This window comes from Oncorhynchus masou, chromosome 11 (assembly GCF_036934945.1).
Source record: "Oncorhynchus masou masou isolate Uvic2021 chromosome 11, UVic_Omas_1.1, whole genome shotgun sequence".
NCBI lineage: Eukaryota > Metazoa > Chordata > Actinopteri > Salmoniformes > Salmonidae > Oncorhynchus > Oncorhynchus masou.
Genome location: NC_088222.1, coordinates 57,713,239 through 57,785,327, shown reverse-complemented (window position 1 = coordinate 57,785,327; position 72,089 = coordinate 57,713,239). Strand labels below are relative to the sequence as shown.

At 42.7% G+C, this 72,089-nt stretch overlaps 1 protein-coding gene across 1 annotated transcript; it reads left to right on the top strand.

Moving 5' to 3' along the window:
* The first annotated feature begins 19,734 nt into the window (after positions 1–19,734).
* LOC135548873 (neutrophil cytosolic factor 1-like) lies at positions 19,735–39,496 on the top strand. The gene is made up of 11 exons (XM_064978924.1): positions 19,735–19,850; positions 20,141–20,221; positions 20,526–20,601; positions 23,714–23,879; positions 26,990–27,048; positions 27,437–27,559; positions 32,328–32,435; positions 34,154–34,271; positions 34,455–34,562; positions 36,094–36,269; positions 38,367–39,496. The coding sequence occupies exons 1-11, from the start codon at positions 19,779–19,781 to the stop codon at positions 38,513–38,515; spliced, it is 1,236 nt and encodes a 411-aa protein (XP_064834996.1). The 5' UTR covers positions 19,735–19,778; the 3' UTR covers positions 38,516–39,496.
* Positions 39,497–72,089: the final 32,593 nt, after the last annotated feature.

The window sequence follows — 72,089 nt, the reverse complement described above, 5'->3', positions numbered from 1 at the left end:
CCTGAATCTAATCCAATCTGGAGCTATAGTCACCTGTGATCTCATTGAGTGAGTTGGGTGCGTCACCGGCTTGAATCTAATCCAATCTGGAGCTATAGTCACCTGTGATCTCATTGAGTGAGTTGGGTGCGTCACCGGCCTGAATCTAATCCAATCTGGAGCTATAGTCACCTGTGATCTCATTGAGTGAGTTGGGTGCGTCACCGGCCTGAATCTAATCCAATCTGGAGCTATAGTCACCTGTGATCTCATTGAGTGAGTTGGGTGCGTCACCGGCCTGAATCTAATCCAATCTGGAGCTATAGTCACCTGTGATCTCATTGAGTGAGTTGGGTGCGTCACCGGCCGGAATCTAATCCAATCTGGAGCTATAGTCACCTGTGATCTCATTGAGTGAGTTGGGTGCGTCACCGGCCTGAATCTAATCCAATCTGGAGCTATAGTCACCTGTGATCTCATTGAGTGAGTTGGGTGCGTCACCGGCCTGAATCTAATCCAATCTGGAGCTATAGTCACCTGTGATCTCATTGAGTGAGTTGGGTGCGTCACCGGCTTGAATCTAATCCAATCTGGAGCTATAGTCACCTGTGATCTCATTGAGTGAGTTGGGTGCGTCACCGGCCGGAATCTAATCCAATCTGGAGCTATAGTCACCTGTGATCTCATTGAGTGAGTTGGGTGCGTCACCGGCCGGAATCTAATCCAATCTGGAGCTATAGTCACCTGTGATCTCATTGAGTGAGTTGGGTGCGTCACCGGCCGGAATCTAATCCAATCTGGAGCTATAGTCACCTGTGATCTCATTGAGTGAGTTGGGTGCGTCACCGGCCTGAATCTAATCCAATCTGGAGCTATAGTCACCTGTGATCTCATTGAGTGAGTTGGGTGCGTCACCGGCCTGAATCTAATCCAATCTGGAGCTATAGTCAGTAAAGCATATAATTAGCATTTCCACTAGTTGCAACAGCCACAAACTAAAAATTGTCTATATCATCTAAATCATCTTCTTTGGACTGCTTTTCACCCTCTCAAATGCAGGTGTGTGATGTTTCTGATCTATGAAACAAATGTAAATGTCTACAATATAGAATATTTAGTCTGACTTAGAAATTGATACACACAATGTCACGGCCGTCGTTGGAAGGAGACCAAGATGCAGCGTGGTGAGTGTACAATGTTCCTTTTATTTATAGAAAGCCAAGAAAACAAGGACACAACGGTAAAGCTTAACTTCGGCTATAATGCTCTAACAAAGTCAACTACCCACACTGAAGGAGGGGGAAAAAGGGCTATGATTCCCAATGAGACAACGACAGACAGCTGTCCCTGATTGAGAACCATACCAGGCCAAAAACATAGAAATAAAGAAACATAGAAAACAAAACATAGAATGCCCACCCAAATCACACCCTGACCAAACCAAAATAGAGACATAAAAAGGCTCTCTCAGGTCAGGGCGTGATACACAAAGACACAATTTTGTCAGAATTTGACCGAACATATCCTCATAAGCCTTTCTTCACTTCCTGAGACCCAGCAATACAGTTTTTTCCTCTCTAATGGACTTTTGTTAGGTCTGCCACTGTGTTAGGTCCTGCTGTACCTTTTTGAGAGGACATTCTGGGATTTTTCATCTGGTTGGCAAGTATGTGAATGGTTTGTGTACGGAGCGTATGGTTTATTTAAGCAATCAGGCACGAGAAGGTGTGGTATTTAGCCCATATACCACAGCCGTGCCTTATTGCTGTTATAAACTGGTTACCAACGTAATTAGAGCAGTAAATTAGAGCCCAACTAACTTCTCACAAACCCTCCCCTGTCCCCCAAATCCCTTCCAACCCCCATTGGAAGGGATTTGGGGGAAGGGGGAGGGTCTGTTAGAAGTTAGTAGGGCTCTTTTCTTTTTCTTAGTAATACAGGATTAGGTAGGAGGGTTTAGTATTTCTTCATGTTTGATTCTTTATTAATTTAGTCTGTAAACTGGGATTGACTACACACCAGTACAACAGGTGGCGGAATGCACCTCTAACGTTTGTTAGCCTAGCTAGTTTATGTTTTGCAAAGTTAATCAACAAAAGGCCAGCTGAGGTAGCTAGCTAAAAATATGTTTGATACTGCTAATGTTACAGACAGTGGATTTCAAAGAATCCCAAATCAATCCCTAGCACTCTAGTCTAGGCACTTATGGAGATCTGAGTTTTGATAGGTGTAAGGAATATGGCAAAAATTCCACCGAGCCGATCAAAGCAAGATGGAACAAGCTAGTTAACACATTACAGTTCCGCTTTGGGCTGGATGTGTCAATGTGTAGTTCAGACATGCATAATCTATGAGCAGAATTTTGTTTTACCGCTATTAGCCACAAAATCCCTAGTTTGAAAGAGACTGTTTTTCTGAAAGCTGTGCTGAGACATTTTCCATACATTTTCCTCCACATGGGCCGCCCCCTAGCAATTTGAGTTCAACCAATGAGCTTCAGACTCTCACCATATGAGTGACAGCTAGCAAGAGGCACACCATGCAACCACAGCAGAGCGAGAAAGATGCTGTGTTCAAAACAACTGGGAACTTGTAAAAATACAAGGTCAAATCATCACGTCAGTGATCTTCAGGTCAGAAAGCCGAAGCTCTAGAAAGAGGCCCGAGTTGGAATTCCAATTCGGGTGACCGTACAAATCTATTTTTTCCCAGATGGATTTGTTTTCTTCAGAATTTCCAATTGTTTTGGAAACACTGAAGTCAAAAGTCAAAGATTTCCTAGTGGCCAGTTCAAAGTTTTGAACGTGGCGAGAGAGCGCAGTGACGTGGTGCACAAATCTGCACATATGTGAGTACAATTTTCAGAACTATTGTCTAAAAAGTAAACAAAAAAATCCAGGATAATCTCTTTAAGGAACAGGTTTTTCCTGTCGTTTTGATAGTAGCAGCAGTGGAGATGATGGTGATGTTGGATGGCCACCAGGGGGCTCTTGTCACTCTGGTCAAAGTTAATCCAATCCCAAGGCCCCAAGGCAGTGACAGTGAAACTGTGTTGAAGAGGCCTCCACACCTTCATATAAGAAATGTTGTTATTAATTGTCTACAGTTCAATATATGTGTCTCAATAATCTATAGGCTCATTAGAGATTAGACAATATATTCAATGATATACAGAGTACACCCTTTCATTCTTGTAGCCTATATACCTGATTTATAAATGTCTTGTTATCAGCCTAGTGGCGGAATCATGCTTACAGTACGTTCTGTTGCAATTTGTCTTTATTTCAGCTTTGAGATGCTTTGTTTATGTAATGTTCACCTTACACTTGTAATGGAAAAGTTAATGTATGACAGCAGCAGCTGCACTACCAGGGCCGGCTCAAGAAAAAAACTAATGATATATACATGGTGGAGGATAAATCAAGCTAGTCGTATTGACTACTTTCTTATGTCATTCTCGCAGGCAACAAAAGTATTTAAAAAAGTGCTGATAGGGGACAGAATGCAATCAGACCATCAAATAACTGGCATATAAATTATTCTTACAGAATATCTACGTGGACGAGGATATTGGAAATTTAATCAAAGCCTATTGGATGACAACTTGTTTTTAACCAAGGCTGAAGAATTTATAACATAGGTTCAGCAGATTCCCTTATTGTATGGGACACTTTTAAATGTGCCTTTAGAGGCCATTCATTTCAATTCGCATCTTTAAAACAAAATAAATTTAGCTCAAGAGTTAATACTAACAAAGGACTTAGCGGGACTAACAGTACAGATAGATGGTAATAAAAACGGTACCAGAGGCACAGAATGAGAGAGGACTTAGCGGGACTAACAGTACAGATAGAGGGCAATAAAAACGGTACCAGAGGCCCAGAATGAGAGGACTTAGCGGGACTAACAGTACAGATAGAGGACTTAGCGGGACTAACAGGACAGATAGAGGACTTAGCGGGACTAACAGGACAGATAGAGGACTTAGCGGGACTAACAGGACAGAGAGGACTTAGCGGGACTAACAGGACAGATAGAGGACTTAGCGGGACTAACAGGACAGATAGAGGACTTAGCGGGACTAACAGGACAGATAGATGGCAATAAAAATGGTACCAGAGGCACAGAATGAGAGAGAGGACTTAGCGGGACTACAGTACAGATAGAGGACTTAGCGGGACTAACAGTACAGATAGAGGACTTAGCGGGACTAACAGTACAGATAGATGGTAATAAAAATGGTACCAGAGGCACAGAATGATTTAGAGGACTTAGCGGGACTAACAGTACAGATAGAGGACTTAGCGGGACTAACAGGACAGATAGAGGACTTAGCGGGACTAACAGGACAGATAGAGGACTTAGCGGGACTAACAGTACAGATAGAGGACTTAGCGGGACTAACAGGACAGATAGAGGACTTAGCGGGACTAACAGGACAGATAGAGGACTTAGCGGGACTAACAGGACAGATAGATGGCAATAAAAATGGTACCAGAGGCACAGAATGAGAGAGAGGACTTAGCGGGACTACAGTACAGATAGAGGACTTAGCGGGACTAACAGTACAGATAGAGGACTTAGCGGGACTAACAGTACAGATAGAGGACTTAGCGGGACTAACAGGACAGATAGAGGACTTAGCGGGACTAACAGGACAGATAGAGGACTTAGCGGGACTAACAGGACAGAGAGGACTTAGCGGGACTAACAGGACAGATAGAGGACTTAGCGGGACTAACAGGACAGATAGAGGACTTAGCGGGACTAACAGGACAGATAGATGGCAATAAAAATGGTACCAGAGGCACAGAATGAGAGAGAGGACTTAGCGGGACTACAGTACAGATAGAGGACTTAGCGGGACTAACAGTACAGATAGAGGACTTAGCGGGACTAACAGTACAGATAGATGGTAATAAAAATGGTACCAGAGGCACAGAATGATTTAGAGGACTTAGCGGGACTAACAGTACAGATAGAGGACTTAGCGGGACTAACAGTACAGATAGATGGTAATAAAAACGGTACCAGAGGCACAGAATGAGTTAGAGGACTTAGCGGGACTAACAGTACAGATAGAGGACTTAGCGGGACTAACAATACAGATAGAGGACTTAGCGGGACTAACAATACAGATAGAGGACTTAGCGGGACTAACAGGACAGATAGAGGACTTAGCGGGACTAACAATACAGATAGAGGACTTAGCGGGACTAACAGTACAGATAGAGGACTTAACGGGACTAACAGTACAGATAGAGGACTTAGCGGGACTCACAGTACAGATAGAGGGCAATAAAAACGGTACCAGAGGCACAGAATGAGTTAGAGGAAAAAGAACTGGAGGAAGTTAATCAAGAAATATCAAGTGTAATATATTATAAAAAATTAAGTGAATATGGGGAATAGTCACCCATGATTCACGAAACCATGTTTTGAAAGAGGAAGCAAAGTACTTTAAGCCTATGTTTTGATTTCAGTCTCCTCCATCTCCACTAACTGAAGTTAATTGCAAGGATTTGTTTCTATTAATAATGTAAAATGAACAGCTGTACAGAAATAATCAGGGAAGGAACAGAGGAGGAACGTCTTGATGCCTTTAAGTCAGGGACAAGTCCAGGGATTGATGGCATACATGTTGAGGTATATCACCATATTTTTATGTACCTACAGGACCGTTATTCGAATGGTTTAACCACTCCTATAAAAATGGTAGACTATCAGATATTCAACAAGAAGGCTTGCACTTCAGTATTGTGATGCAAACATTCGAGCAAATGCTTGTGCATAGAATTAAAAAGGTATTGTTGGATATTATTTATCCTAATCAGACAGGGTTTTTTAGATGTACGATACAGTAGAGATACTCTAAGACTGGAAACAATAGAACACTTTTAAAAATCTGGGAAACTAGGCCTAGTATTCATAGCTGACTTTGAAAAGGCTTTTAATAAAGTACGACTGGAATTTATATATAAATGGAATATTTTAATTTAGGAGAATCTCTAATACAATGGGTTAAAGTTATGTATAGTAACCCTAGATGTAAAATATGGCTACTTTTCAGAAAGTATTAAACTGTTTAAAAAATATATATATTTCACCTTTATATAACCAGGGAGGCCAGTTAGGAAGTTCTCATTTACAACTGGCCCAGATAAAGCAAAGCAGTGCGACAAAAACAACAACACAGAGTTACACATAAACAAACGTACAGTCAATAACACAATAGAAAAATCTATGTACAGTGTGTGCAAATGTAGAAGAGTAAGGAGGTAAGGCAATAAATAGGCTATAGAGGCAAAATAATTACAATTTAGCGTTAATACTGGAATGATAGATGTGCAGATGATGATGTGCAAGTAGAGATACTGGGGTGCAAAAGAGCAATAAGATAAATAAAAATATGGGGATGAGGTAGTTGGGTGTGTGCTATCTGTCGAGGAGTAAAACAAGGTTTTCCACTATCGACGTATCTATTCTTTCCGATCCCTGAAATCCAGGACTAAAAAACAAAGTTGTCATTGAACGCAGTTGTTTTAAATTCACAATTTGGATCCCTCCACGGCCTCAGAGGATCTAGATAATTGTTCTAACATCTCTGGATTACAATTGAATTATGATGTGTACTATATTACGTATTGGATCACAAAACAATTCTACTTTTACATTACTGTGTAGTTTACCAATAAAATGGTCTGACGGTAAAATGGAAATACTATCAAATCAAATGTATTTACAAAGCCCTTATTACATCAGCATATGTCACAAAGTGCTTATACAGAAACCCAGCATAAAACCCCAAACAGCAAGCAATGCAGATGTAGTTGCAATGATGGGAAGGTGAGTCGGATTGTTTTAATAAAACAACAAAACCAAGAACACTCACATAAGGCAGAACGCCGATACACGAGAACCATACCAACTGGTGAGTGAACATGGGAGAGTGACATATAAAGTGGAGGAAATGATGAAGTTAATGGAGTCCAGGTGTGATTCACAGGTGTGTGTAACGATGAATCCCAGGACAGGTGGTTTCTGGGGACCTCGTACGCTGGAGGGGAGGAGCAGGAGCAGACGTGACAGTAGTAGCACGGTGGATAGGAAAAACTCCCTAGAAAGGCAGGAACCTAGGAAGACATTTATAGAGCAGGTATTCCCAAACTAGGGTAATGCTGTCGGGGGTACGCCAAATACAAATGTGATTCACTTTTTAAAATAATAATTTATTAATAAATAAGAGGTACATTTTTTTTAAATTCACATTTTCAAACAGTATTTTCCAATGGGGCTATACATTTGGGGGAGATTTTTTTCCTGCCTGAGTAACCTCATTTCAATGTCAAAAATCAAATTTAACCATCTAGTGTTCAGCGAAATAACAACACAATGTCAAATACAGGTAGCTTAGTCAAATAATTAACACCCAATCACACTAACCGTTACTCTCTCCCTGGAATTCCACTAATGGCCCATATGTAGCCTAACGTAGCTGCTTCTCATGTTGGTATCTGTACTGATGGCACAAAAGTCATGGCATAGTGGAGTGGTAACGTGTGTGCAAGCAGTTGCTCCCGATGCCACTTCGGTACACAGCAGAATCCACTGAGAGGCTCTTGCTGTAGTGTCAGCTCTTGCTGACACTGCAGTGAAAATGTTGAACTTTGTTAAAGCAAGGCCCCTGAACTCTCATGTATTTTCTGCACTATGATATGGGCATCGACAATGTAACGCTTTTACAACGTACAGAATTGAGCTGTTATTTGGAATTGAGAGACGAGCTTAAAGTTTTCTTTACTGACCATCATTTTCACATGATGATGAATTAACATAGACCCTAGTGACACTGACAGCTTGCATGAAGACAAGTTTCTCACACGACTGGCCTATCTGGGTGATGTTTTTTCTAGCCTGAATGATCTGAATCTAGGATTACAGGGACTCTCCGCAACTATATTCAATGTGCGGGACAAAATTGAGGCTATGATTAAGAAGTTGGAGCTCTTCTCTGTCTGCATTAACAAGGACAACACACAGGTCTTTGCATCATTGTATGATTTTTTGCGTGCAAATGAACTCAAGCTTATGGACCATGTCAAATGTGATATAGAGAAGCACCTGAGTGAGTTGGGTGCACGATTACGCAGGTACTTTCCCGAAACGGATGACACAAACAACTGGATTCGTTATCCCTTTCATGCACTGCCTCTAGTCCACTCACCAATATCTGAACAAGAGAGCCTCATCGAAATTGCAACAAGCGGTTCTGTGAAAATGTAATTTAATCGAAGCCATTGACAGATTTCTGGATTGGGCTGCGCTCAGAGTATCTGCCTTGGCAAATCATGCTGTTAAGACACTGATGCCCTTTGCAACCACGTACATATGTGAGAGTGGATTCTCGGCCCTCACTAGCGTGAAATCTAAATACAGGCACAGACTGTGTGTGGAAAATAATTTAAGACTGAGATTCTCTCCAATACAACCCAACATTGCAGAGTTATGTGCATCCTTTCAAGCACACCCTTCTCATTAACCTGTAGTGAGTTATTCACAATTTTCAATTAACAGGTTTTATATGTAAGATGGTTAAATAAAGAGCAAAATTATTGATTATTATATTATTTTTTGTGCCCTGGTCCTATAAGAGCTCTTTGTCACTTCCCATGAGCCAGGTTGTGACAAAAACTCACACTCTCTCTTATGTTTAATAAATGTAGTGTGTGTGTGGCAGGCTTACAATGATGGCAAAAAACAACATCTGAGAGTGCGCTGACCCTGATGCTAAAGGGGGTATGCAGCTGGAGGTTGAATGTTTGAAGGGGTCTATAAAAAGATTGGGAACCACTGCTATAGAGGAACCAGGTTCTGAGGGGTGGCCAGTCCTCTTCTGGATGTGCCGGGTGGAGATTATAAGAGTACATGGCCATTAAGGCCAGATCATTCTTCAAGATGTTCAAACGTTCATAGATGACCAGCAGGATCAAATAACAATCACAGGGGTTGTAGTGGGTGCAACAAGTCAGCACCTCAGGAGTAAATGTCAAGCATTAAGAGGTTGAGGCAGCAGGTGTGGTAGAGAGAGAGAGAGAGAGAGAGGGTAGAAAACAGCAGGTCCGGGACAAGGTAGCTCGTCCAATATTAAAATCCCGAAAGAATGAAATGATCTTACTTCAAAATGTATTTTAATAGAAAGTTAACAAACAAAAATAGATAAGATCTTGCTACTATGGATAGGAAAATAACTCTCTATTTGTGGAAAAATCACCCTGATTAACTCTTGTGCCATATCCTAGCTGACCTACCATATTTGCTTATGGCCCTGCCTACACCTAACGACTTGTTTTTTAAATTATATGAGCAAAAAATATTACATTTAATTTGGAATGGCAAGCCAGACAAAATTTAAACAGACCTTTTTATATAATGAATATGAATTCGGATGGCAGAAATGATTAAATATTAAAGCATTCGACCTCTCACTAAAGGCTTCAGTCATAAAAAAGAACTATACTTAAATACAAACTTGTTCTCTAGCAGTAAGAATAGCTCACCCCATGTCCCCCCCCCCCCCCCCCGCTCAGGCCCTCGAGGGAGCCAGGTGTCCCATCATTACAAACACCTGTTACCATCGTTTTGTTCCCCCTGTCCAGACGCTGTTCTTGTTTTGTTTATCCATTAAATCTCCACTCCCTGTACTTGCTTCTCGTCAACCTCTCACTTTCGGGTTGTTTGAAAAGGAAATAATCTCCAAAATATTGCAATTTTTAAAACAAGCCATAGAAAGTTGGTTGCTATTTCAGTTTAATCTACCAGAAAATACAGAACAAATATTACAACAAATAGTATGGTTAAACACAATTATACAATGGGTGGGTCTAATCCTGAATGCTAATTTTTGTTAAAAGAACATCATAGCCGATGTCTATTCCACAAGTTACCACCAGATAAATCTATGGTGTTAAAATGCTTATTTACTCTGTTCCATCTGACTGCGCAATCCACTGTCTCATCAGCCCAGACAGGGAAGTTATAAACTTGATCTCCACTATAAAAAGCATCTAGACATTATCTCACATGACTTTTAGACTAACATTTAGTTTTCAACAGCAGAGATTTCTATAAACCTTTGTCTGTCTCTAACATTTGCAACATTGTTTCAATATTCAAATTTGATCTCCAACTGTCCCATAATGAACGTGTAGGGGTCAAGGAGTCGGGACAAGAGTGAGGCAGGCAGCATTTCTCAGCCAGTAGAAATCATGAATCAGCTTAATTTTTATGGATATATACAAAGAAATGTCAATTGAAAAATGTTAAAAAGAAATGAAGTGCATCTAGGTTTCTAGTCTTTCCAGCCTCAGTTTGAAGTTAGTGTTCGCTGTCTTGTTGGCTAGCTCCTCTGAACAACAGTGTCCTAATGAGAGAGCACATTTTCTATGCCAGGCAAAATTGTTCCTCATTAGCTCATTGTTATGGATGTATCCAAATAAATGTCACTAGAAAACAACTTAAACTAATGCAGCTACTGTTGTTATTCTGTCTGCACTGTTTGATGTGACTGTAAGCTAGCCGTAGTTGGCTAGCTAGCAAGCGAGGATGAGAACATTGCCAGCTAGTATGGCAATGGAACATTTAGAACTAACGACTGGTTCGCGTCCATAGACACAGAACAAAAAGACTATATGACTGGGTCGCGTCTCTGGCAACCAAACCAATGGAACGAATGACCAGCCTGCTTGGGTAGCAACCATAGATTTGTTTCAGGAATATATATTGTGGAAGGATGAAATAGTATGAATAAATTCATCAAAATAACATTTATATTGAAAATATGTCAATCGTTATTTGAATATGTTGGTAACCCTTTGTATAAAAGTGATAAGGCCATTGAAGCCGGTGTTTGGAGGATATATTGGCACGGTTTGCCGGCCCTCAACTTTGTCTTGGGCCTAACAACACCTGTGTCAATATATCCTCCAAACACTGGCTTCTCGGGCATTATCACGTAAATATACTAATTGATCAAAATAAAAAGAAATTGGGAAATGTTTTTTAAACTGTATAAGCTCTGTAAATTATATCATAAATAGATTGAGTTGAGTTGAATCACACATGCAGCTAGCAAAAATATATGGAAATGTCTGCTATTCAAAATTACAACCAACTAATTGTAGCATTACCTAAAAAATGGAAGAGGCAAGAGGAAGGGGAAGAAGGTAAGGAACTTGTCTGTCGGCCCTGCATAAAGGACCGAAACATGTACAGCTGTGCCATACAGGTTGCAAAATAGAGATTTTCAATGTACTGATTCCATGGAACATGGTTTATGACCTGGTACACAAAATGACGCGGGATTCAAAATGTTGTTTTTCAATTTAAATTATTATATACAATTCAAACAATAGAATGTTATATACAGTTGATGTCGGATGTTTACATACACCTTAGCTAAATACATATAAACTCAGTTTTTCACAATTCCTGACATCTAATCCTAGTAAAGATTCTGTGTCTCAGGTCAGTTAGATCACCATTTTATTTTAAGAATGTGAAATGTCAGAATAATAGTAGAGACAATCATTTATTTCAGCTTTTATTTCTTTCAGCACATTCCCAGTAGGTCAGAAGTTTACATACACTCAATTAATATTTGCTAGCATTGCCTTTAAATTGTTTAATTTGGGTCAAACGTTTCAGGTAGCCTTCCACAAGCCTCCCACAATAAATTGGGTGAATTTTGGGTGAATTTTGGCCCATTCCCCCTGACAGAGCTGGTGTAACTGAGTCAGATTTGTAGGCCTGCTTGCTCATACATGCTTTTTCAGTGATGCCCACAGATTTTCTATAGGATTGAGGTCAGAGCTTTGTGATGGCCACTCCAATACCTTGACTTTGTTGTCCTTAAGTCATTTTTACACAACTTTGGAAGTATGCTTAGGGTTATTATCCACGTAATTTTCCTTCCTCATGTTGCCATCTATTTTGTGAAGTGCACCAGTCCCTCCTGCAGCAAAGCACCCCCACAACATAATGCTGCCACCCCTGTGAATGGTGGTGTTGGGATGGTGTTCTACGGCTTGCAAGCCTCCCCCTTTTTCCTCCAAACATAACCATGGTCATTATGGCCAAACAGTTCTAATTTTTGGTTCATCAGACCAGAGAACATTTCTCCAAAAAGTATGATCTTTGTCCCCGTGTGCAGTTGCAAACTGTAGTCTGGCTTTTTTATGTCGGTTTTGGAACAGTGGCTTCTTCCTTGCTGAGCAGCCTTTCAGGTTATGTCGATATAGGACTCCTTTTACTGTGGATATAGATACTTTTGTACCTGTTTCCTCCAGCATCTTCACAAGGTAATTTGCTGTTGTTCTGTGAATGATTTGCACTTCTCGCACCAAAGTACGTTCATCTCTAGGAGACAGAACGCATCTCCTTCCTGAGCGGTATGACGGCTGCGTGGTCCCATGGTGTTTAAACATGCATACTAGTGTTTGTACAGATGAACGTTGTACCTTCAGGTGAAATTGCTCCCAAGGATGTACCAGACTTGTGGAGGTCTACAATTCTTGGCTGATTTATTGTGGAGGTTCTCTGAGGTCTTGGCTGATTTTTATTTAGATTTTCCCACGATGTCAAGCAAAGAGGCACTGAGTTTCAAGATAGGACTTGAAATACATCCACAGGTACACCTCCAATTGACTCAAATTATGTCAATTAGCCTATCAGAAGCTTTTAAAGCTATGACATCAATTTCTGGAATCTTCCAAGCTGTTTAAAGGTACAGTCAACTTAGTATATGCAAACTTTTGACCCGCTGGAATTGTGAAACACTGAATTATAATTGAAATAATCTGTCTGTGAACAATTGTTGGAAAAATTACTAGTAGATGTCCTAACCGACTTGCCAACACTATAGTTTGATAACAAGAAATTTGTGGAGTGGTTGAAAATTGAGTTTTAATGACTCCAACCTAAGTGCATGTAAACATCCGACTTCAACTCTATATGGGGTATACAACCATCCCAGCTCTGCAGATTTTGCTACAAAGACACAGAATTATTGTTCACTTGTTTTGGTACTGCCCCCATGTAGCTTGTTTTTGGTCGCAGGGTCAGGAAAGGCTGAAGAATTACAACATTTATCTGGAGATAACTCTGCAAATTTGAAAAGTAATATTCAATTGATTAATAATAAAATATTAATACTCTTTGCAAAACAATATATTGTTCATTTACAATCTGTGGCAACTATTATAATATAAAGGTTATGGAAATTTGTGAAACATCACAGCACAGATAAAAAATATACACTACTGGTGAAAAGTTTTAGAACACCTACTCATTCAAGGGTTTTTCTTTATTTTGACAATTTTCTACATTGTAGGATAATAGTGAAGACATCAAAACTATGAAATAACACATATGGAATCATGTAGTAACCAAAATGAAGGCTGCAGCTCCATGACGAGGCAACACTGAGCGAGAAACGCCCGACAGGTGCCCGGCACTCCACTGACGCACTCTGGGGGAGGTAAGCAGGGTTCCCGGGAAACCGGGGTGACAGCGCTGCTATCAGCCAGGTTACTGAGGGGCTGGGAGGCTACCATCGTTGTAGGCTGCCTAGTAGACAACCCACTGAATTGCTCCCGCAATGTGTCCAATGCTAGCTTGTAATGTTTGGCCATGGCCTGGAACTCTTCCATCAGACCACGAAGCAACTCGTCGTTCATACCAAGAACACAGTGGCCTCCATTATTCTTAAATGTAAGGAGTTTGGAGCCACCAAGACATTTCCTGGAGCTGGCTGTCCGGCCAAACTGAGCAATCGAGGGAGAAGGGCCTTGGTCAGGGAGGAGACCAAGAACACGATGGTCACTCTGACAGAGCTCCAGAGTTCCTCTGTGGAGATGGGAGAACCTTCCAGAAAGACAACCATCTATGCAGCACTCAACCAATCTGCCGTTTATGGTAGGGTGGCCAGACGGAAGCCACTCCTCAGTAAAAGGCACATGACAGCCTACTTGGAGTTTGCTAAAAGGCACCTTAAGGACTCTCAGACCATGAGAAAAAAGATTATCTGGTCTGATGAAACCTAGATGGCACCATCCTAAGGTGGTGGTAGCAGCATCATGCTGTTGGGATGTTTTTCAGCAGTAGGAACTGGGATACTAGTCAGGATTGAGGGAAAGATGAATGAAGCAAATTACAGAGAGATCCTTGATGAAAACCAGAGTGCTCAGGACCTCAGATGGGGCCAAGGTTCACCTTCTAACAGGACAACGACCCGAAGCACACAGCCAAAACAATGCAAGAGTGACTTTGGGACAAGTCTCTGAATGTTCTTGAGTGGCCCAGCCAGAGCCTGGACTTGGTCATCGGTTGCTGCTGCGGAAGCGAAGTGTTCCGGACCTTACTGAACCCCTTCTGGAGGTCCTGGTACTTTGCGGAGACCAAGCCCCCAGGAAGACGTCCAGTGGCAGGCTGAGCTGACTTCAGGCATTGGGTGTGTCAGGACGGGCTCCAGCCCATGATGGCACCAGTTGGCCAGTCGATGATGGGATTGTGTTGCTGGAGCCAGGAGAATCCCAATACCACGGGAATCTGAGGAGACTTGATGACCAGCAATTGAATAGTCTCGCTGTGGTTCCCTGACACCCATAGGTTGATGGGAGTGATAATATGAGTAACCCTGCCTATTGGGTGCCCATCCAGCGCTCTAACCTCCATGGGAGTGGAGAGGGGCTGAGTGGGGATATTCAGCTCGGAAGCCAGGGTTGCGTCCAAAAAACTCTCATCGGCTCCAGAGTCAATGAGGACCCGGGGAGATTTAGACTGGCTGCCCCATAGCAGAATGGCAGGAACAGGGGTGCGAGCAGGAAAGTTCTCCATATGGCCCACCAGAGTACTCGCTCCTACCAGTGAGCCTGATCTCTTTAAAGGACAAGAAGACACAAAATGACCAAGAGTCCCACAATACAGACAACTCTCCGTGTTGATCCTGTATTGCCGTTCCGCTGGCGATAACCCAGCTCTACCTAGTTGCATAGGCTCGGGAAGCGGCGACTCAGCTGACTCCAGCGATACTCGGGCAGGTCGGGAGACCTCGGGTTCTCTCGGCAACAGGATCGTCTGGGACTTTTGGGAACTCGGAGTGGAATCCCTGGACGTGGGAGCGAAGTCGAATTTCCTCTCCCTCTACTGTTCCAGTAGTCGCCCATCAATATGGATGGTCAAAGCGATGAGGGAATAGAGACCATAGGTAACACCCGAGCAGCAAGCTCGTCCTTGACCGCCTCCGAGACCCCGTGCAGGAACATATCGAACAGTGCTTCCTGGTTCCAAGCACTCTCCGCTGCCAACATGCGGATATCCACAGCATATTCAGCCACACTGCAGGGGTCCTGCCGAAGCTGGATTAGCTCCCGGGCAGCGTCTCTCCCGGAGAACAGGGTGAGAAACCTTCTTGACCTCTTCCAAGAACCCCTCCAGACTAACCCATATGGCCGGCTGCTGTTCCCATACAGCAGTAGCCCAGGTGAGAGCCCTCACGGACATCAGCGTGATGAGATAGCCTACCTTGGAGCGATCCAAGGGGAAGGAGGAGGGGTGAAGCTCAAATCACTGACCAACGCTTCATTGAAGCTTTCCGGGGGAGGTAAATGGGGCTCCCGAGAAGGTGGAGTGTTCGATGAGACGGCTGAATCACTGAGGAGCTGCAGGGTTACCACTGTGGTAGGCTGCCTCCCAGACAACCTGCAGAATTGCTCCAGCAAACTGTTCAAGGCCCGTTCATGGCATTAAGCCAACGTTTGGACCCCTTCAATAAGGCCACGAAGCAGTTCCTCGTGCCTCCCAATGGCGGAGGAGATGGCGTCGCGCAGCTGGCCCGGGTCTGCTGGGTCAGTCATGGCCAGTTGTACTATCAGGAATCAAGGTAAGACCGAAGTGCAGACGGTGTGAAGTAACCATGTTTAATGTAACCTCAGGGGCAGGCAGGGGTTGATAATCCAGAGTAGGAGCCAAGGTACAGGACGGCAGGGAGTCTCAGGGTCGGGCAGAGTGGACAGGCGTGCAGGTACAGGGTCAGGACAAGCAATGGTCAAAAACCAGGAGGACGATAAAAAGAGAGGCTGGGAAAAGACAGGAGCTGACAGGATGGACGCTGGTAAGTTTGAAAAACAAGACGAACCGTCAACAGACAGACAGAAAAAACAGGTATAAATATACAGGGGATAATGAGGAAGATGGGCAACACCTGGAGGGGGGTGGAGACAATCACAAGAACAGGTGAAACAGATCAGGGCGTGACAATACTCAAGGTATTATCTTCACACATATTTTACATATATCATTTAATATAATTCACAGCGAAAAAAATGTAAAGAAGCTAATGATTCTTTGGTGAAGTATTTTGAACTATTTTACTTATTTCTATATAGACAGGAGTAAATATACAACTTTGGTATATGTATTTCAATTTACTTATCCAAACAGTACACTGTGCACCAGCCAGAGTTGGGACCAAGTCATTGTTTACAAATCAGAAGTAAGTCTCAAGTCTTAGCAGTCAAGTCCCAAGTCAAGTCTCAAGCCAAGACCGACAAGTCCCAATTCAAGTTTCGAGTCCTAAACAAATCATAAGGTGCTCTTCACCAAATTTAATAGCATTTCATATTTTTAACAAGAGTTATAGTTAGTATATTACATTTACGCAAATCATGAATGCTTTTAAAAAATATTTCCAAATAAACTTTATATTCCATGGAAATACATGGGTAGCCATGAGAAAGACACATCAATGACAACAAAAACAAAATATTTTAGTGCTCTCTCTCTCTCTCCAGATATATTCTTAACACCTAAAACAATCCTGCCATAAAGTTACAAATAATTTATTAAAAGGTACATCAAAACAACTGCTACTGAACTTCAAGTAGGCCTACAATTTGAACACTGGCCTGAATGTCTGAGAAAACAATACAGAGCCCAAAGATGGGAGATAAAACCTGATCATGGAGACTGTGTGTGTGTGATGCATAAACAGTTGATTTTCTTCTCTTATCTCAGGGCCCTATAATGCATTGCATTTGCAAATAAACAAATTTGATAAAAGTCTGTCAAAAAATAATTGAGCAGCAACAGTAGCACCGTATCATCCACCCCCGTCCCCCATCCCCATAGCGATCGATTATCGATGCTGGCTGTGAGAGCCAGGTCTGTGAGAGCCAGAAATCTTGCTTGTTTGTAGGTGACCAAATACTTATTTTCCACCATAATTTTTCCCTGCATTACCATTACCATAATTTGCAAGTAAATAAATTAAAAATCCTACAATATGATTTTCTGTTTTTTTTCTTCTCATTTTGGTCTGTCATAGTTGAAGTGTACCTATGATGAAAATTACAGGCCTCTCATCTTTTTAAGTGTGAGAACTTGCACAATTGGTGGCTGACTAAATACTTTTTTGCCCCACTGTATGTGATATTTCACACCAAACAAAGCTGTTTAGTTTTGTCTTTTACGTGTTATGGACTGCTGGTGACCAATTCATAGTATCGTAGTATTTGTGTGACGGGTAGCCCATGGGTTCATAAGGATTGGAGATGGGGATGGTTTTGCAATTGACTTCACAACGTGGGCATCACATGAATTCAAAGAGGAAGGAGGTTGCAGTGTGTGTGTGTGTGTGTGTGTGTGTGTGTGTGTGTGTGTGTGTGTGTGTCCACCCTTTCAAAATAAGTTAATTGCCCAAACATCCTGCTGCAACAAAAACGGTTTACACTTACAGGTGAAATTAACTATCAAAACCCAATTCTCAATGTCTCATTTACTGATAGCAATGCTGACAGGATTGCACATTCTTCCCTCTCTACAGGAATACAACCTAGTCTATCAACAACTAATGTTTGAAAGAGGAAGCACACAGCCAAAAGGAGTTTGTTTTGGGTTTCCAAAAATACTTTTTGTTCCTTTTTATAAAATGACTAAACTTTTTGAAATCACAAGCCTTGCAGACATTTTGCGTTGCAAAACTCCTGATGAAACCCCACATTTGTGTGGTAAGGAGGTTGCTATGAACAACATTGAGGAAAATAAAAGTACATTCAGTGTTACTATGACCAGTGGTGGAAAAAGTACTAAATTGTCGTACTTGAGTAAAAAGTAAAGATACCTTAATAGAAAATGACTCAAGTAAAAGTCACCCAGTAAAATACTACTTGAGTAAAAGTTTAAACGTGTTTGGTTTTAAATATACTTAAGTATCAAAAGTAAATTGAATTGCTAAAATGTACTTAAGTATCAAAAGTAAAAGTATAAACCTAATCAAATTTATATTAAGCAAACCAGACGGCATTATTATTTATTTTTTTACATACGGATGGCCAGGAGCACACTCAAACACTAACATAATTTACAAACATGTTTAGAGAGTCCGTCAGATCTATTGGTAGATAGGTAAAAAACATTGAATATTCCTTTGAGCATGTTGAGCTTATTAATTACACTTTGGTTGGTGTATCAATACACCCAGTCACTACAAAGACATCCTTCTTAACTCAGTTGCCAGAGAGGAAGGAAACCGCTCAGGGATTTCACCTTGAGGCCAATGGTGACTTTACATATTTAATGGGAGTTGAATGGCTGTGATAGGAGAGAACTGAGGATGGATTAACAACATTGTAGTTACTCCAATAAACTAATCTTATTGACAAAGGGAAATAAGGAAGCCTGTACAGAATAAAAAATATTCCAAAACATGCATCCTATTTGCAACAAGGCACTAAAGTAATACTGCAAAAAAAATGTTTTTCTACCACTCTCCATATTTTAAAGCATAGTGGTGGCTGCATCATGTTATGGGTCTGCTTATAATCGTTAAGGACTGGGGAGTTTTCCAGGTAAACATTTTTACGGAATGGATGTAATCGATGCCAAAGGTGCTTCTTCAAAGTATTGACTCAGGAGTGTGAAACATATTTTACTTTGTTATTATGGGGTATTGTGTGTAGATGGGTAAGAAAAACATCTATTCATGTTGAATTCAGGCTGTAACAACAATGTGGAATAAGTCAAGGGGTAGGAATACTTTCTGAATCATTAACCCAATAAGTGAGACATGTAAATTTCTACAGAGCATACAGATCTATAATCACAACAACAACAAGAACCCTTAGTGATCTGTTTATTTATTTGAATCAAATATTATCTGTGAGATTTTTTTAAATAGTATGTTGTGAAATGCACTGTATCTATTCTTGACTGTGACAGCTTTATAACTTAAAGGAAATAGCTTTGAGATGATGGCCTTTGAATGAACTCTGAACTCATGGATGATTCATAAAGGAAATTATGAATTGACCCAATGAACTCATGGATGATGCAATTGAAAGGATCTATATGCAACCAAAGTTTTTTCCATTTCTCATTAAATGACCAGTGATAGCTACGTGAGGAACCCAAGGTATCTGTTGGGGACCTCCTAATACAGGGGCTGGCTGCTTTCTGAGTGCACACTGTTTCCATTTCTCACTAAATGACCAGTGATAGCTACGTGAGGAACCCAAGGTATCTGTTGGGGACCTCCTAATACAGGGGCTGGCTGCTTTCTGAGTGCCCACTGTTTCCATTTCTCATTAAATGACCAGTGATAGCTACGTGAGGAACCCAAGGTATCTGTTGGGGACCTCCTACTACAGGGGCTGGCTGCTTTCTGAGTGCACACTGTTGCTATAAAAGCTCTTCCGTTTTCACTTGGCACATTTGTGGACTTGATCATTACTCTTCTGCATCTTACAATGGAGGAAGCCTATGTCAGGCATGTGGAGTTTCTGGGCTTTGAGAAACGCTTCTTCCCCAGTCAGCACTATGTGAGTTTGATCATTGTTGACCAAAATACCAAATGGTTCAGTGGAGATTAATGCATGAGGTTGTTTTCCCAGACATGGATTAAGCCTAGTCTCAATGGAGATGGAGATGCTCTATTCAAAGTGCTTCTTCGTCCAAGTCTCTTCTTAATAGTAAAGACGATTGCTTACAAAACTTTAATGACCAGGATTATTAGTTCACATTAAATTGCTTTCATACCATTTTAATTCTGCAAAATAGCTGTAGAGGATTTGATGGTTCTTCACTTATCTTTTTGACTACTTTTTCAAAGGTCTACATGCTGATGGTGAAATGGAACAACCTGTCAGAGAAGTTGATCTATAGAGGGTATCCGGAGATCTACACATTTCATGTGAGTCTCTGCTCACATAATTTAATAGCCTGGAGGCAGAAAGTCGAAAGGTTGGACAACTGTGTATGTGTAGTGTTTGTCTGTATGAAAATAGCAGGCAAAGGGATTTCATTGCTACCTAAATAACTAAAAGCTTGTTAAATAGATAAAGGCAGTGAAATGCCTTCCTTACTATTAGCCCCACTGATCTGCAGTCAGTTGATATGGTGCCTGTCTGCCGGGGATATAGAAATTCAAGATGAATAACTGCCTCCCTACCATCCCCACTGATCTGCAGTCAGTTGATAATGTGTCTGGGTTATAGAAATCCCTCATGGAGATGTTCCCAATTGAGGCTGGTGACATCAATAAGAAAGACAGGATCATCCCTGCATTACCAGGTAAGGACATGTACCTGCTCTATGGCTTACCTCTCCACAATGATAACTGTTGTGTGGTTAGCGTTCTGGCACAAATGGTTGCTGTGCACCATATTGGTGGTGGATGAGGTGAATGTCCACCTTACCATGTAAAGGGCATTGAGCACCTAGATGGAAAATCATGGATGAAGAAAGTATTGATCTCTCGACAATTTACTATAGCAGTGATGTTGTAATTCTAGTATCCTTTGCATTTTTGCTTCATTTGAAAACAAAAAAAGTGTTGGTGTTGTGTGCACTTGGGTGAACAGACTAAGTAGTGCTTGTTGTCAGTCAATGCTTCTCATAAGGAAACACCTGCAGCTGCTATCCAGATGTGACAAATGTACTTCTCTTTTTTTGTATAAATGCTAATCAGTAAACCATAGCATCCTGTCTAATTTGAATATTCTTTGAAAATAACCTTATTCAATATATTTTTATTTTCTAGAATTGAATTTAAGCAAAAATGATTTATCAAAAATATATTCTTTAAATTACAGTGCATCTTATTCTTATGCAGTCTAAATAGTTATATAGTAGATTAATAACTTGTTGTGCTGTACAGTTAATAGCTGATTGGTAGGGATTCTGTATGTGTATTACATATTTTGCACTTTTGCTTTTTGTTAAACAGTTTGCACTTTTAGTTCTCACTAAAGGCAGCATATTTTTAATCCAAAGGCTGTGACCACTAGTGATTATTTAGTACGAAAGCTAAATTAACTAACACAGTGACTCCCAAACTGGAGAATTCCATCGGGGGTACACCTAATAGAAATGTGATTCACATTTTCTTTAAATATAAATTATTATTTTTTGAATTTAAATAAATAAAATAAAAATCTTCATATTTTCAAACAGTCCCATTATATTTTCCAATGGGGCTATACATTTGGGTGAGTTTTCCTCTCTCGCCTGATTAGCCTCCTTTCACAGCCAAAATTAATGCCGCCATATACTGTTCATTGAAATAACAACACACTGTCAAATACAGGTAGCCTAGTCAAATAATTAACATCCAATCACACTAACCGTTACTCTCTCACAGAAATTCCACTAAAGGCCCGTATGTAGCCAAACGTAGCTGCTGCTCATGTTGGTATCTGTCCTGATGGTGCAAAAGCCATGACAGGGAGACATAGTGGAGTGGTAACGTGTGTGCAAGCAGTTGCTCCCGACGCCGCTTGGGTACACTATAGCATCCACCGAGAGGCTCTTGGTGCCAAGGGAATGCCCAACAGCTTGAAAGACATTTTGGACACTACAGTGAAAATGGTTAACTTTGTTATTAAAGCAAGGCCCCTGAACTCTCATGTATTTTCTGTAGTATCCAATGATATGGGCAGCGACCATGTAACGCTTTCATAACATACAGGAATATGCTGGTTATCAAGGGGCAAAGAATTGACATGTTTTTGGAAATTGAGAGTCGAGCTTGAAGTTTTCTTTACTGACCATAATTTTCACTTGTCTGACCACTTGCACGATGACTAGTTTCTCACACGACTGGCCAATCTGGGTGATGTTTTTTCTTGCCTGGATGATCTGAATCTAGGATTACAGGGACTCTGCGCAACTATATTCAATGTGCAGCACAAAATTGAGGCTATGATTAAGAAGTTGGAGCTGTACTCTGTCTGCATTAACAAGGACAACACACAGGTCTTTCCATCATTGGATGATTTTTTGTGTGCAAATGAACTCAAGCTTATGGACCATGTCAAATGTGATATAGCGAAGAACCGGAGTGAGTTGGATACGAAAATACGCAGGAACTTTCCCGAAATCGATGACACAAACAACTGGATTCTTTATCCCTTTCATGCCCTGCCTCCAGTCCACTTATCGATATCTGAACAAAAGAGCCACATCGAAATTGCAACAAGCAGTTCTGTGAAAAAATAATCAAAATCAACTGCCAGATTTCTGGATTGGGCTGCGCTCAGAGTATCCTGCTTTGGCAAATCACGCTGTTAAGACACTGATGCCCTTTGCAACCACGTACCTATGTGAGAGTGGATTCTCGACCCTCACTCGCATGAAAATTAAATACAGGCACAGACTGTGTGTGGAAAATTATTTAAGACTGAGACTCTCTCCAATACAACCCAACATTGCAGTTATGTGCATCCTTTCAAACACACCCTTCTCATTAACCTGCGGTGAGTTATTCACAATTTTCAATGAACAAATAAGGTTTTATATGTAAGATGGTTAAATAAAGAGACAAAATATGTATTATTATTATTTGTGCCCTGGTCCTATAAGAGCTTTTTGTCACTTCCCAGCTCTTATGTTTAATAAATGCATTGTGTGTGTGTGGGGTGGGGGGGGGGCAGGCAGGCTTATAATGATGGCAAAAAACAACATTTGAGAGTGCCCTGACCATACTGATAGAGGGGGTACGCAGCTGGAGGTTGAATGTTTGTAGGTGTATGGAACTGTAAAAAGTTTGTGAACACTGAACTAACACAACAAGGACCCTCAACAGGGCTCAAGTGGTTTTAAACTTGTGTTGATACAACATGGGGAAGCAGAAGTTGTGAACAAACCTCAAAGTACGATGCAATACCAGGATTTTCCCCAGAAAATACGAATACCTATGAAGATTTTACTCTAAACAATATCATGTATTGACTGGATTTGGCCAATTTGGAAGGTGTATAAGGGCACAAGACAAGACCCAGATGCAGACACGAGAGGCAGATGTTTTGTGTCTTTGATATTTATTAATAATCCAAAAGGGCAAGAGAAGGTTGCAAGTTCAAATCCCCGACTTGACAAGGTACAACTCTGTTGTTCTGCCCCTGAACAAGGCAGTTAACCCACTGTTCCTAGGCTGTCATTGAAAATAAGAATTTGTTCTTTAACTGACTTGCCTAGTTAAATAACGGTCAAATATATATTTTTACAAGTAGCTTTAATGACAGTGTGATACATTAAGAGGAAACTGCATTTAGTTCCTTGTGCAACCTTGTCAGAGATAAACATGTAACATCTACATCCAACACTGTAGTGTGTTTATTTTGAATATTCCATTTTAATTGACCTGCAATTTTTTACATGTTCCTTCTGTCCCTCCTATCCTCAGCGCCAAAATGGTTGGACAGCCAAAAGAGCACCGAGACCAGGCAGAGCACTCTGGCTGAATACTGTCACTCTCTCATCAACCTGCCCCCCAAAATATCACGCTGCCAGCTGGTATGCAACTTCTTCAAGGTCCGACCGGAGGATGAGAACCCACCCGCTCAACAGCCGTAAGTACAACAACAAGGAATGTGTAACGGGTGTCGTAGTCTGATGAAGAATCGGACCAAAGCGCAGCGTGGTAAGTGTTCATGACTTTTATTGAACTGAACACTAGAACAAAACAACAAAGTGCATAAAAGAAACCGAAACAGTCCTGTCAGGTACAGAACACTAAACAGAAAACAACTACCCACAAAACACCGGTGGGGAAAGGGCTGCCTAAGTATGGTTCCCAATTTTAGACCACGATAGACAGCTGTCCCTGATTGAGAACCATACCCGGCCAAAACAAAGAAATACAAAACATAGAAAACTGAACATAGCCCACCCAAATCACACCTTGACCAAACCAAAATAGAGACATAAAAAGCTCTCTAAGGTCAGGGCGTGACAGTACCCCCCCCAAAGGTGCAGACTCCGGCCGCAAAACCTGAACCTATAGGGGAGGGTCTGGGTGGGCATTTCTCCGCGGTGGCGGCTCTGGTGTGGGACGCAGACCCCGCTCCACCTCTGGCTTGGCCCACTTGTGGCGCCTCACCGCCAACACGGGACCCTCGCCGCCGACCCGGGACTGGGGACCCTCGCTGCGGACCCCAGACTGGGAACCCTCGTTGTTGCGGGCCCCGGACTGGGGACCCTCGTTGTTGCGTGCCCCGGACTGGGCACCCTGGTTGTTGCGGCCCCGGACTGGGCACCCTCGTTGCTGGCCCACTTGGCTCAATGCCCACTTTAGCCCGACACGGGCGGAGCGCATTAATAGGATGAACTGAACAGTCCCAGCGCACCTGAGACACAGTGCGCAGAGCCAGCGCAGGATACCCTGGGCCGAAACGGCACACCGGAGACCAAGCGCGCTGAGCTGCCACAATTCGCCCTGGCTGGATGTCCACTCTCGCATGGCACTTGCCTCATATCACTGCCTCTCAGCTTTAGCTGCCTCCAGTTCCTTTTTCGGGCGGCAATATTCCCCAGCCTGTCTCCAGGGTCCCTTTCCGTCCAGTATCTCCTCCCATGTCCAGGAGTCCTGAACCCTCTGCTCCTCCATACCACGCTGCTTGGTCCTTTGGTGGTGGGTAGTTCTGTACCTGACAGGACTGTTTCGGTTTCTTTTATTCACTTTGTTGTTTTGTTCTAGTGTTCAGTTCAATAAAAGTCACGCTGCGCTTTGGTCCGATTCTTCCTCATCAGACGACGACACCCGTTACACAATGTCTCACTACTAAACTGTGAAGACTGTGGCGACATTATGACTCTTTACCCTTCTGAAGTGTGCACTCGTAGACTCCCCTAAATGGATTTAAAAGGAATGGACTGGTGTGAGGAACATGGTGTAAACTCCCTCCAGCCATGTATGCACCAATCCAATGCTGTAGGTCTAAACCCTTAGATCACAACATCTACTAAGCTAACATATATAAGCTAACATGGTTCGGGGTTTTACAGAGAATTTTGTGACCTTCTTTCTTGTCCAGATCCTCTCATGTGTAGAAAAAACATAGCTTTCACTAACCCCATATTATGGGACAGGCTCAACCTTCATATCAGCCGAAAGAGGGTATTGAGATCCAGCCACTACAAGAAGCAGTAACATGCTGACCACACCGCTCACGTTGCAAAATAAATGTACACATACATGTTATTCAATCATTGCATGGTTTATAGAAGCAAATACCCCATGTGCCATCTCATTGGTTACACCCACATGGGTGATTGAAAGACGAACTGAGGAAAGTTGTTGTTATGGTAATACTAAGAAAGTTATGCCAATCGTCATATAAAGTCCAAAGAAGAAAAAGCCTGGAAGGAGGGGAGATGACTAGAAACGATTCGGTTGACCGTTTTATGTGTGGATTCATTGTCGGAGTAGAGGACCTTGTGCATTTCAGGTAAAATACAACTCAACGTTTATATCCTAGGACAAATTGGCTAGCGACAGCAAGCTAACTAAATATGACAAATTAGCTAGCAACTGAAAGCTAGCTAGCTAAATTAACATAAATGTTACATCTTTTTGACCTGTCCCCAAATTAATATCATTGGTTCAGAGTTTTTGATATTTTAACCTGTGTTTCGTGATCGCATTTGGTGTGGGGGAAAAACATCAATATGCGCACGATAGCGCACGTATGGCTTAAGTCTCTAGCATAAACATACAGGGAGCTATTTAAAATTACATCACTGTGTGACGTGCCATCTCATTAATCGACTTTAAGGTTTCCACACATTTAACCTGCCTAGATCTACACGGGTGCGTGCGCTGGGGTGTATTCTTATTTTAGACCAACGGGCACCTTTTGGTAACATGATATGGCATGTTACAATTTTCATGTGGCACGGGAGTACATAGAATGTTGGACCACACTACAAGGATCTGGCCCTTTTGTGATGAAAAATGACATTGCAACACTGAGCCAACTCCGTAGGGTGTAAATAGCCCTTTAAGGGGGGTTAAATGCATTTGGGGGAAGAGGACAGTGTGCACACTTCTGGAGAAGGGTAATGAATCTGAATGCAGCCTGTTTCATTCCAAGAAGACGTTCCAGGAAGATGTTCCCTCTCCTCCCATTCCCAGATCTGATAGGACTGGATGGGGAAAGCAATATGGTCATAACTAGGTGGCGTTATTGCTTACACCTACCCTGTTGTATCAGATCCTTGAATGAAAATGAACGAGGGAATGAAACTCAGCCTTTGTGTTACCTTTGCTTCTGGATTGATATACACTGAGTTTACAAAACATTAGAAACACCTTCCTAATATTGAGTTGGACCCCCTTTTGCCATCGGAACAGCCTGAATTTGTCAGAGCATGGACTCTACAAGGTGCCGAAAGTGTTCCACAGGGATGCTGGCCCATGTTGACTACCATGCCTTCCACAGTTGTGTCAAGTTGCCTGGATGTCCTTTGGGTGGTGGACCATTCTTGAGACACACAAGAAACTGTAGAGTGTGAAAAACCAAGCAGCATTGCAGTACTTAACACACTCAAACCAGTGCGCCTGGCAACTACTAAGGGTTTATGGCTTTCACCTGGTCAGTCTATGTCATGGAAAGATGTTTTGTCCACTCAGTGTAGAATAATGATTGAGTTCACCATGTTTCCCTTGTTTCCCTTGTAGATTCAAAAGAAATGAGACCACTGTGATGTCCACGGACAAGGCCAGAGGCAACACTTCTGGTAAGACCCCGTCTTCGTCTATACCCTTTTATAAACCCACTAATAGAAACACTTTTCCAGCCAAACTTGTGAGGGAATATGGGCTATAGTCCTGTTATAAAGAGATCTGCCATAGTGATTTAAAGTGGCAATCAGCAGTTGAAGCAATAACAAAGCCCCTGTTTCAGTAAAAAGCTGACGAAATGTAACCACTCTCAAATTCATACAGAGCTATGGATACAAGGACTGGAAATAAAACAAGCTTATATTTTGGGTTCTGATGGGGTACGTCAGTTGAACTAAGCTTATGAGGCCTTTATAAGTTATATTCTTCAAGAATCTATGGCTACACATCATTCATTTATAGGTCTACTGCAGATTGTCATTGTCATTTTTGTCATCTGACCAGAAATCTCTGGCCCCATCATATTGGAAAGCTACAGGGTGATCTCTGACTACAGCAAGACCTCCAAGTATGAGATCAACCTTCTTACTGGAGACTTAGTGGAGATTGTGGAGAAAAGCCCAAACGGTGAGTGACGATAAGACCCAACATCACTGAGCAAGTGATTGGTCCCAGTCAGAACAGACACCATCTTAAAATACAGTTGCTCTAATATCAGGGTGGTGTATTCACTAGTGTGTACACTAGATGGCAACACCAAGCATGAACAATTGACATTTTCCCTGAAATAATAGGCACAAAAGTTTGCATGTGACAATGTGAACTGGATGCAACATTTTCTCATTTGGGAAAAAGTCTGTCCTCCACCTTCTCTTCTCCGTGACCCGGAAACCGATAAGTGGTCAAGTGATCGAGGAGATGTCAATTTGTTAGTGTCCTCCCCTCCTCGATAGCCACCTTTCATTGAGGTGTCATGTGCATCCTACCTGATTCCTTTGCGGAATAGTTTTCAATCGGTTTTTAATTTGTCAAAAGAGAAAAGCATGCACACGTTTAAAAACAATATTCTATTTGTAGTAGGATATCCCTTGGGGCTATCCGTACCTATGTAGGACATACAAGGGTTAGGTTAATAAACAGGCTGGAGCTAGAACCTTGTTGTCACGCGTCCTTATTTTAGATCGTACTACATGGGGTCAGAAGTGGTTTTAAAATTCACATAAACGTGAAAGACGTCCCAAGTAAATCATACATTCAGGCTGTTTCAAAGCAGGGAGGGCACAGTGTTGGAGATAAGACCGCGCACATCGTTATTTTGCTAGCTAACGAGCAAGGACTAAGTTACTGCTAAGCAACATGTTGCAAGAGGAAGAAGTTGACAGGATTTCAGGGTTTGCGACTCCAAGTTCAACGGCCTCTGGCGCAAACACGGACAGGCCAGTGGCTAGTGCTGACGGATTTCGCATTAGTTAGGCAGAGTGAGACAGTAAAAAGACAGCAGACGATACTGCGTGACAGGAGCTCCTTGCAGAACGAATATACAGAGCTTAAAAAAAATGTAGGGAAACAGAAAAAGACAGCACCAGTAGCTAGTTCAAGTGTTTGTCGCAAATGTGGGAAATCCCCTTTCCACAGATGGAAAGATTGCCCAGCAAAGGATGCGGAATGCAGGAAATGTCACAGGAGAGGACACTTTTCAGCTGTCTGTCGATTAAAGCAAATGCATGAGGTTTCAGAGGAGGTACAGCAGGACAGCATCTTTCTGGGAGAAGTAAAGGAAAACAATACTGGCTGGCATTCAGACATTACACTCAATGGGGAGGTTGTGTCATTTAAACGAGACACTGGGGCAGCAGTGACTGCTATCCCAACTAGGCTGTATAGCTATAGCAGAGATGGCCCTTTGCTCTCCAAAAACAAACAACTGTACGGGCCCAGTAATAACATGTTACCAGTGGCAGGGCACTTGGTGATTAAACTGGAGAGTAAAGACAAAAGGGCCATCCAGCCTGTCTTCGTCATTGACTCTCTCGCCAGACCGTTGCTGGGGCTGCCAGCAATTGAAGCATTGCAACTCATTGAGAGAGTGAGCGAACTGGAGGACCCAGGTGAGGTTTTCAAAAAGAAATTCCCAAAAGTGTTTTCTGGTCTAGGAAGGATCGAAGGTGACTACAAAATCTGTCTGAAAGAGGATGCTGTCCCCTATGCCCTTACTACCCCCCGCCGGGTGCCTATCCCTTTATTGGCCAGAGTAAAGGAAGAGTTGGAGGATGGAAGAAAATAGAGTCCCACAGACTGGTGTGCAGGGATGGTGGTGGTCCCAAAAGCCAATGGGGAAATAAGGATCTGTGTGGACATGACTAAATTGAATGAGGCACTCTGCAGAGAGAGACACATCTTACCATCAGTGGAGCAGTCACTGGCTCAGTTGGATGGCTCACAAGTCTTCACAAAGCTGGATGCCCGCTCAGGTTTCTGGCAGATACTGCTGTCATCAGAGAGTAGGGCATCACAATGTTTATAATACCGTTTGGCCGTTGCTGTTTTAATGTTTTGCCATTTGGAATCACTTCCGGTCCTGAGCATTTCCAAAGACGCATGTCCCAGCTGTTGGATGGGCTGAGTGGCGTCATAGTCCACGTAGACGATGTGCTCGTGTGCGGAAGGGACAGAGCAGAACATGATGTAAGGCTTACAGCAGTTCTGACCCGAATAGAGCCGGACCCAGAGAAGATCAGCGCCATCACAGATATGCCCAGACCCCAGAATGTGGCTGAAGTCAGGACCTTTTTAGGCATGGCCACATATGTGGGTAAGTTCCCCCCATTGTTCTCAGATACAACCAAACCTCTTGAGAGACTTACTAGCCAAAGAGAATGACTGGTCATAGGGTCACATGCAACAGGTAGCGTTTGACAAAATCAAAGGAGATCTGGCCTCACGCTCGTCCCCACGCTAACACAAAAGTATCAGCAGATGCATCATCCTTTGGGCTAGGGGCGGTCCTCACACAGATGCATCATCCTTTGGGCTAGGGGCGGTCCTCACACAGATGCATCATCCTTTGGGCTAGGGGCGGTCCTCACACAGATGCATCATCCTTTGGGCTAGGGGCGGTCCTCACACAGATGCATCATCCTTTGGGCTAGGGGCGGTCCTCACACAGATGCAGGACAACATGGAGTGGTGTCCAATCGCATACATCTCCCGAAGCTTATCCGACACAGAGCAAAGATATGCTCAAGTGTAGGAGGCGGCGTTGGCTATCACATGGGCATGTGAAAGGCTCAGCCAATACCTTATTGGCCTGCAGTTTACAGCAGAGACTGACTACAAACCACTGTTGGCTCTGTTAGGGACAAAAGCACTGGACAACTTGTCTCCCAGAGTTCTGCGCTTCCGCCTCAGATTACTGAGGTTCACCTACAAGATGGTGTATGTGCCAGGGAAGGCACTGATCACAGCAGATGCACTCTCCAGGGCCCCAATTAAACGTCCATTATCAGAGGAGGAGCAATGTCTAGAGGGTGAGGTACAGGTGTCCATTAATACAATAAGGGACAGTCTACCTGCATCTCAGACCAAACTGCAGCAGATTGCAGAGGAGCAACAACGAGACCACGTCTGCCAACAGATAGTGCAGCAGTGCAAAAAGGGAGGCAGGAGGAACTGCCTCAACTGCTGAAGCCCTATTGGGTGCACCAACGTGACTTTCACTGTAATGGAGACCTTCTCAAGAAAGGACAACGGAGAGTTATCCCAGAGACTCTACAACCAGAAATGCTAGACAGAGTGCATGATGGACACATGGGGATAACCAAATGCAGATTGAGGGCTCAACTGTCAGTGTGGTGGCTTGGTCTGAGTACTCAGATTGCCAAGCTAGTGGCCCAGTGTGTACAAAATGTCAACCTTGTCAACCTTGTCATCCGGAGCCAATGATTGCAACGGAGCTGCCAAAACAGCCATGGCAAAAGGTTGGGGCGGATATGTTCTATTGGAAAAATGACACTTATGTGCTAGTGGTAGATTACTACTCAAGATACATTGAAATAGCAAAGACACCCATAACCACATCAGCTGGTATTATCAATGGATTAAAGTCTATTTTGTCCAGGCAAGGGGTCGCTGAGGTCCTACAGATAACACTCCCCAGTTCTCTGCCAGCTCCTTTTCTGCTTTTGTCGCAGAATATGACTTCATACATGTGACCAGTAGCCCCTACCATGCACAGAGTAATGGTGAGGCAGAGAGAGCTGTGAAAACAGTCAAGGGACTGCTGAAAAAGAACAAGGATCCATACAGGGCTCTGTTAGCTTACAGAGTTACACCACTGCATCATGGGCCGTCGCCTGCCGAGCTCCTGATGGGCAGGAGGCTGCGTTTCCCATTGCCTGTCTCGCCGGCTCAGCTTAAACCCCGATGGCCAAACAGGAAGGCACCTCAGAGCTCTTCCAGATCTACCAGCCACACAGACCGAGGCCACAGAAAATGCACAATAAGAGGGTGAAGGAGAGAGAATGCTCACAGAGCCACAAGCGCGCCCAAAAAGGAATGTGAAGCCACCAGAGTGGCTGAAAGACTATGTTACGTGAAGAGAAAACATACTGCTGGGGACCATACCCAGCAAAAAGAGACTGCACGTACCTAAGTTAATGTTCATACTGTGTGATTTAATGCTTTCATACTGTTTCAGGATGGGAAGTAGCATGTTAGAGAATAATACTGGTTTCCAAATTGCATTTCAGTTATGCTTCAGGGGTTATGCATGTTGAGGTCTTGTTCATGGGAGAGGGGGAGATGTGGTAGGATGTCCCTTGGGGGTATCCATACCTATGTAGGACATGCAAGGGTTAGGTTAATAAACAGGCTGGAGCTAGAACCTCATTGTCGTGCGTCCTTATTTTAGATCATATTACACTACTTATCGTTTTATCTATAAAATGTGTTGCACAACTAACTTAATTCGTTTTTATTACTTTACACGATTATTTTGGGGTCCACCCCTGTAAGTGTAGTTTGCCTGATGACGAGCGAGTGGAGAAGGAGTTTCATACAAGCGCATTTTCGGCCAAGTTCCGTGTCCTCGCCGCCTCTCTTCGATTACCTTTGACCTTTTTCAAAAAGAGGCGACAGGACGGAGGAGTTGAGCAAATCCTATTGAGAAAAGCCCCTAGTTATCCCTCAGGTATTCCTGATGAATCGACTGCTGCTCCTTCTGGGTCGTGTTTAGTAGGCACGAAACAAAAGACAACCGACTGACACAGGGAGGGAGTACCTCCTACCCAATAGGAAACACATATTTTTAAATGTTTACCATTGCATGCCCTACTGAACATGGACATGGTTTCCGTGCTTAGTGCTCACTTGACCTTTGACCCCTCTACCATGGCAGGTTGGTGGTTCTGCCAGTGTGATACCAAGCGTGGCTGGGTGCCCGCCTCTTACCTGGAGCCCCTTGATGGACCAGAGGAGCCTGAAGACGCTGATCCCAACTATGCAGGCAAGTCTCACCACCTGCTAGGGCTCTAACTAAAATAAGAGCAAGGGAGGCTAGTGGCGACCAATCAACATTTGTTATTTATATTTGTATCTAATATCTATGTGACACTATTTTCAGTGAGGTCACAGGTGATGTGTTTGTTAGGTTTTGTGTTGGCTGTCTGTATAATATTAACCAAATTCTAAACAAAGCCTTTCCTCTAGGTCCCAAGCAATGCCGTCGGGGGTACGCCAAATAAAAATGTGATTGACATTATTTTATTTTTTATATCTTCACATTTTCAAACAGTCCATTTTATTTTCCAACGGTGCTATACATTTGTGAGTTTTTCTTTCTCACCTGATTAGCCTCCTTTCACTGCCAAAAATAAGATGAAACCATCTAGTGTTCAGCAAAATAACAACACATTGTCAAATACAGGTAGCCTAGTCAAATAATTAACATCCAATCACATTAACCGTTACTCTCTGTAGCTGCTGCTCGTGTTGGTATCTGTACTGATGGTGCAAAAGCCAAAACAGGGAGACATAGTGGACTGGTAACACGCATGCAAGCAGTTGCTCCCGATGCCACTTGGGTACACTGCAGCATCCACCGAGAGGCTCTTGGTTCCAAGGGAATGCCTGACAGCTTGAAAGACATTTCGGACACTACAGTGAAAATGGTTAACTTTGTTATTAAAGCAAGGCCCCTGAACTCTCATGTATTTTCTGTAGTATCCAATGATATGGGCAGCGACCATGTAACACTTTTATAACATGCAGAAATGCGCTGGTTATCAAGGGGCAAAGAATTGACATGTTTTTTTAATAGAGAGATGAGCTTAAAGTTATCTTTACTGACCATAATTTTCACTTGTCTGACCTCTTGCATGATAACTAATTTCTCACACAACTAGCCTATCTGGGTGATTTTTCTTGCCTGACTCTCCGCAACTATATTCAATGTGCGGCACAAAAATGAGGCTGTGATTGACACAAACAACTGGATTTGTTATCCCTTTCCTGCCCTGCCTCCAGTCCACTTATCGATATCTGAACAAGAGAGCCTCATCAAAATTGCAACAAGCAGTTCTATGAAAATGTAATTTAATCAGAAGCCATTGACAGATTTCTGGATTGGGCTGCGCTCAGAGTATCCTGCTTTGGCAAATCACGCTGTTAAGACACTGATGCCCTTTGCCTCTTTGCAACCACGTACCTATGTGAGAGTGGATTCCCGGCCATCACTAGCATGAAAACTAAATACAGCCACAGACGGTGTGGAATATGATTTAAGACTGAGACTCTCTCCAGTACAACCCAACATTGCAGAGTTATGTGCATCCTTTCAAACACACCCTTCTCATTAACCTGCGGTGAGTTATTCACAATTTTCAATGAACAAATAAGGTTTTATATGTAAGATGGTTAAATAAAGAGACGAAAAGATGTATTATTATTTGTGCTCGGGTCCTATAAGAGCTCTTTGTCACCACCTGGCTCGTGGGAAGTGACAATCTCACACTCATTCTTACATTTATTAAAACATATGGTATAGTGTGTGTGGCAGGCTTACAATTATGTAAAAAAAAACATTTGAGAGTGCGCTGACTCTGGTGCTAGAGGGTGTACGCAGCTGGAAGTTGTTTTTTGGGGGGATTGGGATCCACTGCTCTAGGTGGTACAGAAGTGCTTTGAGTTTGAGCTCATAATTCCAATGTGTGTTTGTCCCCACAGGAGAACTCTATATCACCACCCAAGCCTACAAGGCAGCACAAGACGATGAGCTAACTCTCGAGACTGGAGAAACTATTGAGGTCATTCACAAGCTGCTGGATGGATGGTGGGTGGTCAGGTATGTAGGCTGATTCTGTACTCTTCCTTGCTCTCTATTCATCTCTGTAATAAGTTCGGACCACAGGCAGGCAGCTGTGTGGATCAGTAGTAGGTTCCATATTTGCTACTGTTGTATCATATAGCACACACACACACACACACAGTGTTTCTAAGTGCTTGTTGGGTGTATCGTCTTGGATAGGAAAGGAGAGGAGACAGGACACTTCCCCTCTATGTTTCTCCACAAAACTGGAGAGAAGAAGGAGATGGAGGAGAATGTGATTAGAAGAAAGATACCACCACCCAGACGGTAGGCCTACAAACTTCTGGACATTTATTTTGAATGACATCCTCTATGGATAAAGACAAAGTTATAAAAGCATAGAAACTCCGACAAAGACCTTGTCTTTCGTACCTTGTCTTAACTGAGTTAAGAAATTAAGAATTCAAATGGGCTTCTTATTGTATTGAAGCAATGGGACGATTGTTATCACAGCGCACTACCCTTTTTTTATGGGCGATAGATTCAGTACACATCACTGCATTCTGTATCAGGAAGTAGGCTGGCCCTCTTTGAAGTCTCATAGATTGATGCATTGCACTCTTTTTGTTTATAAAGCCCTCCTGCATCAACTTCTGCCATTTTTTTATTTTTTATTTTACCTTTATTTAAAAAAAGGTAAGTCAGTTAAGAACAAATTCTTATTTTCAATGACGGCCTGGGAACAGTGGGTTAACTGCCTGTTCAGGGGCATAACGACAGATTTGTACCTTGTCAGCTCGGGGGTATGAACTCGCAACCTTCTGGTTACTAGTCCAATGCTCTAACCACTAGGCTCCCAGTAAATTACCACTTGAATAAAAGTCTAAATGGTTTAAAGTTAAAGTACTCAATTGTCATACTTGAGTAAATGTACATTTGTCACGTTGGCATGAAGGATCGGGAGACAGGTGCAGGAATGCGTAATAGTTTTTTTTAACGTTGTGCCGTGTAAAGGTACGGGGACGAAGACCAAACAAACACGTAACAAAACAAAACCCAAAACAAAAGAGCAGGCCCCCCAAAAAATAAAAAATTAATACTTCAAAGTATTTTGACTTTACCCCGCTGGACGTATGAGCTACCAGACCCGGTCTGAGGGAACTCTGGAGATACCTTAGATTTCCACTGAGTTGGGTAGATCTGACGTATGAGCTACCATACCCGGTCTGAGGGCTAACTCTGGAGATACCTTAGATTTCCACTGAGTTGGGTAGATCTGACGTATGAGCTACCAGACCCGGTCTGAGGGAACTCTGGAGATACCTTAGATTTCAACTGAGTTGGGTAGATCTGACGTATGAGCTACCAGACCCGGTCTGAGGGAACTCTGGAGATACCTTAGATTTCAACTGAGTTGGGTAGATCTGACGTATGAGCTACCAGACCCGGTCTGAGGGAACTCTGGAGATACCTTAGATTTCCACTGAGTTGGGTAGATCTGCTTTTAGTTTTCTTGCACCTTACATGTGGAATGATCTCCCATATACTTTAACATTGGAGGAATTGGTACCGCTAAGGCATTTCAGATCTTTTTACTGAAGACTGTCTGCTTTTTATGATTGTGTTTTGCTTCTCATGTATTGTTGTGTATATCAAAGTTTATATGGATGCGTAGTTTAATGTGTAATATTGTATTTTTATATGTATTGTGCTAAACAGGGCTCATCTGGAAAAGAGACTTTGGTCTTGGAATTGAATCCCTGTCAAAATAATGGTTAAATAAAATATTGATACATTCTAATGGTTTGTTTTAACTTCTCTTTTCCTCTTTCGACATATATCTCCTCTTGGCTTTCAGGTCTACAATCCGCAACGCCCAGAGTATTCACGGTAAAGGGCGCAAGGGCATCAGCCAGAACACGTACCGTAGGAACAGTCGTCGCTTCCTGCTGCAGAAGGGCGACTGGCCCAATCAGCCCAGGAAGACCTCTAATGACGCCACACCGTCTCCCCTGCAGGAGATTGAAAACGGAGGTACACCATTTTGATGCAGGCAGTCATTGTTACACTGTATGAAATCCAATTGGGGCAGACCTGGGTTCAAATATTGCTGTATTGTTTTTTTTTCAAAGCTTTATTGAGCTTGCCTGAAATGCAGAATGGAACCAATGAAATAGTACCAAAAGTTCAAACCCTGTTTATGTAGCACTCAAGGCAAGCTCAGCTCCAGGCACTCCTTTACAGCTGTAAAGCAGCAGTGACAACTGCTGAAGTAAAAAGGGCTTTATAAAATACATTTGATAGGTTGATTGAGCTCAAGCAAACACTGCTAAGAGTTTGAAAGAATACAGATACTATTTGAAGCCAGGTCTCCGGCGGGGTAGTATTGGCTATGACTTGCTCCCACAGTAAAGGCTTTCAATCAGACAGCAAAGCTGTATATTGCCGTCTCCATAAAAGTAGCAATGGGCTTGCCCCGATCACCTGACGATTTCTCCTTTTCTGATAACAATTTCCTGTGTTTGAGCAAATTCCACGTGTCACTTAAATTTCACTGGATTGATTGCTTTCATTTTACTCTTGTTACTCTTTCCTCTTTTCTCACTTGTGCCATTCGTTTTTTTATGTTAACATTACAACCGCGAAAATGTTTGTGTAATGACCTTTCAAAGACTCCGGTAATGACTGAAATGGGCTTAATGGAATACATTGGCTTTCTGTTACGTCTATAAATGGACACTACTCATCCGGGACTGGGGCACCAATCTAACAGTTCAACTTCACCTGAATTCAAGCAACAACGACACAATCGTTTTAATAATTTGTAAAATCTTTTTTTTTTATAGATGCAGTCAAAATGTTGTGATGAATATTCATATCATAGTCACCAGTCAATTCCATTACACTAAAATGTTACTTCAACCAGCGATTGCTTGAGATGGCTAGCTATGCTGCCAGTATGTCTTAATGAGTGTTAGCATGGTAATAGCATACCCTGCACACAGCAGTTATTTATTTTATAAGGGGCATGCAGTAGGTTAATGATATCAGCCAACTGATGTTGTATCGGACATTTCAAACAACATTCGCAGACTTTTTCAAATCGCAGACTTTTTCATCCCTACCCCAGTAGAACCACATTACCCTATAAGAACGCTAACTCCTGGTCGGGGATTTAACGCAGCATCTCGACACTTACACTACCAAAAAGAGATTAAATAACTATTTTGGCAAGTGTTTTATGAGCAGTTAAAAAATGAAATGCGCTGAAATAAAAGCAACTTCCGTCTGTTCGGGTTTATTAGCTACAACTCTCTCCGCATGTTGTTTAGCCCAGGCAGATACGGTGTCTCCCGTAGGACCTCTAAGGTGAGTCAAAAGGAACACCCAACAGCCATTCCCAGGGGCTCCATAGCGAACATAAATACAACTGTTTATTATGGATTTTCATGGCAATTAAGTTGGCATGCGCTACACAGCGTACGTGGATTGACACTCCCTACTCTCAAACACAAATGTCATGCTGTTGACGGGCGTCTCTCCATGTAGTTTCAGCTTAACATGTGGTTGATCATTCATAAATTCTCTCTCTGAATCTGCTCGGAACGCACACTGACCGTGATGAAGTTAGCCCAATAGAGATATCCAACATCAAAGAAATTCTGCCGCAGTCGCACACAGGCTTCAGCGTGCTACAGTTGGCTAGCTTGGCTACAGTTGGCTAGCTTGGCTACAGTTGGCTAGCTTATAGACGGGTGAGTGACTAACTGTGTTGAAGTTTTGCCAGAGTGAATGTACGAATGCTTCCCATGTGAGAAAACCCCCACAAGAAACACACCCACATCAAAGCACACCTCTAAGATGCAAATCTTGTCTTTTCAGTTGCATTTATTAACGAGAGGGGCGGAAAACCGAGGCGAAATCAGCCAGTTCAGACCCATTTAATTATTTGTCTCTGCCAGTACAATGTTGAATGTGCTACAATTCAATCAATATCTGATGGGAATTCAAAAATTTGGAGTAACTGTCTAACTGTTATAGTTCTCATAATTTAATTGTTTAACCTTTTACCAATTTCAATGATCGTTTCTAAAATAAGGCCTTCATAGTTTTCTACCGATTGACTTTCAGACAACATCCCAAAGCCAGCAGGCTCTAGTCCAGGGGGCGAGCTGAAGAAAGGGGCTCCCCGCATCCCCCCTCGGCCCAGTCCTGAACTCATCATGGAGCGCTGCACGGAGAACACCTGCAAAAAAGTCAGCGTCCGCGAGACGAACTGAGCTTTAAACTTTGTCAGTAATGCAATGCAAGGAAAGATGGGTTAATGTGTGCAATACAAACTGATCAGCAGATAAAGCCAACCATGTGTACCATAGAGGGCACTTTGCATTTTCTTCTAAATGTAAACACATAGGACTAACTAACTGCTTGGAGAAAGTAAAACAATAGTGAAATGTAAATGTACACTCCTCTACCTATTTATTTGGACAGTGAAGCAAAAACAATTAATTTGGCTTTAGAAATATGAGGCGACAGTACAGAATGTCACCTTTTATTTAAGGGTATTTTCATATAGGTTTTCTTTATGTATACTGAACAAAAATATAAATGCAACAATTTCAATGACAGTTCATAGTTCATTTCAGTTACAGTTCATAGAAGGAAATCGGTTCATTTAAATACATTCATCAGGCCCAAATCGAGGGAGCCTGGCCCAGCCAATCAGAATGAGTTTTCCTCACAAAAAGGCTTTATTACAGACAGAAATGCACTTCAGTTTCATCAGCTGTCTGGGTGACTTGTCTCAGAAAATCCCGCAGGTGAAGATGTGGAGGTCCTGGGCTGGCATGGTTACAAGTGGTCTGTGGTTGAGGACAGTTGGACATACTGACAAATTTTCCAAAATGATGCTGGAGGCAGCATATGGTAGAGAAATGAACATTAAATTATCTGGAAACAGCTCTGGTGGACATTCCTGCAGTCAGCATGCCAATTGCACGCTCCCTCAACTTGAGACATCTGTGGCATTGTGTACTGTAACAAAACTGCACATTTTTTGTTCAGTATACAATAAGTACAATAAGTACAATTGACACCGGTGTATTACCCATTTTTAAGTGTCCATTTTCTCTGTTACTTTTTTACAAAGTGTTAGTAAATGTGTTTGTGACGCCATATGCAGTTTTTGGAATATAAGCTTCTTTATTTGTTTGCTGAAATAAGCTATTTGTAACCTGCAAAATAAATGATATAGACTGAAATTATTTTGTGCAGTCTGCTATTTCATCGTTAGCGACGATGTCCCCTCAGTGACCATATGAATGCATCCAAACCAAAAACCATGGATTACAGACACTATCCGCACTGAGATAAAGGCTTGAGCTTACAAAGAACGCAGACATGGAAGCATACAAGAAAGCCCGCTATGACCTCTGATTAGACATCAAACATGCAAAAGCTAAATATAGGAGAAAGGTGGAGTCCTATTACACCGGCTCCGACGCTTGTCGCATGTAGCAGGGCAAACAATAACAGAGTACAAAGGGAAACCCAGCAGTGAGATGCCCAGTGATACAGAACTCCCAAACAAGCTAAATGCCTTCTCTGCTCACTTCGAGGAAAACAACACTGAGTCTTGCGTAAAAACCCCTCTTCCGGATGACCGTGTGATCTATCTCTCCATGGACTATGTGAGAAACCTTTAAACAGACCAACACTCGCAGACGCAATACAACGGTGCCTTCACAAAGCATGCACAGACCAGCTGGCAAGTGTCTTCACAGACATTTTCAATCTCTTCCTAACATGTTTCAAGCTGACCACCATTGTCCCTGTTCCTAAGAACTCCAACATCATCCCAGACACCCTGGACCCACCCCAATTTTCATATCGCCTCAACAGATCCACAGATGATGCAATCTCAATAGCACGTCACACTGCCTCCTCCCACCTGGACAACAGGGGAAATAACTGTGAGAATGCTGTTCATAGACTACAGCTCAGCGTTCAACACCATAGTCCCCTCCAAGCTCATCTCTGAACACCTCCCTCTGTTACTTGATCCTTGACATCCTGACGGGCTGGCACAGGTAATGAGGTTTGGTACAAGACCTCCGTCACGCTGACCCTCGGGGGCCCCTCGGGTGTGTGCTTAGACCCTCCTGCACTCCCTGTTCACCCACGACTGGTGGACACGCATGACTCCAACAGCAAAAGCAGTTGCCTATGTCAATCTACTATCCCCCATAGTACAAAAGTTAGTACAAAAGTCAATAGTACAAAAGTTGATCTATTCTGTGCGAGAAAGAAATATTCCAAACATAGTCTGGGACAGTTGTGGGATGCGATAGATCCCAAATTAATGAAACCACTAGTATAAAAAAAACATGCAACAGCCTCAAAAATTGCAGTCCAAATAAATGCTTCCAGAGAGTTCAAGTAACAGACACATCAACATCAACTGTTCAGAGGAGACTGAATGAATCAGGCGTTCATGGTCAAATTGCTGCAAAGAAACCACTAGTAAAGGACACCAATAATAAGAGACTTGCTTGGGCCAATAAACACGGACAAAGGACATTAGACCGGTGGAAATCTGTCCTTTGGTCTGATGAGTCCAAATATGAGATTTCTGGATCCAACCGCCGTATCTTTGTGAGGCACAGAGTAGGTGAACGGATGATCGCCACATGTGGTTCCCACCGTGAAGCATGGAGGAGGAGGTGTGATGGTGTGAGGTATGCTTTGCTGGTGACACTGTCTGTGATTTATTTAGAATTCAAGGTACATTTAACCAGTATGGCTACCACAGCATTCTGCAGCAATACGCCATCCCATCTGGTTTGCGCTTAATGGGACTATCATTTGGTTTTGAACAGGAAAATGACCCAACACACCTCCAGGCTGTGTAAGAGGTATTTGACCAAGAATGAGAGTTATGGAGTGCTGCATCAGATGACCTGGCCTCCACAATCACCCGACCTCAACCCATTTGAGATGGTTTGGGATGAGTTGGACCGCAAAGTGAAAGAAAAGCAGCCAACAAGTGCTCAGCATATGTGGGAACTCTTTCAAGACTTGGAAAAGCATTCCAGATGAAGCTGTTTGAGAGAATGCCAAGAGTGTGCAAAGCTATCATCAAGGCAAAGGGTGGCTACTTTGAGGAATCTCAAATATATTTAGATTTGTTGAACACTTTTTTGGTTGTTCATGATTCCATGTGTTATTTCACAGTTTTGATGTCTTTACTATTATTCTACAATGTAGAAAATAGTAAAAATAAAGAAAATCCATTGAATAAGTAGGTGTCCAAACTTTGAGTGGTACTGTATATCCCACCTGGCATGACTCACAGTAACACTGCCTGCCTTGGGAACTAAGCACACTGCGATTTGAAGATTCATTTTTAGAAGCACTTACACAGGCATAAAAGTTGGTCTATTTTACTCAAGTCTACTAAAGTGATAGTTTGTCCTTGTGTTTCTTGGCTATTTACATTGTTTTTTCCCCCCACAAGCTAGGTTGTTTCTCAATGTTTGAATTTGCTTCAACTGACAGCAAAAAAATAATCTCATGGCTACTATAGTCAGATTCTCTCACAGGCACATTGTCAAGGACGACTCGAGCAGCTTGAGTGAGTGCCCATGATAACCTCACGCCCTTAAAGGGGCAGCTGAAAACGTTTGTCTCGTGTGATATTTTGGTCAAATACCCCATACAAAACCTATCAGTCGATATAATCGAGAACTATCATCAGAAATCACACAAAATTAATCAGACAGTGGGGCACCGCCTGACCCACTAATTGTTCAGAAGGTTCAAATCAACTTTTCATACGGTAATTTCTGAGTGCAATGTTTACAGTAGGCAAATGCATCAACCTCGGCTGTTATTACACACTGTTCAAGTTGGTGGCATTAATTATAATTTTAATTGCGTTTTATTGTGTTGTAACTTAAACTAGAAGAACTTCTGACATCCTTTCACTTCAAGGTCAAAGATAAGGAATCACATCTATTTTCCTCCACTTCCTGTCTGACTGACATGCCCAAGGTCAACTGCCTGTTACTCAGGCCCAGATGCTAAGATATGCATATAATTTGTACCATTGGATAGAAAACACTTTGAAGTTTGTAGAAATGTTAAAATAATGTATGCAACGATAAGACAATTGGTATGATCAAGTACAGTGTCTTCTCAGTCTCAATAACTTCAAATAACTTAACAATATTTGGATGATTCAGCAACTTCATGATCCTCACTTCACAAAACAGCTTTTGGAGACTGGAAGAGTTAGAAGCAAAACCAACCAGAATTTTATTTTTTGAGAGAGCCCATGATCAACTTCTTAAGGTATAGGGGATAGCATTTTCACTTTTGGATAAATAGCGTGCCCAATTTAAACTTTCTGCTACCCATGCCAGGAATATAAGATATGCATATTATTAGTAGATTTGGATTGGAAACACTGAAGTTTCTACAACTGTTTGAATCATGTCTGTGAGTATAACACAACTTATGTAGCAGGAAAAACCCAGAGGACTAACCGTTCAGAATTATTATTTTTTTAGGTCACTGTCTGTTAATTGGGTTCTCATGGGGAAATTATATTTCTTAGGCACTTGTTTGCAGTTCCTACCGCTTCCACTAGATGTCACCAGTCTTTGGAATTTGGTTGAGGTTATTCCTTTGTGCAATGAAGAAGTATGGCCATCTTGGAAAAGGGTAACGCTGTTGGAGTTGGCCAAGACTTGAAAAGTAGAGTTAGTTTCCTCTCGTCCTCTATTGAAAATAGATAGACCCATCTTCAATTTGATCGATTATTAACGTTTGAAAATACCTAAAGTTGTATTACAGAAGTAGTTTGAAATATTTTGGCAAAGTTTATAGGCAACTTTTGAAATATTTTGTAGTGACGTTGCAAAAATCCTACAAAGTGATTTTATGGATTTTTTTCCCTCATTTTGTCTGTCATAGTTGAAGTGCAATTAATCGAACAAAATGACCAATTGTGATGTTTATGGGACATATTGGAGTGCCAACAAAAGAAGCTCATCAAAGGTAAGGGATGTTTTATATTTTATTTCTCGTGTAGCGCCTGCAGGGTTGAAATATGCTACCCTCTTTGTTTACTGTTGTGCTATCATCAGCTAATAGCTTCTTATGCTTTTGCCGAAAAGCCTTTTTAAAATCTGACATGTTTGCTGGATTCACAATGAGTGTATCTTTAATTGAGTATCTTACATGTGTGATTTAATGAGAATTTGATTTAAAATTCAATTTATTTGAATTTGCCGCGCTGCATTTTCCCTGGTTTTTGGCCAAGTGGTACGCTACCGTCCCCTATACCATAAGAAGTTCATGGAAAGCTATGAGTCCTATGCAATTCGAGCTCCCAGATTCCAATTCCTATGGCTTCCATTACATTTACATTTAAGTCATTTAGCAGACGCTCTTATCCAGAGCGACTTACAAATTAGATGTCAACAGTCTTTGTTCAAGGTTCCAGGCTTGTTTCTTCCCAAACAAGGAAAGATTGAGTTTTGGTACTGGGAGTCAGAGTTGGAAATCAGTCTGTGCGAGCGTGACGAAGAGGACGCGCACTTGCTAATTTTACTTTTATTTTTTACTGTTAAAAGCTTAAATTCTTGTTAATATAACTACATTGTCTGATTTACAATAGGCTTTACAGCAAAAGCATGCCATGCGATTGCTTGAGGAAGGCGCCCCACATCAAAATATTTTTCAACCAGCGCAGGCTTCGTAAAATCAAATCCTCAGGTACTCTAATATGTAAATAAATGATACAATTTAAGACGGAATGTAGTATGTTCAATACTGGAGATAAATAATGAAGCGCACCCTCTTCCACACGCGACATAAGACAACAGTCTAAAATGAGAGCCACCTTGAAAAACTACAATTAGTAAGTAATTCTTCAAAAAACAAACCTGAAACCCTTTCTAAAGACTGACCTCTGGTGGAAGCCATAGGAACTGCAATCTGGGAGGTATTCCTTTGAATCTCCCACAAACAAGCATTTAATGGAATGTGGATGGATTATCCTCGGGTTTTCGCCTGCCATATCAGTTCTGTTATACTCACAGACATTACTTTAACAGTTTTAGAAACTTCCGAGTGTTTTCTATTCAATACTACCAATTATATGCATATCCTGGCTTCTGGGCCTGAGTTACAGGTAGTTTACTTTGGGAACATCATTCATCCGAATTTCCCGAATACTGCCCCCTAGACCTGAAAGGTTAATATCACAAATTTGTATGATTATATATTTGAATTGCGCGCCCTCCAATTTTACCGGAAGTTGTCGACAGGTGACCGGGACGCCTATCCCAGAAAGGTTTTAACCTGTGATTTACAAGGATAATGTAATGGATTTTAAAAGGTGGGATAGACACTAATGTGATCCATAGTAGGGGAGACCATTTATTGAGTGACTATTTTATCAATTTCACATGATTAGCAATTTTGAATTAGAACTCTTTTCGGCTTAAATTTCTCAGGAACTATGGCATAGGTCGTCACTAGTTACCACAGCCACAAATTCCTGATTATTGCTAAACACCATCTATTTCTACAATTTCTCTTCTTAAAATCTGATTTTAAAACTAACCTAAACCCTAAATTTGTTCCACCTCAAAAAGTACAAGGAAGAGGATTTCAACACTCATCTCAAATTGTTCCTGTTAGAAAAAGGTAAGATTAGCATTCCTGCAACATTATTTTGTTGAAATATAATTTGATCTCTGAGAAATTAAGCTAATTAATTGCACCCAAATTGGCCTTTTTTAATTTATAGGATTTTCCTATAGGAAAACCTGGTTGACTGCTTTCCACCAGACACTGGGAGATTAATTCACCTTTCTGCATGACAATACCCTAAAACACAATACAAAATCTACACTGGAGTTGCTTACCAAGAAGACAATGAATGTTCCTGAGTGGCCGAGTTGCAGTTTGGACTGAAAACTACTTGAATACCTGAAAATGGTTGTCTACTGTAGCAATGATCAACAACCAATTTGACAGAACTTGGAATAAAGGGCAAATGTTGTACAATCCAGAGGTATGTACAGTTGAAGTCGGAAGTTTACATACACTTAGGTTGGAGTCAATAAAACTAGTTTTTCAACCACTCCACAAATTTATTGACAAACTATAGTTTTGGCAAGTCAGTTAGGACATCTACTTTGTGCATGACACAAGTCATTTTTCTAACAATTGTTTACATACAGATTATTTCACTTATAATTCACTGTATCACGATTCCAGTAGGTCAATAGTTTACATACACTAAGTTGACTGTGCCTATAAACAGCTTGGAAAATTCCAGAAAATGATGGCATGGCTTTAGAAGCTTCAGATAGGCTAATTGACATCATTTGAGTCAATTGAAATCAAATTTATTTGTCACATACCATGGTTAGCAGATGTTAATGCGATATAGCGAAATGCTTGTGCTTCTAGTTGCGACAATGCAGTAATAACCAACGAGTAATCTAACCTAACAATTCCAAAATGACTACCTTATACACACACAAGTGTAAAGGGATAAAGAATATGTACGGCAACTGCTGCGCCTTCTTCACGATGCTGGCTGCGAGGAACTTAAAACTTACTACCCTCTCCACTACTGTCCCATCGATGTGGATAGGGGGATGCTCCCTCTGCTGTTTCCTGAAGGCCACAATCATCTCCTTTGTTTTGTTGACATTGAGTGTGAGGTTATTTTCCTGACACCACACTCTGAGGGCCCTCACCTCCTCCCTGTAGGCAGTCCCGTCGTTGTTGGTAATCAAGCCTACCACTGTAGTGTTGTCCGCAAACTTGATGATTGAGTTGGAGGCGTGCGTGGCCACGCAGTCGTGGGTGAACAGGGAGTACAGGAGAGGGCTCAGAACGCACCCTTGTGGGGCCCCAGTGTTGAGGATCAGCGGGGAGGAGATGTTGTTACCTACTCTCACCACCTGGGGGCGGCCCGTCAGGAAGTCCATTACCCAGTTGCACAGGGCAGGGTTGAGACCCAGGGTCTCGAGCTTGATGATGAGTTTAGAGGGTACTATGATGTTAAATGCTGAGCTGTAGTCGATGAACAGCCTTCACACATAGGTATTCCTCTTGTCCAGATGGGTTAGGGCAGTGTGCAGTGTGGTTGAGATTGCATCGTCTGTGGACCTATTTGGGCGGTAAGCAAATTGGAGTGGGTCTAGGGTTACCTTAGCTTTCTTGGGAACAGGAACAATGGTGGCCCTCTTGAAGCATGTGGGAATAGCAGACTGGGATAAGGATTGATTGAATATGTCCGTAAACACACCAGCAAGCTGGTCTGCGCTCTGAGGACGCGGCTGGGGATGCCGTCTGGGCCTGCAGCCTTGCGAGGGTTAACACGTTTAAATGTTTTACTCACGTCGGCTGCAGTGAAGGAGAGTCCGCATGTTTTGGTTGCGGGCCGTGTCAGTGGCACTGTATTGTCCTCAAAGCGGGCAAAAAAGTTATTTAGTCTGCCTGAGAGCAAGACATCCTGGTCCGTGACCGGGCTGGTTTTCTTTTTGTAATCCGTGATTGACTGTAGACCCTGCCACATACCTTTTGTGTCTGAGCCGTTGAATTGCGACTACTTTGTCTCTATACTGACGCTTAGCTTGTTTGATTGCCTTGCGGAGGGAATAGCTACACTGTTTGTATTCGGTCATGTTTCCGGTCACCTTGCCCTGGTTAAAATCAGTGGTTCGCTCTTTCAGTTTCACGCAAATGCTGCCATCAATCCACTGTTTCTGGTTTGGGAATGTTTTAATCGTTGCTATGGGAATGACATCTTCAACGCACGTTCTAATGAACTCGCTCACCGAATCAACGTATTCGTCAATGTTGTTGTTGGACGCAGTGCGGAACATATCCCAGTCCACTTGATGGAAGCAGTCTTGGAGTGTGGAATCAGATTGGCGGGACCAGCATTGAACAGACCTCAGCGCGGGAGCTTCTTGTTTTAGCTTCTGTCTGTAGGCAGGGAGCAACAAATTGGAGTCATGGTCAGCTTTTCCGAAAGGAGGGCGGCGGAGGGCCTTATATGCGTCACTATGGTGTATTATGTGTAGATGGGTGAGAAAAAACTATTTAATTCATTTTAAAATCAAGTTGTAACACAACGAAATGTGGAATAAGTCAAGGGGTGTGAATACTTTCTAAAGGCACTGGATATTCGCATTTTCACGCTTCTTGTCCAAATCATTCTAAAGTATAAAAATGTATTGTGGTACTCAATTATGTTACTTATACATTATTTCGATTTGATGTGCCAAACATTTTAATGTAAGTACCATCAGCTTGCATTGGATTTGTGATACAATTGCTAAATGTTAGCATTTGAAACAGTGACCAGGTGAACAAAACCAAAGCATGGGTTGCTATCATAGCATATCCACAAACTGCTTACAGGTTAAGGAAATCAATATGTAATTTGGTAATTTAGGTGAACTATCCCTTTAACATAATCAACTAATAGCAGTAACAGCACCATCAAGTGGTCAGAACGGGTTAATATCAGGATGTAAGATGGGACATAAATCTAACCACTTCAATGAGTAATTTCTCTGAATGGGGAAAAAACCATAACTAAAATCCCTGAGAATACATTACATAGGATGAAGAAAACTCTGAGCTGCAGCTCCACATATATTATTATTGGAGAATAAACTGGATGAGTTTCGTTCAACACTATTCTACCAACGTGACATTAACTGTAATATCTTATGTTTCACCGAGTCGTTGCTGAATGACGACATGGATAATATTCGGTTGGCTGGTAGCAACAGCTGCCTCCGGTAAGACAAGGGGTGGCGGTCTGTGTCTATTGGTCAATAACATCTCGTGAGCAAAATCAGAGATTATGCTCACCTGAGGTAAAGTATCTCATGATAAGCTATAGACCACACTATTTCCCAAGAAAATTTTCATCTACATTTTTCGTAGCTGTCTATTTACCACCACAAACAGATGCTGGCAATAAGACGCACTCAACGAGGTGTATAAGGCCATAAGAAGAAAAGAAAATGTTCATCCAGAGGCGGCGCTCCTAGTGGCCGGGGACATTAATGCAGGAAAACTTAAATCCGTTTTACCTCATTTCTAACAGCACGTTACATGTGCAACAAGAGGAAAAAAAACTTTAGACCACCTATACTCCACACATAGAGATGAGTACAAAGCTCTCCATTTGACAAATGTGACCATAATTCTATCCTCCTGATTCCTGCGGGAAGTACCAGTGACTCGCTCAATACGGAAGTGGTTGGATGACGCAGGTGCTAAGCTACTGGACTGTTTTGCTAGCACAGACTGGAGTATGTTCCAGGACTCATCCGATGGCCTTGAGGAGTGTACCACATCAGATACAAGCTTCTTCAATAAGTGCATCGATGATGCTGTCCCCACAGTGACCGTACGTGGATTCCACATCACCAACAAACTATCATAATTCAAACACACCAAGGCAGTCGTGAGGAGGGCACAACAATGCCTATTCCCCCCTCAGGAAACGGAAAATATTTGGCATGGGTCCTCAGATCCTCAAAAAGTTCTACAGCTGCACAATCGAGAGCATCCTGACTGGCTGCATCACTGCCTGGTATGGCAACTGCTCGGCCTCTGACCGCAAGGCACTAGAGGGTAGTGCATAAGGCCCAGCACATCACTGGGGCCAAGCTTCCTGACATTCAGGACCTCTATGCCAGGTGGTGCCAGAGGAAGGTGCTAAAAATTGCCAAAGACTCCAGGCACCCTAGTCATAGACTGTTCTCTGCTACTGCACAGCAAGTGGTACAAGACTGCTGAACAGCTAATCAAATGGCTACGGACTATTTGTATTGACCCCCCCTTTTTTTACACTGCTGCTACTCGCTGTTTATTATTTATTATCTATGCATAGTCACTTTACCCCTACACACATGTACATATTACCTCAAGTAACCTGTACCCCCGCACATTGACTCGGTGCCGGTACCGCCTGTATATAGCCTCGTTCTTATTATTACATTTTTTTTTAACTTTGAGTTTGCAGGCTGTACAGATTCTTGTGACATGGAGCCATTAGGTGATGAATGGCACGACAATGGGCCTCAGGATCTCATCACGGTATTTCTGTGTATTCAAATTTCCATCGATAAAATGTAATTGTGTTCGTTGTCCGTAGGTTATACCTGCTCATACCATAAACCCTCTGCCACAATGAGGCACTCTGTTCACAACGCTGACATCAGCAAACTGCTCGCCCACACGACTCCATACACGCTTTCTGCCATCTGCCCGGTACAGTTGAAACTGGGATTCATCCGTGAATAACTTCTCCAGCATGCAAGTGACCATCGGCGGTTACAATGCCAAACTGCAGTCAAGACCCTGGTGAGGACGACGCAGATGAGATTCCCTAAAGACAGTTTCTGACAGTTTGTGCAAATCCACAATTTCAGCAGCTTTCCAGGTGGCTGGTCTCTGACGTTCCCGCAAGTGAAGAAGCCGGATGTGGAAGTACTGGGCTGGTTGTAAACGCTGCCAAATTGTCTAAAAACAAAGTTGGAGGCGGCTTATGGTAGAGAAATTAACAAAATTATCTGGCAACATTCCTGGTGAACATTCCAAGAGTCAGCATGCCAATTGCACGCTCCCTCAAAACTTGAGACATCTATTGCATTGTGTTGTGTGACAAAACTACACATTTAGAGTGGCCTTTTATTGTCCCCAGCTCAAAGGGCACCTGTGTAATGATCATGCTGTTTTATCAGCTTCTTGATATGCTACACCCGTCAGGTGGATAGATTATCTTGGCAAAGGAGAAATGCTCACTAACAGGAATGTAAACAAATGTGCACAAAATTTGAGAGAAAAGCTTTTTGAGCGTATGGAAAGTTTCTGGGATCTTTTCAACATGAGACCGACACTTCACATGTTGCATTTATATTTTTGTTCAGTATATGAATCATATAAATTAAAATGGCTAATTTTGCACCAATTTTGGTGCAATAAATGTACTACATTTCTTAGTGATAATTTTTTTTTTTAAACTCATGCCTAACCCTAACCTTAAATGACATGGATCGATCCCCAAACCTCACTGCTAACCTCATGCCTAACCCTAACCTTAAATGACATGGATCGATCCCCAAACCTTAACCTCACTGCTAACCTCATGCCTAACCCTAACCTGAAATGACATGGATCGATCCCCAAACCTCACTGCTAACCTCATGCCTAACCCTAACCTTAAATGACATGGATCGATCCCCCAAACCTTAACCTCACTGCTAACCTCATGCCTAACCCTAACCTTAAATGACATGGATCGATCCCCCAAACCTTAACCTCACTGCTAACCTCATGCCTAACCCTAACCTGAAATGACATGGATCGATCCCCAAACCTCACTGCTAACCTCATGCCTAACCCTAACCTTAAATGACATGGATCGATCCCCCAAACCTTAACCTCACTGCTAACCTCATGCCTAACCCTAACCTGAAATGACATGGATCGATCCCCAAACCTTAACCTCACTGCTAACCTCATGCCTAACCCTAACCTTAAATGACATGGATCGATCCCCCAAACCTTAACCTCACTGCTAACCTCATGCCTAACCCTAACCTTAAATGACATGGATCGATCCCCCAAACCTTAACCTCACTGCTAACCTCATGCCTAACCCTAACCTGAAATGACATGGATCGATCCCCAAACCTCACTGCTAACCTCATGCCTAACCCTAACCTTAAATGACATGGATCGATCCCCCAAACCTTAACCTCACTGCTAACCTCATGCCTAACCCTAACCTGAAATGACATGGATCGATCCCCAAACCTTAACCTCACTGCTAACCTCATGCCTAACCCTAACCTTAAATGACATGGATCGATCCCCAAACCTTAACCTCACTGCTAACCTCATGCCTAACCCTAACCTTAAATGACATGGATCGATCCCCCAAACCTTAACCTCACTGCTAACCTCATGCCTAACCCTAACCTGAAATGACATGGATCGATCCCCAAACCTCACTGCTAACCTCATGCCTAACCCTAACCTGAAATGACATGGATCGATCCCCAAACCTTAACCTCACTGCTAACCTCATGCCTAACCCTAACCTTAAATGACATGGATCGATCCCCCAAACCTTAACCTCACTGCTAACCTCATGCCTAACCCTAACCTTAAATGACATGGATCGATCCCCCAAACCTTAACCTCACTGCTAACCTCATGCCTAACCCTAACCTGAAATGACATGGATCGATCCCCAAACCTCACTGCTAACCTCATGCCTAACCCTAACCTTAAATGACATGGATCGATCCCCCAAACCTTAACCTCACTGCTAACCTCATGCCTAACCCTAACCTTAAATGACATGGATCGATCCCCCAAACCTTAACCTCACTGCTAACCTCATGCCTAACCCTAACCTGAAATGACATGGATCGATCCCCCAAACCTTAACCTCACTGCTAACCTCATGCCTAACCCTAACCTTAAATGACATGGATCGATCCCCCAAACCTTAACCTCACTGCTAACCTCATGCCTAACCCTAACCTGAAATGACATGGATCGATCCCCAAACCTTAACCTCACTGCTAACCTCATGCCTAACCCTAACCTTAAATGACATGGATCGATCCCCAAACCTCACTGCTAACCTCATGCCTAACCCTAACCTGAAATGACATGGATCGATCCCCAAACCTCACTGCTAACCTCATGCCTAACCCTAACCTTAAATGACATGGATCGATCCCCCAAACCTTAACCTCACTGCTAACCTCATGCCTAACCCTAACCTTAAATGACATGGATCGATCCCCAAACCTCACTGCTAACCTCATGCCTAACCCTAACCTTAAATGTCTAACCATACTGTGCCAGACAGGTCTGTTGTAGACCCACTTCCTCTCTGTCTCATGTAGAAATACACCCCCATATGTTATCCATTTTCTGGTCACATATGCCTCGCATGCAGGGATTTTATTTTGACATGAAGTAAGCGGAAAGGAAGAGTCAAATTTGGAAAGTCTGTTTAATAAGATGATCCTTAAAATATTTTGTTCATATCCCCCCCCGTCATAATAACCAAATGTCCTACCCACCAGCACAGTAAGTTGAAATGGAATAGTATTTAACTGTTGCAACCCAATACAATTGAAAGCAACACTAGTGTATGTAAATATGCCTGAGTTGCTCAGAGCAGCTAGATGCAGCCCTATGTCCTTAAGCCTAAAGTGAGCTCTTGATCATTCGCCTCAATAAATGAAATGACTGGTATAAGCGTTATAGTGGAAAATCACCCTATCCCTTTTTCACACCAATCAAATGAGATGAAAGGAACAGATAGAGAAAGCCATGACCTAATATGGCTTATGTAGATAGACAAGGCCAGTCGTTCCAACCAGGAACCAATATCCAAAGTGGGTATTTAGAAAGACTAATTTCATATGCCTAAATGCAAAATGCATATGAGAGGGTACTTTGGGGGCACTTTGGGCAGAGCAAAATGTGGTTGGGACTACAATGACCAAAAAGGGTTGAGAACCACTGGATTAGGCAAGTATTACATAGTACATTATAACAATTCCAACAATAATCATCCACTAACCTACATGCCCAATATATTCCTGTCCTATGTTTGTTGAAGCCCAAAGATGTCATCACCTGTCTCTGAAGGCATTTCAGACTACTTACTTTGTTGTGCTTCCTACCCATAACCGTCGTTACTGTAGATTCCCTTTAAGAAAAGAATTGACTGTAAACAATGTACCTCCACTAGTCATGCATGTACTTGTCCTCTTGCTCAGTTGTGCACTCCTCTTTCTATTCTGGTTAGAGGCAGTTTGCGCTGTTCTGTGAAGGGAGTAGTACATAGAGTTGTACAAGATCTAATGCTCTTCTGTGCAATTTCTCGCATGGAATAGCATTCATTTCTTAGAAAAATAATAGACTGATGAGTTTCAGAAGAAAGTGCTTTGTTTCTGGCCATTTTGAACCTGTAATCGAACCCACAAATGCTGATGCTCCAGATACTCAACTAGTCTAAAGAAGGCCAGTTGTATTGCTTCTGTTATCAGGACAACAGTTTTCAGCTGTGCTAACATAACTGCAAAAGGGTTTTCTAATGATCAATGGGCTTCTGTACGCCTATGTAGATATTCCATAACAAATCTGCAGTTTATAGCATTTATAACATTAACAATATCTACACTGTATTTCAGATCAATTTGATGTTAATTTAATGGACAAAAAAATAGCTTTTCTTTCAAAAACAAGGACATTTCTAAATGACCCCAAACTTTTGAACGGTAGAGTATTTTCAAAGAAGTGTGGTAATCATTATTTGGAACATATAAATTGTGTCAAATCTGTTTATGGTCTCATATGTTTATGTAATATGTATGTATGTATACATATGTAATATGTTTATGAAATCAGCTAGTGAAAAGACCACAGAGAGTCCACCCACAGCACCTGTTGCTCTAACAACCACAAAAAAATGTGGTATATATTCCACCTTGCCTTTCCTCAATAATTAATTTATGTATGTTCGGTTGTTTCCGGCTGGAGCAGCCTTGAATTTTCTTAATTGTCTAATAAATTAAATCAATCAATCCCTCCAGCCAATACTCACACCAATTCAATGCCTTTAATATGAGAAGGAGTGTACAAGTGCATACTTTAGGAGAAGTGTGGAGAATTGGGATGCAAAACATCACTACTCTTGTTAAATACAAACGTTCTGATACTTGTTTGCTTAATGTTTTCCCGTCTAGTGTCAGTTCTTAGAAATGCAGCTCTGTCAGACTGATGTTGAGAAACCCATTCAAAATTGTCTCAGGCTGAGCCAAAACAGTGCAAAGGGGAGGCGAATAAGGACCAGTGGACTAGTGGATGAGAGAGCAGAACAAGAAAGTAATTAACGGTAGGCCTACTGATCAAGTTACAGCAGAGACGTAGCTTATCATACAGAGAATTTGGAAAGTATTCTGATTTTGTTACGCTACAGCCTTATTCTAAAATGTATTAAATAGTTTATCCCCCCCCCCTCATCAATCTACACACAATACCCCAAATGACAAAGCAAAAACAGCTTTTTAGACATTTCTGCAAAAACGTAAATATAATATTTACATAAGTATTCAGACCCTTTACTCAGAACTTTGTTGAAGCACCTTTCGCAGCAATTACAGACTCGAGTCTTCTTGGGTATGACACTACAAGCTTGGCACACCTGTATTTGGGAAGTTTCTCCCATTCTTCTCTGCAGATCCTCTCAAGCTCTGTCAGGTTGGATAAGAAGCATCGCTGCACAGCTATTTTCAGGTCTCTCCAGAGATGTTCAATCAGGTTCAAGTCCGGGCTCTGGCTGGGCCACTCAAGGACATTCAGAGACTTGTCCTGAAGCCACTCCTGCTTTGTCTTGGCTGTGTGCTTAGGGTGGTTGTTCTGTTGTAAGGTGAACCTTCGCCCCAGTCTGAGGGCATGAGTACTCTGGAGCAGGTTTTCATTGAGGATCTCTCTGTACTTTGCTCAATCTTTCCATTGATCCTGACTAGTCTCCTAGTCCCTGGCACTGACAAACATCCGCACAGAATGATGCTGCCACTACCATGCTTCACCGTAAGGATGGTGTCAGGTTTTCTCCAGACGTGAAGCTTGGCATTCAGGCCAAAGAGTTCAATCTTGGTTTCATCAGACCAGAGAATCGTGTTTCTCGTGGTCTTTTGCTCAGTTTGGCTACGCGGCCAGCTCTAGGAAGAGTCTTGGTGGTTCCAAACTTCTTCCATTTAAGAATGATGGAGGCCACTGTGTTCTTGGGGACCTTCAATGATGCTGACATTTGTTGGTACCCTTCCCCAGATATGTGCCTTAACACAATCCTGTCTCGGAGTTCTGCGGTCAATTCCTTCGACCTAATGGCTTAGTTTTTGCTCTGACATGCCCTGTCAACCATGGGACCTTATATAGACAGGTGTGTGCCTTTCCAAAATCATGTCCAATCAATTGATTTTACCACAGGTGGACTCCAAGTTGTAGAAACATCAAGGATGCTCAATGGAAACAGGGTGCACCTGAGCTCAATTTCGAGTCTCATTGCACTTACTTATGTAAATGTGTAGCAGTGTGATGTTGTTCCCCTAGATTATGCACCACGTTGCACACAAGGACCAATTCAAATAGGCCAGGTCAAGAGGGGATGTTAATCATTTGATGATAATAATTCAGTGTATTTTTTAAAATTTTAATTACAGCTGCATAGCTAATGATATTTTGTGGTGTACAAACACTTTACATGTGATTGTAAAAGTGTTGTATATTTTGGTTTGGCCCATTGGGAGTATCTGTATTTCCGTACCCCCTTATTGTTCTCTTTTGCCTGACCTTCGTCTAGCAAGGTGCCTGAGAGCTGTGACTGCGCCAAGGGCTAAAATATTGTGTGTTGTCTCTTCGTGTGCAAATAAAAATAATTCAACCAGCAGACCTCCAGTTGTGGCAGTGTCCTAATTGAAAGTACATAACGCAGAACGAACCACGCTACAAAGGCTTATTTCTTTTCCTTTTTTGTTATGAATACATCTGCAAACATCGGTTTGTCATTATGGGGTATTGTGTGTAGATTTTAGAATAAGGCTGTAATGTGGAAAAAGGGAAGGGATCTGAGTGCTTTCCGAATGCACCCATCTACAATACGTTATTGTTTGTCTCCATCTGTCAAACAGGCTGTCGATTCAAGTCTGCCAGTGAATTCTCTGTGACTCCCAAACGAACCCCCAGCCTCTGCTTGGAGGGGTTGCATTAATTTTGGATCTATCATCCCAGTCTGTTTTGAACAGCTACATATTTATCATCCCCGGGATGACGGGAGGACTGTAATTTCAAGCCCTGAGTCACAGTAGCAAATGTTGTGTGTTTATCATGTTATCATGTCCCTGTCTATTGTACTTTGTCTAAAAAGGTTATTGATGTGTCTGTTTAAAGTGCGCATTCATGTTTTCTCCTAATTTGTGCCTGTGTCATCTCATTCTTGACCATAGGACTACTTGGAAAATATTGTCAATTCTCAGAGGAATTCTCAGTTGTGTCTATCATTTGATATTACTCTTTATCTGGGTATAGACTACATTTTGTCTATTTTCGACTTCGTTATTGGACTCATATGACCTTTTTTTGTAAATATATTCATCACATATTCACTGCTCTTAGCCTATAATTAAACCTTAATTCCATCTTTATCGAACCAACTACAGTTATAAACCCCCTCTGCATAAGCTATATTTTGGTTAAATATGATGTTCCTTGTTTCTCTCTTCTTCTGTGCTGGAGTTCTTTTAAGAATGGTATAGCGATGATTAACTTGAATCTACTCTTCATTTTACCCACAAACAAAATCACTTATAGTCCAGCAAAGCATACTGTTTTTTTTATTGCATAATTTAGCTAATAATCTGTTTTCCATTCAAATTCGATGTCTAAACTCATTTGGTTAGCGTAATTCAAATCGTGTAGTGAAACATTATTTGCTGTAGGATCCGGCCTCAAACAAAGGTATTTTTAATGTTGTCTGTAGCTTTGAGATGCATCGTCCAAACAGCGGCTAAAGGGCGAAAATGATCTAACATTAGCAACATCTCGGCAATTTGCAAACACTCTCCATACTACATCGGCCAGATGTAACTTCTATATGTGTACTATATCATTGGAAAATGTAACATATCATACGAAACGGAGGGACACAAAACTGTGTGAGAGAAAGAGTTGATGATTCAGATAACATTGACAGTTGCTCAGATAATAAACGTCAGAATTTACACTCCAGCAACGTAGCGTACTGTCACTTGCTTCACTTGTATTGGTTGCTTTCTGAACCGGATCAAAGTTGAAAGTGCAGTTAAGGGTGACTGTCACGGCTCCCTCTGTGGACATACGCATGTCAAAATGAACACACACACACAACTCATGTCACCATAATGTACAGTGGCTTGCGAAAGTATCCAGTACCTTCTTCAATATGTTTGGGGAGTCTTTTGGCGAACACCAAACGTGTCTGCTTAATTAAAGCAAAGCCCTGCTCTGTGGAGTGTACGGCTTAAAGTTGTCCTATGGACAGATACTCCAATCTCCGTTGTGGAGCTTCGCAGCTCCTTCAGGGTTATCGTTGGTCTCTTTGTTGCCTCTGATTAATGCCCTCCTTGCCTGGTCCATGAGTTTTGGTGGGCGGCCCTCTCTTGGCAGGTTTGTTGTGGTGTCATATTCTTTCAATTTTTTTATAATGGGTTTAATATGGTGCTCCGTGGGATGTTCAAAGTTTCGGATATTTTTTTAAAACCCAACCCTGATTTGTACTAATACACAACTTTGTCCCTGACCTGTTGGAGAGCTCCTTGGTCTTCATGGTGCCCCTTGCTTAGTGGTGTTGCAGACTCTGGGGCTTTTCAGAACAGGTGTATATATATACTGAGATCATGTGACAGATCATGTGACACTTAAATAAAGTCCACCAGTGTGCAATCTAACTGATTATGTGACTTCTGAAGATAATTGGTTGCACCAGATTTTGAAAAAAAACATTTTTTTCATTTCACTTCACCAATTTAGACTTAGATTTTTTATGTCGATTACATGAGATCCAAATAAAAAGCCATGTAAATAACAGGTTGTAAGGCAACAAAATAGGAAAAATGCCAAGGGGGGTGAATACATTTGCAAGGCACTGTAGGTTGCTATGAATATTACGATTATATCAGTATCTAGGTGTCACCCTTGCATTGAAGTGTCGTGAAGATTAAAAAGGACCAAAGGTAAAACCATTTGCAAAGATACTGTAGCTAACTTTACTATTTTTGTATATGATGATGAGTGACTGTAATAGTTAGTGGCTAAGCTAAAGGAGTTTTTTTTGCTGTCTACAACAATCTAAATGCTGCTTGCAAAAATTCAATGAATCACTACCATTTTAGTAACAGTGCAATGTTAGATGACTAACGTTAGCCGTGTTAGAAGAAGGGTAGTGCTGTGGTTGCCAATGTTTACCTTGGTTATTTAGCTAGTTTCAAAATGGCTATATTAACTCTTTGAAATTATATATTTCGTGCACATTAGTACTATAGAGCTAAACCCCACTTACACAACTCTGATTCGAGCAAGACTCTTTCTCTCCTCTCTGTCAAATTTCCAATGACAACCCAATATCTGGCTTATTATGTGTTCTGTTTCATGATTTCTCAGGTGGCTGAGGGGTGGAGATGTCATTGGCGTGCCTTCGAGTGCCCGACACAGGTTAGCACTTGGAGCTCAGGAATATGCAACCCCCACCATTGTCTCCAGGTCTCGGGAGCGAAAGAACGAGGGTCCAGTGCTTCAGTGTGTGGGGAAGCTGAGAAAGCCCAACCACAAAGTGTTCGTATGGGCTTTTAGCTACACTGGAGCCCTGGGTTTCCCAGATTTGAGGTTCCGGACAGTGGCAGAAAAAAGGAAATACCAGCTCACATCTTACCGCCTGGAGACCAAAATCTGACTTCTTCTAGGACAAGTTCAGGTAGTAGGCTACTTCTCTTATCAAAGTGTTTTCTCCTATTTTGTGGCTACTGAACAAGATCCCGATTCAGCTAATTGAGGTCTTGATGAACAGTCAATTGGCTAAATCAGTTGTGTTAGTACTGGGCTGGAGCAAAAGCCTGCACACCCAGGTCTCAAGGACCAGAGTTGGTGACCTGACCACTGCCTGACTACTACTACTTGACAACACTGCGTTTTGGCCCCATATGTACTCATTGTCTGGGCAATGCATCTGTACCCATGGCAGGTACGCATATTTGCCATACATGCATTCCGTATCTAACATGATATGCGAACGGTTGAAAACACAATTGATGTACTTGAATAGATGACACTGACAGACAGTGAGTGACTGGCTCCTGAGCTGGTCCCTCTCCTCATATCTCCTCTGAAGCCTGTGGGCACGTCTTCACACTTCTCTCCTCCTCCACCAAGGACCTCACCAAGGTGTGGGGAATGGTCCTCCACAGAGACTCCCTCCCAGCTGGGCCTCCAACGCACCCAGCAAGGCTGCCGTAATAGTCATTCCCTCTCTCACTCCCCCCATCCTCCATGGCAAGCACTCTCTCCTCCAACTTCTTTATTTAAAGGCACAATCTGGGATCTTGCTGTTTCAAATAATAATATACACTCATTGATTGATTAATAAAACAACATAGATGCTTCATGAGTTTAATACAACTGCCTTTTCCAAAAATGTTGTTTATTTATGTTTAAACATTGTCCATCCCTCAGCTTTATAGCAAACCAAGTGGCGGCGACTGCAGTTTATTGTTTTTTTGCATCAAGACTGCAGCTTTTTTTTTTTTTTTTTTTTTTTTTTGTATAAATCTCCTAGTGTTCACTCTAGATAAGAGCTATGACTATGTGCTGGAGCCCTCCCCGGTGCCTCTTCCCCTGGCCAGACCCAGGAGAACAGGGTTGTGTAGGTGGCACATTGCCGTGCCCACTCCCTAGTGCTCACTGACTCAGAGGGAGGTAAGAGGCGGCACAGAGGGTGACATTTTATTTTCCTCATGTAAAATGGCACTGAACTGTTATGGAAATGCCCATATAACATCACTTTGAGCAACAACAATTTGTTACACCTTCCTTTTCCTTTTTCTCTTCTCTTTTCTCCGCAATTTCGTGATGTCCAATTGATAGTTAGTCTTGTCCCGTTGTACGGACTCAAGAGAGGCGAAGGTCGAGAGTCGTGCATCCTCCGAAACACGACCCGCCAAGTCGCACATCTTCTTAACACAATGGTCGCTTAACCCGGGAAAGCCAGCCGCACCAATGTGTTGGAGGAAACACCGTACACCTAGAGACCGTGTCAGTGTGCACAGGAGTCGCTAGAGCGCGATGGGACACGGACATCCCTACCGGCCAAACTCTCCCTAACCCGGACGCCGCTGGGCCAATTGTGCCCTGCCTCATGGGGCTCCCGGTCGCGGCCGGCAGCAACACAGGTTACACCTTCCTTTTATGATATACCTGAGAATCTAAGTAAACTTGTTTTGGATAAGCTCACGTGAGACATTCACATAAATGTAAGGAAAGGAAAATCAACTAAGCTAGCTAGCGCAAGATATAGGTTCCGAGATTATAATTTATACCTTGAATAATGTGCTATCCTATCTATTTGGGGTTATTTTGCTCACTGTGTGTGCTTTTTTGAAAAAAAAATATTTTGATGAAAATATTACCCAAAAACTGGGACCTTGAGCAAGGCCCTTAACCCAACAACTTGCTCTCCATCCATGGGCCCCGCAGCTTGACCCTGTGCTCGTCTCAACTGTATGTCAAAGGGGGATTGAGAACAGAGCATTTCCATTGAAGACACATTTCCATTGTTCGTGGCGACATGGACAATAAACGTTATTCTATTCTGATTAGTTAAAATTACTGCTCATGGATGCAAGCCAGGGCACTCCTATAACTGACCAGGTAAATATTGATGTTGATCCTTCAAACATATAATGTAATAATGATTAATACTGTGTTATTTATACCTTTTCTAAGAAAATACTTTGTCGTTTCTCTACTTTAACTTAAAGTGCCACCGTTTACAGACAGTCTCGCAGTAATACTGCAGCTGAAATACTGTTAATCTAAGCACATGTTTCATGTCTCTCTTTCGTTCTCTCTCTCTCCCACATCAGTGTTCAGTCTGGGGAACAATGCCTATGGCCAGTGTGGGAGGGAGATTGCTGAAGATGAAATCTACAGGTACCACACACACACACACATTCCGCTATGAATTGTTTACACGACATATTACTGACGCAGTTGATCAGGCTCAAACACAATGCTCAAAATGCAAAGGAAAGTCTGCCTCTCTGCCGTTGTCATGCAACACGGACGGGTGTATGTTGAGTCATGCTAATGACTCACAGTGTCAAATCTATGCAGGCTGGAAATGCATTCACTCTCCAGGACTTTCAGACTGTGCTGTTCTGCCGAATGACTTCCTATAAGCTTTCGAGTTGAACTACAATCCTATTAGAATGGTGTGTTCAGGGGCCGTATATATGAATCGTCTCAAAGGTGGTGTGCTGATTTTTAGGATCAGTTTAGCCTTTTGATCACAATAAGATTATATGGACAGGGGAGTGCTGATCCTAGATCAGCACTCCTACTCTGAGAAGCTTGATACATACGGCCTTTTTAGAAGTCTACTTAGAGTAAATGCCTTTCCTGATTAGTACGTTCTTGGGCTGTTTGTATGGGACATTAGGCGTGGGGACTTGGGTCTTTATGCAAAATGTCCGATGGGGTTGGATGGGCAGAGGTGACCTTTTCTGGACAGACCGGCCTCCTTGAATAGTTGATTGTTGGCTGTTCTCCCTCTCTCTCTCTTTTTACCTCTCTTCATTGCTGTGCCAGTCACATCATTCACAAGATGGAAGGCTTTTACAGCCCATTGACCCAGCTGTGTTTAGTCTGTTTTGTGTATCGGGGACAGTGAAACACCTCAGCCATTATTGCTCCATCTTGGTCAGGTTGTTATTGTAAAAGAAAAAAAAATCTTTATTTAAGTTTCACCCTTTTGTTAATTTTGCTCAAAATTAACCCAATAATTCAGACACATGGAACATCTTAAACCGTAGCATCCATAATGGGACAAAACTCAATTCAACTAATGAGCTGAATAAAATTGAAAATTTGAAAAATAATTAGGAATCAAATCTGAGTAAGATCCCAAACAAATATTACAACCTATATTACAGAACTGCTCCTCCTGCTTACCTCTTGATGCTTATTTTGTGGGTGGACTCATCAGAGTGTCTCTCCTATTTTAAAGATGGCAAAGTGGTCAATTACATTATTGTGGCTTAGTGGCCCAAGCACTTCAGCCTCAATGGACATGGCTGCAAGACTTGCAAGTAGGGATGCACGATATATCGGTGAACATATCGGGAATTGGACGATATTAGCTAAAAATGCCAACATCGGCATCGGCCGATGCCATGTTTAACGCCGACGTGCAAAACCATGTCAAAGCTGACATGCATACCTATATAACGTAGGTACATAATGTAATGGTGCGTAAAATGTTGCACTACACCTACAACACAGCATTCCTAACCTAGCCCACAACGTCTGCTGTGTGGATCGAGCAGTCAACAAGTCGAGCAGTCATTTGAAAGAGTAAGAAAATGTAATTGACTCAACTCAAAAGCGAAAATCATTAATGCCAACATACTCTGTCGTGGGTGATGTTGGTTTTCGCCGACTGGTCAGCTAAGTACACACTAAGTGCGCTGTTTTTCAGATGCTGCCCTACTGGAGTTACACAGTAAGAGCGGCAAAAAAATACAGTAGCAGTGTCAAAGCTGTACAAAAATGTCTGCAAACAAGCAAACACCGGGCCACGAATGATGTTTACAATACTGTATTGGTAATAAAGCATTGTTTGTTCAACCGCAACTTCTGGAGTAACTTTACCTAGCTAGCACCAATACAACCAGCCTGAAAACAATGACCAGTAGAAACTGCAGTCATTTATAATTATTCTTCGGAATGATTTCGGAATCCTTGTGAGTAAATATTGGCTAGGTTGCCACTTGTTGTTCTCCTATTGAAATTGAACTTCAGTTCATGAAAATAAATAGCTAGCCAGCTACTTAACCCTGTTGCCAAAAGCTAACGTTATAAGCAGCCAACTAGCTTCATCTGGCTAGTGAGGCTCGATCGGACTGGGATATGCCACAATAAGGATTAGGCGCAATAGTGGAATTTGCGGTTTGCCTTCAAAATAAAAGTATATAATTGACAGTGACGCAAATGAATACAAATAGTAGAATTATGCCATACTTTCATTGACCCGCACTGTAGGTGCACACTTTACCAGCATCATACCATACGTATCAATGAATCGTTGTGACATATGAAATATGAGTGATAGTGTAATCAATGTGTAATAACTACATAAATGTATGAACGCGTTAAATTATTATGTGACATGCAGTCATATGCAGGTCCTGATTGGTCAACATGCTTATTTGACACATCAAATAGTGTTATTTGATGTGTATCTTTTTTGACACGCAAATACCCAAACGGCGTTCCACAGAAATCCTGGTTGAGAATGAAATGACTGAACAAATAAACAATGAAACAGCACAGCAAGTAAGTGAAAGAAATAGGTTTGATTATGTTTTGGGGACATAGGTAAATGCCAGCAAAATAACTTGGTGTGTGTAACCTTTATTTAACTAGGCAAGTCAGTTAAGAACAAATTCTTATTTACAATGACGGCCTACCCCGGCCAAACCCGGACAACGCTGGGCCAATTGTGCGCCGCACTATGGGACTCCCAATCACGGTTGGATGTGATACAGCCTGGATTCGAACCAGGGACTGTTGTGACGCCTCTTGCACTGAGATACAGTGCCTTAGACTGCACACGTGTGTGTTAAATATTTAACTGTACTAGAATGCTTAAAAGGCAGCTAAGGCAAGGAAAATATTGGATATCGGTATCGGTCAAAAATGTCATATCGGTGCATCACTACTTGCAAGCATTTTCTTACCCATTGTCTTGTGCAACCAGGAGTGCAGCTGGCGCCGTGCACTAAAGGACTTTTCACAGGAGCAGCTACTCACAGGAATTGTAAGGCAACCTGAATGATTTACTTCAGAGAAGGAAACATCATCATCCAGGAGGTTATGCAGAGCAAGCATGTCTTTGGGACGACATCCAGCCTCTATTTTCCGGGCAAGAACGTTTCTGGCCCCCAACATCTCTTCTGTTTTAACGTCAATACCATAGTACTGCTTGGCAAACTCAGTTAAGCATGATGTATCTAGGAAGTGTTTTGAGTTGGGGCTTCATGCCTGCATGCCTTTGAGCAGACCTTCATCTACAGTCGAGAATCACTGGTCAAGCCCACAAACCATCCTGTCCAAGCAACAACTCTGTTTTCATTGTTTGGGAACTTAACAATTTTGTGCCTAAACCCAAGGGTGTCAACACCACAAAATCTCACATTTTCCTTTGTTTGTGCTTTCTTGCTGCATCTGCCTCTAAAATGTTGTGAATTTCCCAGAGTGCTTTGGTTCTGTCATAAGGTTCTGTGGCAAATGCATCTGTGTGTGTCACATACAGCTTGTATGACAAAAACAAGCTTCTGCCAGGTCTACAGTCTCTTTCTGGAGGAACTTGTGTCGTCCCTCAGTTACAGAAAGAAGGGACTGAAATATCAGTAGCAAATACACAGTGGAGAACTGATGAAGCTTTGCTCTCAGACCAACAGCCATGGGGGATCCAATGGCAGATAGACAATCAAAAATAGCAGTTAGTGTCCATGACTGTATTTATGGACCGCAGCTGGCATACCCAGCCAGCGTTTGAGAGCTGTACAAGTTCAGCTGATGCTATTCCAAGTTGGGACTGAGCTTCTTTGAACTTGTGGTGGTTAACTGGGGATGTACTGAAAAACGAATACACATTCTCCAAGAAACGGAAAAACTCAGCAGCCTCCGGAATGGCCCTGCAAGTACGACACAACACCAAATTAAGCTCGTGAGCATTGTACATAAATTGCCTCCGGATGCAGCACTCTGAAATATGCTTGTACACCTCCTTTGGACCCACTCATGACAGCTGCACCATCAGAGGTCTGTGCAACGTACTTTAGGCCTGCTACCCCTTTTATTTGAAGCTACTGTTGCAACTCATTTTCTATCGATTGGGCATCAAATTACTTGATTTCTGCTAGTGTTAGTGAATGCTCCTGAGCTCCTCCCCTCTGTCACATACCTAACACACAGAGCCAACTGTTCAGACTGCCCATCCCTCAGCCTCATATGGTATACATTCCAGACTTCGACATCTCAGACTATGGTGTCCGTAGCATTCGATCATGTCATTCTGAGATTCTGGAGAGACACATCGCATCTGATGGAGTATTGTACCTTTGCAGGGAAGGGTCATGCTCCTCCAAAAGCTCCATACATTCAAGAAAGTACACTCTATTTGTGCTTTCACTAGATAAATCATTTGCACAGAAAGTGAGTCCCTGTCTTTCCTAACATTGAGTTGACCGCAACTATTCTCCTCAGATACTCCCTTCTCTCTGCAATATCACTAGCAGGGGCAGATGTTAAAATCTGAGCAATGTTCCCATGATTGCTAGTTGCCTGGTAGCTTTGCCATGCCACAATCCTGTCTCTTTATGTTTGTGCCATCTCAAGTTTACCGAAGATAAACAGTGCTTTTTTTTCTCCCATTTGTGCATCCATTACTGACAACATAATCAAATGTCATGTTTTTTGCCAAAAACTACATGGAAAGCAGAAAGCTGCATTTTTGTGGAAAGTGGAATCGACCCTATTGTATTTCTCAACCAGCAGTGCTGAAATGCCTTTTTCTGTGTACCGAAACTTTCATGTGGGTAGCTATTCAGCTTCACTTGTCTGGGCCCAGTGCCGTTGTCACCTAAATTGCACTGATTTCTGGAAGGAGTTGCTGCAGCGGCTTAATTACTTTCTCTCTCTGGATCTGTTTGTTGTCCCTCTCTCTCTCTCTCTCTCTCTGGATCTGTTTGTTGTCCCTCTCTCTCTCTGGATCTGTTTGTTGTCCCTCTCTCTCTCTCTGGATCTGTTTGTTGTCTCTCTCTCTCTCTTGATCTGTTTGTTGTCCCTCTCTCTCTCTCTGGATCTGTTTGTTGTCCCTCTCTCTCTCTCTGGATCTGTTTGTTGTCCCTCCCTCTCTCTGGATCTGTTTGTTGTCCCTCTCTCTGGATCTGTTAGTTGTCCCCTCTCTCTCTCTGGATCTGTTTGTTGTCCCTCTCTCTCTCTGGATATGTTTGTTGTCCCTCTCTCTCTCTGGATCTGTTTGTTGTCCCTCTCTCTCTCTGGATATGTTTGTTGTCCCTCTCTCTCTCTGGATCTGTTTGTTGTCCCTCTCTCTCTCTCTGGATCTGTTTGTTGTCCCTCTCTCTCTCTGGATCTGTTTGTTGTCTCTCTCTCTCTCTGGATCTGTTTGTTGTCTCTCTCTCTCTCTGGATCTGTTTGTTGTCCCTCTCTCTCTGGATCTGTTTGTTGTCCCTCTCTCTCTGGATCTGTTTGTTGTCCTCTCTGGATCTCTCTCTCTGGATCTGTTTGTTGTCCCCTCTCTCTCTCTGGATCTGTTTGTTGTCCCTCTCTCTCTCTGGATCTGTTTGTTGTCCTCTCTCTCTCTCTGGATCTGTTTGTTGTCCCTCTCTCTCTGGATCTGTTTGTTGTCCCTCTCTCTCTCTCTCTGGATCTGTTTGTTGTCCCTCTCTCTCTCTGGATCTGTTTGTTGTCTCTCTCTCTCTCTGGATCTGTTTGTTGTCTCTCTCTCTCTCTGGATCTGTTTGCTGTCCCTCTCTCTCTCTCTGGATATGTTTGTTGTCCCTCTCTCTCTCTCTGGATCTGTTTGTTGTCCTCTCTCTCTCTGGATCTGTTTGTTGTCCCTCTCTCTCTCTGGATCTGTTTGTTGTACCTCTCTCTCTCTCTGGATCTGTTTGTTGTCTCTCTCTCTCTCTGGATCTGTTTGTTGTACCTCCCTCTCTCTGGATCTGTTTGTTGTCCCTCTCTCTCTCTGGATCTGTTTGTTGTCTCCCTCTCTCTCTCTCTGGATCTGTTTGTTGTCCCTCTCTCTCTCTGGATCTGTTTGTTATCCCTCTCTCTCTGGATCTGTTTGTTGTACCTCTCTCTCTCTGGATCTGTTTGTTGTCCCTCTCTCTCTCTGGATCTGTTTGTTGTCCCTCTCTCTCTCTCTGGATCTGTTTGTTGTCCCTCTCTCTCTCTGGATCTGTTTGTTGTCCCTCTCTCTCTCTCTGGATCTGTTTGTTGTCCCCTCTCTCTCTCTGGATCTGTTTGTTGTCTCTCTCTCTCTGGATCTGTTTGTTGTCTCTCTCTCTCTCTCTGGATCTGTTTGTTGTCCCTCTCTCTCTCTCTGGATCTGTTTGTTGTCTCTCTCTCTCTGGATCTGTTTGTTGTCTCTCTCTCTCTCTCTGGATCTGTTTGTTGTCCCTCTCTCTCTCTGGATCTGTTTGTTATCCCTCTCTCTCTGGATCTGTTTGTTGTCCTCTCTCTCTCTCTGGATCTGTTTGTTGTCCCTCTCTCTCTCTCTCTGGATCTGTTTGTTGTCCCTCTCTCTCTCTGGATCTGTTTGTTGTCCCTCTCTCTCTGGATCTGTTTGTTGTCCCTCTCTCTCTCTCTGGATCTGTTTGTTGTCCTCTCTCTCTCTCTGGATCTGTTTGTTGTCCCTCTCTCTCTCTGGATCTGTTTGTTGTCCCTCTCTCTCTCTCTGGATCTGTTTGTTGTCCCTCTCTCTCTCTCTGGATCTGTTTGTTGTACCTCTCTCTCTCTCTGGATCTGTTTGTTGTCTCTCTCTCTCTCTGGATCTGTTTGTTGTACCTCCCTCTCTCTGGATCTGTTTGTTGTCCCTCTCTCTCTCTCTGGATCTGTTTGTTGTCCCTCTCTCTCTCTGGATCTGTTTGTTATCCCTCTCTCTCTGGATCTGTTTGTTGTACCTCCCTCTCTCTGGATCTGTTTGTTGTCCCTCTCTCTCTCTCTGGATCTGTTTGTTGTCCCTCTCTCTCTCTGGATCTGTTTGTTGTCCCTCTCTCTCTCTGGATCTGTTTGTTGTCCTCTCTCTCTCTGGATCTGTTTGTTGTCTCTCTCTCTCTCTGGATCTGTTTGTTGTACCTCCCTCTCTCTGGATCTGTTTGTTGTCCCTCTCTCTCTCTGGATCTGTTTGTTGTCCCTCTCTCTCTGGATCTGTTTGTTGTCCCTCCTCTCTCTCTGGATCTGTTTGTTGTCCCTCTCTCTCTCTCTGGATCTGTTTGTTGTCCCTCTCTCTCTCTGGATCTGTTTGTTGTCTCTCTCTCTCTCTGGATCTGTTTGTTGTCTCTCTCTCTCTCTGGATCTGTTTGTTGTCCTCTGTTTGTTGTCTCTCTCTGGATCTGTTTGTTGTCCCTCTCTCTCTCTCTGGATCTGTTTGTTGTACCTCTCTCTCTCTGGATCTGTTTGTTGTCCCTCTCTCTCTCTCTGGATCTGTTTGTTGTCCCTCTCTCTCTCTCTGGATCTGTTTGTTGTCCCTCTCTCTCTGGATCTGTTTGTTGTCCCTCTCTCTCTCTGGATCTGTTTGTTGTCTCTCTCTGGATCTGTTTGTTGTCTCTCTCTCTCTCTCTGGATCTGTTTGTTGTCCCTCTCTCTCTCTCTGGATCTGTTTGTTGTCCCTCTCTCTCTCTCTGGATCTGTTTGTTGTCCCTCTCTCTCTCTCTGGATCTGTTTGTTGTCCCTCTCTCTCTCTCTGGATCTGTTTGTTGTCCCTCTCTCTCCTCTCTGGATCTGTTTGTTGTCCCTCTCTCTCTCTCTGGATCTGTTTGTTGTCTCTGGATCTGTTTGTTGTCTCTCTCTCTGTGGATCTGTTTGTTGTCCCCTCTCTCTCTCTGGATCTGTTTGTTGTCCCTCTCTCTCTCTCTGGATCTGTTTGTTGTCCTCTCTCTCTCTCTGGATCTGTTTGTTGTCCTCTCTCTCTCTCTGGATCTGTTTGTTGTCTCTCTGGATCTGTTTGTTGTCTCTCTCTCTCTCTGGATCTGTTTGTTGTCCCTCCTCTCTCTGGATCTGTTTGTTGTCTCTCTCTCTCTCTCTGGATCTGTTTGTTGTCCCTCTCTCTCTCTCTGGATCTGTTTGTTGTCCCTCTCTCTCTCTGGATCTGTTTGTTATCCCTCTCTCTCTGGATCTGTTTGTTGTCCCTCTCTCTCTCTGGATCTGTTTGTTATCCCTCTCTCTCTGGATCTGTTTGTTATCCCTCTCTCTCTGGATCTGTTTGTTGTCCCTCTCTCTCTCTGGATCTGTTTGTTGTCCCTCTCTCTCTCTGGATCTGTTTGTTGTCCCTCTCTCTCTGGATCTGTTTGTTGTCCCTCTCTCTCTCTGGATCTGTTTGTTGTCCCTCTCTCTCTGGATCTGTTTGTTGTCCCTCTCTCTCTCTCTGGATCTGTTTGTTGTCCCTCTCTCTCTCTCTGGATCTGTTTGTTGTCCCTCTCTCTCTCTGGATCTGTTAGTTGTCTCTCTCTCTCTGGATCTGTTTGTTGTACCTCCCTCTCTCTGGATCTGTTTGTTGTCCCTCTCTCTCTCTCTGGATCTGTTTGTTGTCCCTCTCTCTCTCTGGATCTGTTTGTTGTCCCTCTCTCTCTCTCTGGATCTGTTTGTTGTACCTCTCTCTCTCTCTGGATCTGTTTTTGTCCCTCTCTCTCTCTGGATCTGTTTGTTGTCTCTCTCTCTCTCTGGATCTGTTTGTTGTCCCTCTCTCTCTCTCTGGATCTGTTTGTTGTCCCTCTCTCTCTCTCTGGATCTGTTTGTTGTCCCTCTCTCTCTCTGGATCTGTTTGTTGTCCCTCTCTCTCTCTCTGGATCTGTTTGTTGTCCCTCTCTCTCTCTCTGGATCTGTTTGTTGTCCCTCTCTCTCTCTGGATCTGTTTGTTGTCTCTCTCTCTCTCTCTCTCTGGATCTGTTTGTTGTCTCTCTCTCTGGATCTGTTTGTTGTCTCTCTCTCTCTCTGGATCTGTTTGTTGTCCCTCTCTCTCTCTCTGGATCTGTTTGTTGTACCTCTCTCTCTCTCTGGATCTGTTTGTTGTCTCTCTCTCTCTCTGGATCTGTTTGTTGTCCCTCTCTCTCTCTGGATCTGTTTGTTGTCTCTCTCTCTCTCTGGATCTGTTTGTTGTCCCTCTCTCTCTCTCTGGATCTGTTTGTTGTCCCTCTCTCTCTCTCTGGATCTGTTTGTTGTCCCTCTCTCTTCCTCTGGATCTGTTTGTTGTCCCTCTCTCTCTCTCTGGATCTGTTTGTTGTCTCTCTCTCTCTGGATCTGTTTGTTGTACCTCTCTCTCTCTGGATCTGTTTGTTGTCTCTCTCTCTCTCTCTGGATCTGTTTGTTGTCTCTCTCTCTCTCTGGATCTGTTTGTTGTCTCTCTCTCTCTCTCTGGATCTGTTTGTTGTCCCTCTCTCTCTCTCTGGATCTGTTTGTTGTCCCTCTCTCTCTGGATCTGTTTGTTGTCCCCTCTCTCTCTCTGGATCTGTTTGTTGTGTCCCCTCTCTCTCTCTCTGGATCTGTTTGTTGTCCCTCTCTCTCTCTGGATCTGTTTGTTGGACCCTCTCTCTCTCTGGATCTGTTTGCTGTCTCTCTCTCTCTGGATCTGTTTGTTGTCCTCTCTCTCTCTCTCTGGATCTGTTTGTTGTCCTCTCTCTCTCTCTGGATCTGTTTGTTGTCCCTCTCTCTCTCTCTCTGGATCTGTTTGCTGTCCCTCTCTCTCTCTGGATCTGTTTGTTGTCTCTCTCTCTCTCTCTCTGGATCTGTTTGTTGTCTCTCTCTCTCTCTCTGGATCTGTTTGTTGTCCCTCTCTCTCTGGATATGTTTGTTGTCCCCCTCTCTCTCTGGATATGTTTGTTGTCCCCCTCTCTCTCTGGATATGTTTGTTGTCCCTCTCTCTCCCTCTGGATCTGTTTGTTGTCCCTCTCTCTCTCTCTGGATCTGTTAGTTGTCCCTCTCTCTCTGGATATGTTTGTTGTCCCCCTCTCTCTCTGGATATGTTTGTTGTCCCTCTCTCTCTCTGGATCTGTTTGCTGTCCCTCTCTCTCCCTCTGGATCTGTTTGTTGTCCCTCTCTCTCTCTCTGGATCTGTTTGTTGACCCTCTCTCTCTCTCTGGATCTGTTTGTTGACCCTCTCTCTCTCTCTGGATCTGTTTGTTGACCCTCTCTCTCTCTTTCTCTCTCTCTCTCTGGATCTGTTTGTTGTCTCTCTCTCTCTGGATCTTTTTGTTGTCTCTCTCTCTCTCTGGATCTTTTTGTTGTCTCTCTCTCTCTCTGGATCTGTTTGTTGTCTCTCTCTCTCTCTGGATCTGTTTGTTGTCTCTCTCTCTCTCTGGATCTGTTTGTTGTCCATCTCTCTCTCTGGATCTGTTTGTTGTCCATCTCTCTCTCTGGATCTGTTTGTTGTCCATCTCTCTCTCTGGATCTGTTTGTTGTCCATCTCTCTCTCTGGATCTGTTTGTTGTCCATCTCTCTCTCTGGATCTGTTTGTTGTCCCTCTCTCTCTCTGGATCTGTTTGTTGTCCCTCTCTCTCTCTCTGGATATGTTTGTTGTCCCTCTCTCTCTCTCTGGATCTGTTTGTTGTCCATCTCTCTCTCTCTCTCTGGATCTGTTTGTTGTCTCTCTCTCTCTCTCTGGATCTGTTTGTTGTCCCTCTCTCTCTGGATATGTTTGTTGTCCCCTCTCTCTCTCTGGATATGTTTGTTGTCCCCCTCTCTCTCTGGATCTGTTTGTTGTCCCTCTCTCTCTCTGGATCTGTTTGTTGTCCCTCTCTCTCTCTCTCTGGATCTGTTTGTTGTCCCTCTCTCTCTCTCTGGATCTGTTTGTTGACCCTCTCTCTCTCTGGATCTGTTTGTTGTCTCTCTCTCTCTCTCTGGATCTTTTTGTTGTCTCTCTCTCTCTCTGGATCTGTTTGTTGTCTCTCTCTCTCTCTGGATCTGTTTGTTGTCTCTCTCTCTCTCTGGATCTGTTTGGTGTCCATCTCTCTCTCTGGATCTGTTTGTTGTCCATCTCTCTCTCTGGATCTGTTTGTTGTCCATCTCTCTCTGGATCATCTCTCTCTCTGGATCTGTTTGTTGTCTCTCTGGATCTGTTTGTTGTCTCTCTCTCTGGATCTGTTTGTTGTCCCTCTCTCTCTCTGGATCTGTTTGTTGTCCCTCTCTCTCTCTGGATCTGTTTGTTGTCCCTCTCTC

Coding starts and splice junctions, on each gene's coding strand:
- LOC135548873 (XM_064978924.1), top strand. CDS start 19,779: ATGGAGGAAGCCTATGTCAGGCATGTGGAGTTTCTGGGCTTTGAGAAA. Junction 32,436..34,153: donor CGCTGATCCCAACTATGCAG/GCAAGTCTCACC, acceptor TTGTCCCCACAG/GAGAACTCTATATCACCACC. Junction 34,272..34,454: donor GATGGATGGTGGGTGGTCAG/GTATGTAGGCTG, acceptor CGTCTTGGATAG/GAAAGGAGAGGAGACAGGAC.